At 50.1% G+C, this 60,948-nt stretch overlaps 1 protein-coding gene across 3 annotated transcripts; it reads right to left on the bottom strand.

The window, feature by feature from the left end:
* Positions 1-2,875: 2,875 nt before the first annotated feature.
* Znf518b (zinc finger protein 518B) lies at positions 2,876-15,956 on the bottom strand. 3 transcript variants are annotated; one of them, XM_048364315.1, is made up of 3 exons: positions 15,907-15,956; positions 13,223-13,521; positions 2,876-7,268 (listed from the first exon to the last, which is right to left on the bottom strand). In XM_048364315.1, exon 3 carries the CDS (start codon positions 7,071-7,073, stop codon positions 3,834-3,836), a length of 3,240 nt encoding a protein of 1,079 aa, XP_048220272.1. In that variant the 5' UTR covers positions 7,074-7,268; positions 13,223-13,521; positions 15,907-15,956; the 3' UTR covers positions 2,876-3,833. The 3 variants fall into 3 exon arrangements, with proteins under 3 accessions (XP_048220272.1, XP_048220273.1, XP_048220271.1); XM_048364316.1 differs by lacking the exon at positions 15,907-15,956 and adding an exon at positions 14,288-14,311; XM_048364314.1 differs by lacking the exon at positions 15,907-15,956 and having other exon boundaries at positions 13,223-14,096.
* Between the last annotated feature and the right edge of the window lie 44,992 nt (positions 15,957-60,948).

Here is a 60,948-nt window from a genome sequence, read left to right as displayed (position 1 = left end):
ACAAAATACCGAGGGGCTGGGGATATGGCCTAGTGGCAAGAGTGCCTGCCTCATATACATGAGGCCCTGGGTTCGATTCCCCAGCACCACATATACAGAAAATGGCCAGAAGTGGCGCTGTGGCTCAAGTGGTAGAGTGCTAGCCTTGAGCAAAAAGAAGCCAGGGACAGTGCTCAGGCCCTGAGTCCAAGCCCCAGGACTGGCAAAAACAAAACAAAACAAAAAAAAACAAATACCGAATTGCACTAGGCAACCCTGTTACGGGCAAGTGTCAAGTGTCTGTCTCTTCTTGGCTTTTATTATGTAACCTCATTTCAACTCTGGCGGTCAACTAAACAGCCAAACAGCTGAACTTACTAAGCAAGGAAAGAGCGGTCTTTTCCTTAGGCTCTGTCAAGGTTCATCTTGTCCCATTCTCCTCATTCACTTTTTGGCTCCCTGGCACGAGAGGGAATGGCCACTCCCGGATTTCCTCCCCAGTGACGAGGCTCTAGGGGTCAGGCAATTAGAATACGATGACAACAGGACAGCTACACTGGGTCCAGTGGCCTCTGGCTGCTGCAAAGCCTCCCTCCTGCGTGAGGCCACTGGGTGCAGACAGACCCGGCCAGTGCTGTCTAAACAAGCCTGTCTTGCAAATTCAAGTCGAAGCCAACAAGAGAAGCAAGGGCCTTGTGTCACCATCGGCCAAGGGCGATCAAACCCCACGTACATACAGCTGTGCGGAGCGATGCCCCGCAGTCTTCAAAAACCAACCTGCAAACCAAGGCAGCCTGTGGAAGGAGCAGCCGCCCCTGGAAATGAGAGGCCGGAAAGAATCGTACAGTTGTTTTATTTAACAAAATCAACGCTGACCTCTATGTACAACCGTGTTTCAAAACCAGAGCAGCAGACACACAAACTGCTTATGAGCACAGGAATTCTAACAATGCTTGACACACGAGACAAGGGTTTTTGTTTTCTGCTCTTCTAGACATTCATGAGTTTCGAAGTCACCGTGAAGGCTGAGCGGGCTGACATCTTCATTTTCTGGGATGGCTTAGAGAAATCCTAGAGGAGGGATGAGACTCTGCAGGGTTAGTACACTGACCAGGTGAGCGAGTCCAACCAACAGCACCTGGCCCATGACGGGCTCACAAATCATTTTGAACTGAGGCTAACAAACCTGAACAAAATGTCATCTATTGGGTATACTTAGTGGCTTTAAAATTTGGTTAGCCTACCGGTCTATTTCGTAAATGTAACCAGGTCATCTTCTGGTCCCCCAAAGAAAAATCTACTTCGAAAAGAAATTAACTTTATTAGTACTAGTAACAAATGTAGTGACTGGAGAGCCTTCAAAACCAAGATCAAAAATGCGCAACCAGGCAACACAGGCGTGCCCCTAGTCCCCGTGTAGGTTTACTGCACGGCACTCGGCTACAGGTCAGCAAGCAATGTGCTACAGCTAGCTATCTGGGACAGGCAAATCGCTTTTGCTTCTCCCCGTCTGTGAATCCCAGGAGCCCTTTTTTTTTAGCTCCTTAGGGAGCTGTGTTTCGTTCTGAATATCCCCGAACTTGGCTCCGTATTCTACTTAACAGAAAATTCAGCTCCGCGCAGGCGTTCAAGTTTGTGTTTTAGTTAGATAATACTCGATGAGGCAGCGAGGCTGCGCTGACACGGGTCCTCTCGCCCGGTTCCACGGCCGGCCCCGGCCTGGCCACGCAGGAGAAAGCCGCTCACTAAGCAATGAGGTATAGAGACCCAAGTCCACTCACAGCCCCTCCTTCTCCTCCACGCCACCGCTTAGGTTCCTTTCGTGCGGGAGGGGGAAACGGCTGCGAGAGGGCTAGACTTCGGGACGCTGTTCGTCAGCGTGGCGGAACGGCACACACAGAATTCATTTGCCACCAAGCACCAAAGGAAAATGCACAATGGTTAAATGCCGCAATTTATCATCACAGGGGCTTCTTCTCCTGTCACTCATATAGATACAGATCTATGTCTCTATATACATACATATACATATATATACTGACACAGATAAGACATTGATCTAGATGAATATATAGATCAATACCAGTCTCTATATAGATCTATATGTATATATGTGACCCCATCTACTGTGCTTTTGTTTTCAAAAGATGAGATAAAACCACTGTAAAAATACTTCCAAAATAAATGATTTCTAGGATAGAAAAATGCTTTACATTTTCTCAGTTCACACATCATTACAAGACAAGAAATCAGAAACAAATTAGCTCTTTTAATTTTCATGGTAAAAAATATATGCTTACACCTAAGATTAAAAAATGCAAGTTTTTAAGTTCAATAATAACTCTTAAGCAATGTAATCCATGTACTGACTTATAACAAAAAAAAACTGATTACCTGTAATGAGATCTAATAGACTTCAAATGAGTGCAATCACATCTACATTTGGGAGGAGAACTTAAGACTTTCTTTTACGAAAATCCCAAACAAATCAGGTCTCTGATGGTCCAGCATGTCAGAAATCACTTGCCGATGTCATTTTCAGATGTCACAGCCCCTGTGCCTGGCACGTCAGTGCCCAAGGAGTACAATACAGGCTGGATCTGCATCTGCCAGGCCACCCGTCCTTCCCAGACGCCAAGCCTGCCCGTGCACTGAGTGGGCTTAGGAGGCTACGGTAGCCCCGGGTGCCTTGTGAGTGCCGGGCCACCTGTGGGAGAGATGGGAGAGGAAGTCCTTCCACAAACGCCGACAGGAGGAAAGTGTGACTGGCTAAGATAGAAACTAGAAGCAGATTGTTACCTGCACCGAAGACCAGGGATTGTGTTCCTGCAACAGAGATGGCGTGTGTGTGTGTGTGTTTTTTGGGGGGGGGGGGGGGGTTAAATTGGATGGGGAAGGGGCCACCAGTTTTGTGGGCCACCAGTTTCTAGTAATTTCATGGGGGACACAGTGTCAGGAGGGGACAGGGAAGGCATATTTGGAACAGGGGAGTGACCCCGGTGACCAGCTAGAGCAGACAGCACCTACTCAGTTCCCAAATTCCCAACTGGGCACCACAACACAGCAGATCTCGTGCCACCGTGCTTTGCAAGCCCACCCGAGCGGACTCCCAAGGTTCATCTGTGGTGTAAACCTCCCCGCCACCTGCAAGCAGCCGCTTCATTTGCCAGAGCGTTAGGGGTAAAGGAGAAGCCCAACATTTTCTTTTCTCTTAAGGGCACCTTCCCCACTTAACTGACACAGATCAAGGTATTTTAATTTAAAGATGGTTTCTTTCTTCTAGCATGTGTCGCAAGGCAACAAACCCTTGCAATCACTCTTCAAAGAGTCAATAAAAGCAAAACTCAGTGCTACACTGAACACTTAAAAATAACAAGAGAATGAGGTTAAAGGGGATGGATGGCCTTTTATGTGTGTGTGTTTAGAACCAAATTCCAGGTAACAAGCAGAAAGCCCAATTTCCACCAGGTACCAAATAAAAAGCAAAAGCCAAGTAAATGTGAACCCCAACTGTTGCTGGAAATCATCAGTAGCATTAGTAGAAGGAGCAGGTGTCAAGCATTCTAAACTCAGCCCTCTGAACAGAAGTACATCTACTCAGAAAAACAGACACTGAACACAGACAGGTCTCAGCTCCACCGGCAACCTGATGAGAACTTCACATCCCGTCAGAATTCTGTACATCTCCGTGTACCATCTCGGGCTGTAAATGCCAGGCCAGTCAGATAAAGGGCTCTCAACGCTCTGGCAGCCGATATCAGCAACAACAATCACTGCTCTACAGCCTGCATCTGGAGACCCCTAAACAGGAGAAACGAAAACGAAGACAATATGCTTCCAAGACCAGTGTCCGTTCATTTGCCCTTAGAAGACAAGACTTCCCAGTCTCTCGTGGCCTCTATCAGATGCCGCTGGCCGTGACTCATCCACTCTTCCTGGTCTTCATAGAGCCGCCCACAAAACCAGCACTTGAAGATACACTGAGAGGAGTCATCGGGCAAGGAGTCCACCACCTGGTAGTTGTTCCTGTGGACTTTCTTCAGTTTCATTTTCAGCATCATCTGCCTTCTGATCTGGCTGGCCTCCTCCATGTTCTGGTAGGTCAGCCGCACGTGGTGGCGGCGGATGCCCAGCTGGCACCTCGTCCTCTCCGACAGGACGACCTTGAGGACGTTGCCTTTGTACTTGTTGATCACCTTCATGACATTGGTCACTTCCGGGGAGTCCACGTCAGGATGATTTAACACGATGACTGGCTGGTTCCGCCGGGGACACTTGATCAGCTGGTCGGGCTTGGCAGCCACCAGTCGGAGCTGGCGTGAAACCTGGAAGATGGAGGGCTCCTTGAGGCAGCGGCCGGGCTCGGCCTGGAGCTTGCTTCTCTTCTTGGATGCGTTGACTTGCTTGGCTTTGCTCCTGCTTACGGTCAGGCTTCTGGAAAGCAGTCTGCGCTGCTTCCTCCAGTCACCGCCTCCCTGCAGCCCCTGGGCAGGGGTGATCTTCTTAGGGGTGGGGCTACAGACAGCATCCTCTTTTCTTGATTTAGCCCGAAAACAGGTCTCCGAACTCGGGGATGTGTTTCTCAGCTCACTTCCATTGGCGACAGGCTGCAGGCCCGAGTCCGGCTGTACCCCGGGGCGGAGTGGCCCGGGCCGCGGTAACGGCCCAGCGGCGCACGGTATGCTGACGGGGGTGTCGCAGGTGGCCTCTATGATCTGGGCGTCCTCCGATGAGTTGAGCACCCTCAACACGGCTCCCTTGGGGATCAGCACCGGCGTGGCGACATGAGCCTTCCTGGTCACTCTGCCGCTGCTCTTCCCGTGGCTGCCTGTGCTCAGTGGTGGGTAGACTGGCTGCAGCGGCCCAGTGCCGGGAGTCTCGTGCTGAGGTTTTTGGAGAGGACCCGTGGCAGGGTCCGAGCCCACGAGGGACACGCTGACGTCCTGAAGCCCTTCTGGGGGGACGGCTTTGGAAGTTCCCCTGGGCGCCGGTCCGGTAGAACGGCGCTGCGCGCTGCTGGCAGACAGGGAGGAAGGCTTGCCGCAAGACTCGATCAGCTGAGCGATCTTTTTGCGCAACAGTTCAATTGACTTTATTTTGGACGTTGCGCTATTCCACTTAACACTGTCTGGAACGTTTTCAGATCCCGAGCTCAGAGAAAATACTGACGAAATGACCGGGCCGTCGAAAGTGTTATTAGTCCTTTCGGAGTTCCTGGCTTCGGCGGGCTTGTGGCCGGGCTGCGGAGAGCCGGCCTTGCCTTCCGCGGTGAGGTTTATGTGTAAATACTCACTCGCGCGCGGCGAGGACGTGGGAGGCTGGCGGGACGCCTCCCCGCGCCCCTCCCCGCGCCCCTCCGCCTGCTCGTCCCCCGGCTTCCTGCTGGAGGGAAGCGTCTGCACGGGAACACTCATCTGGCTTCTCGGTCCCAGGCCCTTTTCTCCAGACCCCGAAGCGGCTGCGGGGGACGCGGCGAGGGGAAGCGCCCGTGCTGAGTCGCCGTGCAAAGTCCTGCCGCCGTTAGCAAAGGCGAGGGCAGCCACGTAGGGAACGGGAACAGGGTTGGACGGGGCTCCCGGGCCACACACGGCGCTGATTTTTCCTACAGAGGCTGGAGAAGGTCCTTTGAGGGCGGCGGGAGGAAGAGCAGGTCTGTACGGGTGCAAGGCTGGTTTGTTCTGCAGATCCCTAGTTGAACTGGAACTAAGTAAAGGCTCTCTATAGCTGTCTAGGCTGGCGTTGGGCATGAGTAAATCGTAAGACCTCAGCCACTTCACCCCCCGAAGGTGTTTCTGGACCGAAGACTGAAGACCCTCCATGCTCACCAGCTCTCCGGGGCTCCCTTCAAGTCTCGGGGACTTGGTGTTTTCCGCAGGCAGTATCTGTCCTTGCTCACCTGAGCCTTTGTCTTTGGTCCCAGGCTCGGGGTCCCCTCCCTCCCCGCGGGGGGCGTCCAGCCGCGTGTTCTCCTCCAGCGGGAAGAGCTTCAGCACGAGCTGCTGCGTGCCGTTGACGACCTTGACGTCTATCAACTGGGCCAGGCAGTTGGTGGGGACCACCAGCTCGGACGGGGCTACGACCGTCAAGGGCACCCCGGGCTGCACCAGCTCCTTGGAGGGAGACAGCACCTCCACCTCCACGTTCTTGTTCCCCAGCAGACTCAGCTCGCTGGGCTCCGGGAAGGTCATCTTGTTGGGGATGCACACGACATCCTTTTGGTATCCCTTCGAATCCGGTAGCAGCACAATGTTGCGGGTTTTGTCTTTACCTGCGTGGAGAGAGAACTTTGAGAGCTGGCTCGACAGCTTATGCTGAAACGCCGTCCTGGCGCCGGGAGCCTTGAAGAGCTCGGGGCTTTGTTTGGCGACGCCGGTTCTTTTGGGCTCCAGCTTGGCCACAGCCTTGAGCGGCCGCTTGGCGCCAGCCCGCTCGTGCACCCGGCGCCGGTGCTTGACGATGTAGTCGTTCCGGATGGCTCCGTAGTCGCAGTACTCACAGCGGTAGGGGAAGATCCCCGTGTGCTTCACCAGATGCCTCTGGAACTCGCCTTTCGTGTAGGAGATGTAGCTGCAGTGCGAGCAAATGAACTTGATCTCTTCGTGCTGAAGGGTGTGCTTTTTGTACTGCAGAGGGTCCTTGGTGGAAAACCGACACTTGTCACAATAGAACTTTCCTGGCTTAAAGTTCCTCACCTTAAATTTGTTACTGACCGGACTGGAGATGGTTTCCGTCTCATTTCCAACGTGGGCGGCCCCGGGATCGACGCCGACGAAATGGAATTGGGGCGGCGCCGCGTGCAGGCTGCACTTGAAGCAGACGTACCTGTCTTCCTTTTGGCCGGGGCCGGCGCCCTTCTTCAGCTCTTGAAGCGGGACTTTCTCGACGCTCTTGCACTGTTCGCACGTGGCGAGCGTCATCACGGCCGCCTCTGCCTCGGAGCCTTGGTACGGAAGGCTCTGGGCTTCCTGTCGATCGGGCCGGGTGGCTCGGTTAGAGTTCGGTTGTTTGGGGGACATGGTCAAGGAGCTGGGCCCACCATTCATCGGGGTGGTGTACAGCTGCTCCCCGATGTCCTTCATCTTCTTTATCTGCATTTGCAGGAGGAGCTGCCTGGAGTTCACGAGGATGTCACGGGACGAGATCCTCCGGAGGCATCCCTTGGCGTATCTTGCGACCGGTGGAGGAGCAGCAGATGCTTCCTCTGTAAGCCACCATTTTTTTGTATCTTGCTGCCAGGGGTGCACGATCTACAAGACGGCTGATGTCAGCTCTCTGCTATTCTAGGAACGCTGCGGGAAAAAGAGAACCATTGAGATGATTAGGATGGAGAACTCGGTGAACCCTATTATTAAACTCAGCCTGTATTCCATGGTATGAGAATTCTGTGCACAATTCCAGCACAGACCTTAAATGCATGTGACAGTAACACATAATACAGCCAAACAAGCAAGCTTAAATGCAAAACGGAGCCCCCTACACATCACACCATTGACCAACCCTGAACAGAGGGATACCCAAAGGAAGGACGTCAGTGGCAGGCCCTCAGAATAGCCTCTGATCAGCAAAAGTTCAGGCTGTGTGTCCAGGGGCACATCCTAGCAACGTCACAGGCATGCTTTCCTACCAAACCTTACAGAGGGCCCGGGCAGTTCAGATTCTGACACATGCCAGGGTTAACCACACTTCATCCACATCATGACTTGGGGTTCAGCTTTGACGTCAACTCTCACCACTCAGTCTGCTTTCACAGGTGATAACTAAACCCAAGGATACAGTATTAGGAGGCCCAAGAGAAATATTCCTTCATGATTATACCGAGCATCTACCAATTTCTGCCAGTTGCTGAAGGATAGTGCTCAAAAGGAACTAGCTCCAGGCCCTTAGGCTGCACACGCCATGGCAGAAAGGAGATTATGTATTTAGTTGTTAAAATCGTAAAGCAGGGTGAAGTGGGTAAGAAATGCAGTACATCAGGACACCTGAGACAGAGGGCTAGGCAGGACACCAACTCACTGGCAGAACACGGCCTTGTTTATCTTCTAGTGACAGCCCCCAGTCTCCATAAAGGAACAGGAGTCTTAAAGGACAAGATGGCAGTGGCTAGGCCATAAATGGTTTGGACTGAGGAATGTCAGGCCAAGAGCCACACAAAGCTAGAGGAAAGGCCAGCTCAGGGGAGCAGAAAGGACCCCCTGAAGAGTCAGGAGAAACAACTGCTGTGTGTTCACATCTGGCAGTTCAAGTCTGGTCAGGATTCAGCATAGAAGATATGGATGCTGCAAAATGGCAACAGATGAGCAAAGGAAGCCAAGGACTTTTTGCTTTACTTCCCAGATGTCTGACTTCCTCTCAAGCTCGCACTTCCAGCCCGCCACGGGCTTGTATCTAAGGGTGGGGCTGGTCCATGTTTGGATCGCTGCTCTCTAGTACCTAGAGGGAGAAAGGTACCGGTCTGTCTACATCTACCATGTTTATACTCCTGGCACAGACCCTGCAAGGAGCCACGAGGAAAGGCAGAGGTAACTTTTATTCCTAAATCTGTAAATTAGTTTTAGAAAAGGAAGACAGAAGTGATATCTAGAACTCTTGCCATTCCTCAAGCGAGGTCAAAGCCAAGCCACCCATCTTCATATGTGTGTCTGTCTGCAATGTGGGTCTGGGTCAGATGGTTTCCAAGTCCTGCCTGACAGTGGGGATGCTTCAAGTCACAGTCTTTGTCACCTAAGGCCACTATGCCTGTGTTCATATTGCCATTCCTACCCAGCCTGAAGCCACAGCAGCAACCAGGACCCGAGAAAACGGTAGGCCCAAAGAACACCGAGGTATCAGTCTAGCGATTCTGGATCTCAGAATCACTGCTAAAACAGACATGCCTGGGCTGTACAGGAAGAGACCCTGCGATCTGTAAAAGCATCAGGTTATCCTTGCTAGAATTGGAAATCCCAAAGGCCCCCAGAGACACCCTAGTCCTTCCGTCACTGCACCCATTAGTCCCACAACAGGTGCTCAAATCTTGTTAGGCAGTCTTTTATCATAGTGTTCAATTGTCAATTATTTACCTATGAAAGAAACTGAAATGAATTCCCCTAATTCACTTCATCCTACCTGGATGCTGGAGTTATAGACAACATCATACCCACCGGTCAAGCCAGGGATTAATCCGCGCATAGCTTCTCCAATCTGATTAAGGTTCTCAATTCTAGCCCAAAGATTTGCATATAAATCAATATGTACATTGTCCTTTCATTTAGATGAAAAGGGGGAAAGAGACACATAGAGGTGAGGAAGAGAGAAGAAATCTAGTCCCAACACAACAGTTAGCAGCTATTTCAACATAACTGTAGGTACATTCATTCTAACTCTTAAGATTCAACATGACAATATTCACAACCAATCTGCATTATATCCGCATATTTCCAGCACCTTCCCAGCCTCCAAGATGCGTCAGAAATCTAGAAAAAAAAATGGCTTTGCAATTTCTCTCCAGGTCCTTTTAAAGCTCACAAGTGTCATTCCTTCTAAAACTTTAGATTGATGGCATGATCGGCAAGAAGCAGACAACACCCTGGAGGAGACTCCTCTGGTCACCAAGGCCAGCCAGGATGTCTGAGGATCGTGGCCTTCTTGGAGAAGACTCTGCATAACCACCTAAGCAGTTACACATGCTCCTAACCTAGCACAGGGGCACAACTCAATTGTGACGATCCCCTGCTAGTGGAAACAACTTCCAGTAAAAAAAAAAAAAAGCACGTACTGTACCTAGCCAGGAGCACTTCACTGTATCACCCTTAAATAGGCTCAGAATCCTTCTGATAAGCCTGTCCCGTGGGATTTTTTACCTTTCGAGCTCACTTGCCTTCAATGATTGATTGGCTTTGGGGGGTAATAGAGTTTGAACTCAGGGCCTTCCTAGGCAGGCACTCGAGCACTTGAGCGGTATCTCAACACTTTTAGCTTTAGTTATTTTTTAAGTAGGGTCTCACATGTATGCCCAAGCAGGCTTTCTTCCTGGCTCGAATGACTGGTTCTTACACACACACACACACACACACACACACTCTCTCTCTCTCTCTCTCTCTCTCTCTCTCTCTCTCTCTCTCTCTCTCGCTAACGTTTTGCCCTGGCTGGCTTCAAATCTGGATCTTCCTGATCTGTCTCCCAAGTAGCAAGTGTTACAGGCATGAGCAGCTGGTGCCCTGCACTGGTCTCATTCCTTAAACACGGTAGGGACAGACGGGGAAAAAAGGGAGTTTGGAAGAAGCCGGTTCTGTGGTACCTAAGGCTAGGAAAAAACATGAGAAGCTGCTTGAGCCATAGCATTATGATAGCATCAACAAAACAGGAGACTTATTTTCTGACTGCCACACCCAACAGAAAATTTTTCTTGCCTATTTACAGAACTCAAGGCAAATACATTGTAAAGTAGTAATCTTTAAAAAAAATTAAAAAGGAAGCCTCTGGCTTCTAAATAGTGGAAATCACAAATGTCCAACAGAAGTAAATGGCATAGTTACATTTAAAGCCAGTCCCAACAGAACCTCACCTGGGGGGGGGGGGTGGTTTGACCTGGCAAACTGCTTCCTCCTCGTAGATCTCAGTGACAGTGTTTACTGAGAGGGTCAGTGCGCAAACAAAATTCGATAATACTAGTCAACATGTTCAGATAAGCTACAGGCACATCCCAAGTTGTTAAATATATGATTTACCATTTTTAACGACAAAATGATGCCCGCCACTTAAATAGTCAGAGGTGCTAAAAGTGCCTCCCCCGTGCTAGATGTCAACACGGAGAGGAAGCGAAGTGGCTGGCCCAAATGCCCGGCTTTTGTGCATGACCGACCCGGCACAGGCAGACATTAACTGGCTGACTGAAGGGAGCTTCTGGGGCTGGGACCACTGAGTTCTTCGTAGGCATACATTGAACTGGAAATCCTTCCACGGTGGTTCCTCACACACCCGTGGCTGGAGCACGGATGTGATTGCAGGCCCTGCGGCTCACACCGTTAATCCCAGCTATTTGGGAGGACTGCGGTTCAAAACCAGCTCAGTCAGGAGAGTCTCTGAGACTCTTATTTCCAACTAACCAGCAAAAACAATGGAAATGGAGCTGTGGCTCAAGTGGCTGGGCACCAACCTTGAGCAAAAAGCTAAGGGACAGACTGCAGGCCCCCAAGTTCAAGCCCCAGTCCTGGCACCAAAAAAAAGGGGGGGCACTCCCAGATTTGCAGTCCCTCATTTGTCAGGTCTTGTAGCAAGGCCCTAAACAAGCTATCATAAAGCTATTAACAAGCATAATGGGTGATTATGAGAAGATAAAGCCTAGAAAGGTGTCAACCCTTGTCACAGCTACTCAAAAACTGCATCCATCTATTACAGTTGTCTACTAAGCCATAAAGAGCTCTGTCTCAACCAGCTTTCCTAGTGACCCAAATTTGAATGCAATTCAACCACAGGGAACCACTCCGCAGCACGTAAAGTTAAACCTTCGGATGGTACACGAGAGCCCCAGTAGGGTATTTAAGAAGGCGGCCTCAGCTGAGATCTGAGGATAGTGGTTCAAAGCCACTCAGGGCAGGAAATTCAATGAGACTCTTACCGCCAATAAACTACTCAAAGATGTGGGAAAGGGCTCTGTGGATCACGTGGTAGGTAGTTCAAGCCCCAGGACTGGCAGGGGGGGAAAAAAGTGACCTCAGCAAAAGGTTCTGTGGTTTCACAAATCCAAATTGAACAGGGTGGGGGTCCGTGGATTTAAACAGGTAGTCAGTCACTTGAGTGTAAGGTAGTTTGCTCAGGAATTTCAGTCTGAACTGAGAATCGATGGACAGCTTGATAACTATAAATCCTTCTCAAGGTGGCCAAGACGCCTACTTTCCCTCAGAAGCCAGTGTGGGGCCACAGCAAGTGGCCCCACAGAAGAGGGCTGTGGGAGGCTGCGTTTTCCCACCAGGAAAATGAGAATGATGCTGACTGGGCTGACCTGACAGTGGGGGGGGGGGGATGATACACGGGCAAAGGGAAACTCGCAACAGTTGAGCAAAGAGTTGATGTTTTGTCCAGCATAGTTTTTGTTTCTTTGATAAGGCTCCTCCACTGGTAGGAGAGACCAGAAAAAAAAAAAAGGGAAAAGCAGCAGGAGGTGTGGGGAGGCTGAGAGCACTGGCCTTCCTCCCCCCTGGGGGTTCTTTGACACTGCTAAGCATATCAATGGACTGGACTTCCCAAAACAAAAGAAGGGATTTTATAGGCTTTGGGCTGCCTCTCCCAACTATTTTGAAAGCCTTCAAAAGAAAGACTAAGACTGGTGCCACAAGCCCTAGGAGTTAAAAACTTCAAAGTTTTGTACCTGGAGAAATAATGCGTTAAGAAGCAAATATGCTTATTCGAATAGTGTGCCCAGCAATGCTACAAAATTGTTTTTTTTTTTTCTCTAATACCAGTGATTCCAGATTCCTAAAGACGCTAAAAACGAAGGGCAGGGGAATATTGTTTTCAAAATCCGAATTCTGTGGAAGAAATAGGGGTGGGGGTCTGGGCCAGGCTCAGGAGGCTAGTGCTGGCCCACGAGCAAAAGCAGAAGGTAGGACGACGTGGAAGGAACCTTCCAGTGGAGTGGCAGGAGAATCACTCCCGAGGACAATGACTCCTTATCCAGGGCAGGGGTGGGGAGGTGAGTCCAAGCGGATTAGGCTGGGACCTCAGAGAAGGGGGAGGTAACCGCCTCCAGGTGTGCCAGTTACCTGGGCAACTGGACGGAGATTTAAACAGGCGGGGCATCTGCCTGGAGCCTTCCCCCTGGTGGACCTGACACTATGTTCATTCTCAACGCAAAAAACCTTCCCCCGAATTCTCTGGTCCTTGGCTGTTGCTGCACTAAGGGGATCCTTGCTGGTCAGGATGTGGCTAAAATGTTCACAAGAAGGCCCCCAAGAGCAGAACACTGGAATTACCTGGGGCTTTCTCTGATTTCCTCCTCCCCGACCCCCACCCAAGACCGAAAGACTGTGACTGGGGGCTGGGAAGTAAGACACCCCCAAAAGAGAAGTATCCAGGGTGCTCCTGGAAGCTGCTGTCTGTCCATGCTGGAGCCCCTTTGTCCCAGCTGGCTGCCAGTGTTACCAGCACTCTGCCAGCCTTCAGTTACCTGCTTCTTTCAAGGCAATAAGCCTGGAGAAATTTGGCTTTCTGAGGTCACAGGGACTTGGAGAGCAGCAGCAGGTGCAGGAGGGCAGTCCAGTCTAACCTGTGTTGTGTTTGTTGTGTGACAATCCATCAAAATCTCCACTCCCTCTCCAGCACCGTTCTTCTGGCTCAGACAGAGCCTTTGGGCTGTAGATGTGAATCAGGCCTGGCAGGTCTCCGGGCCGCCTCTCCTCTTTCAGGCCTTCTCTTCTTTGGTGCTCAGCGCCTGCCCATGTCAGGACGTAGGCCCTGGTGTAGATGGCTAGTGCTAGAACCCCAGCACACAGAGGTCAGCAACAGAAGTCAGACACTTGGGTTTAAGTTCTGGATCCGCACAGGTGTGCTTTCTTGGATATACTTCTGAAAAAGAAAGAGAATGAACCCAGGCTATGTTTCTCAGGCGCTGTCCTCCTGGAAACTTAAATAAAAAAAACAATAACAAACAAAAACTATGTGGTTCCCATCTACATGGGACACGTGTAGGCTACATGGTTTAAAATTCTTCCCTAGTGATTCCTGCATCTCCCCACACCCCCTTAGGATGCATTAGGTGAGCTCTACCTGTTTTCCCAACAACAGTAGTGGTCTGAGTCGGCTTGTGTGAGCAACTGAATGTAAAGGACAACAGGCAGTTTGGAAATACTCAAGCCTGGGGCAATCGTGAATGGTGCAGTCCCTGCTTATCATGACCATCCGGATAGACCTTGGCCATGAAAGGCACTCAGTGTTCTTGGCAGAATGAGTGAAGAAACGGTGGCCTTTAGAGTGACACTAATAAGGCTTGTCTTTGTTCTTCCTCTTGGCACAAACATTGCTCAGATCCTCTTAAAAGGAGAGATGGGTTTTGTTTTTTTTTTTTAAGATGGTATTGCTGGCTTTTAAAAAGTATACATAACCAAAATATATCAGGAAGAATCCCGATAATAAGCAGAGCAATGTTCTTTGGGAATTTCACTGAGATGTTATCAGCATAACAAAACTGGGTCATTTCTGTGCTGGGCACGAGATAATAATACACAGGCATATACATATATATATGCATCCATATGTGTATGTATGTGTGTGTGTATATACCGTGGCTTGGGCACCGTCCCATAGTTTTGTTGCTCAAGGCTGGCACTCTTACCTCTTGAACCACAGTTCTACTTCCAGCTTTTTGGTGGTTGATTGGAGATAAAGAGTCTCACCGGACTTTCCAGCCCAAGCTGACTTCGAACCACAGCTCCTCAGTAGCTAAGATTACAGGTGTAACTCATGGGTACCCTGCAAAACAAAACAAAACAAACCACAATTTTTTTTTTTTAAAGCTCATCCTAATGATTCGAAACGTCGTACAACGGAAAAGCTTGAATACTGCGTTTTACTAGAAGCCTTTCTACCCACAGTACTCTCTGGGTTTCCAGTCCTTGCTGTGTCGTGGGCAGTCCAGGGCTGGGTTGAACTTTGTCACCTGTCACCTGCCTGCACTCCCAGTGTGGTCTCGGCCTTGGCTAAGGGCGACCAGCCAGCTGTGAGGAGACCACGGGTATTTCTTGCGAGCTTGACAGACTTCAGTTCTGGACTCGAGGGGTGGTGATGGGAGCATCCGCTTGGCAGGGCCCAGACAAAGCCTTTGACAGCTCACTTCCTTCTAAAATGCCATTTGGCTAACGCGTTCCAAGGTCCTAGTTTTTTAAGGAAACCTGTTCCCCGTCCCCCCCCCACCCCCAACCGACCCGTCGGGCGGTGATGGTTTCCCCACCCCCCCCCTCTCCCTTTTTGGTGAAGAAATGTGTATTTCGTGTCTCTCGCCCCCACAGGCTGCCCTCCAGAACCACCCACCAAGCGATCAAAAGGGCCGGGCAGGACTGGGGCGGCTTGGGGGGGGGGGGGACCTCGGATGGTGACACGACGCCGCCCAGAACAGTCCGAGAGTCTGCCCCGGGGCTCCCCGGCGGGCTGGGCCCCGACCCCCGCCCGGCCCTCCCGGCAAGGACAATGCCAGCCCGGCTGGATCGCAAGTTTATTGTTGGCCGGCTTTCCCCCCGAGGGGGGGGGTGGGTGGGAGGAGGAGGACGCAGCCCGGGGCCGAGGCCCGATCGGCGGCGCTGCTCGGGGGGGGGGGGGCGTGGGGGGGGGGGGAGCCCTGGAGGCCCGGGAGCCCCGGGGCGTGGGGGGGGGGGGGGGAGGAGGCGCCCGCGCCGGCCGCCCGGGCCCGCAGGAGGCTTTAAAAATGGCCTCCTGACGACACTTCCTGCTCGCCGGCGGCGGCGGCGGCGGCGGGGACCGCGGGGCCCGGCATCATTTGAAACGCGGGGGGCGGGACCGGCCGAGCCGGCGGCCCCGCGCGCGCACCCCACCCCGCGCCCCCCCCCCACCCCGCGCGCCCCGCGCCCCGCGCCGGCCGCACAAAGGCTGCGCGCGCGCGGGGCCGCACCCCGGCCCGGCCCCCCGACCCCGCCCCGCGCCCCGCGGCCTGTCACCCGGGCCCGCCGGGGAACCCCCCCCCCCTTCACCTCGCGCCCGCGGACCCCGCCCCGGCACCCCCCCCCCGCCGCCGGGCTCGCGCTCCGGGGCCCCCCCCCGCACCCACGCGGCCCCGCGCGCCCCCCCCCCCGCAGCGCGCCCCACGCCTCCCTCCCCCCCCCTCCCCGCCGCCCCCGGCCGCGCCCAGCCTCGCGGGGCCGCCCCCGGCCCAGCCGGCCGGCCTAACTGGGGGTGGAGGCGGGGACCTGGCCTTCCCTCCCCCCCGGAACCCGCACTCACCGCGCCGGGCCCCGCGAGCCCGCGATCCGCCGGTGCCGCCGAGGGGCGTCCGCCGCGCCCGCCGCCCGCGCCGAGGCCGCGGTAGGTCCCTACTGGGGGGCGGAGCCGGGCCGCCGCGCGCCTGCGCACTGCGGCCGCGCGGCCGCAGCGGCCCCGCCGGCGCCCGCGGCCCCCGCGGCTGCGCCTGCTCCGGGCCGGGCGCGCTCGAGGGCCCCGCGTGCGAGGCTCGGCGGGGCGCCGGGAGCCCGGCCCGGCGGGGCCGCGCCCGCCCTCGGCGCGCACGTGCGAAGGCGCGGAGGGCTCCTCGCGCCCTCCGCCCTGCACCGGCTCCCGCGCTCCGCCCGCCCGCCCGGAGCGCGCCACCCGTCCCGCCGCGGGTGAGTGGAAGCCGCCGCCCGGGGGCTCGGATCCTCGCAGGGCCGCAGGGAAGGAAAGAAGGACATGGCCTCCAAACCCTGGGTTCGAATCTCCCGCCCGGCGCCCTTGGGGTTGGGGGGGACCCCGCGCCAGGGCCTCGGCCTTCTGGAAGGAGGCGAGTCCAGGGTGGGCCAGCGCTGTGGAAAGAGGGGAACCCCGCGCCCCAGGCAACGAACACGCGGGTGCCCCGGGAATGGGCGTCAGGGGCAGGGCAGGGCGCCAGCCCCAGGCCTGGGACCACTGGGGACCCTCCTCTCGTTTGTTTTTCCAGAAAGAGCCGGACCTGGGCAGCGATGGGCAGCGCGGAGGGCAGGCCCTGGACCTGGAGATGAGCAAACCTCTCGCCTTGCGTGTGAGATCGCCGTCGAGGTCACGCGGGAGCCAGGCACGAGTTCAAAGCCCCCCTCGACAGTGGGGCCTGGGCAGGGAGGCCCCGTGTCTGAAGGATCTCAAGGCCGGAAGGACAGGTCCATGAGCCTCACGGCTCCGACCTCATTAGTCGTGTAGCCTAGTGTTTGTTGGTGGAAAACCACCCGAGGGTTGTCTGGAAGTTTCTCTGCAATCTGGGCTGTTAGAAGTCCCAGCTGGTGGGGATGGGGTGGGGTGGGGGGGATAGAAGCTGCAGCCTGTTCCTTAACCTGTCTAAACCTCAGTTTCTCCTGTAAAATCCAGTCTGCAAATAGGGCTTTCCTCAAGTCAGATGCTGGGGGCTCAGACCCATAACCTTAAATACGTAGAGGCTTGAGATCCAAAAGGTCGTAGTTTGAAGCCAAACCAGGCAGGAGAGTGTGAGCGAAATAACCGCTGTCAACATTTAAGAAAGCAGGTGTAGACACATCACAGTCTCTGGCACAGTAGAAGGGGCTAAAAACGGTCTCTTCTGTCCCTCAGAAGCCCAAACGGCAACAGTTAGATTTAGTCATTTGCGGAGTCTGGAAAGCTGATGTTTGAATCTGGAAAGGGGCCATGCAGGGAGCCAAACGGTCCTTGAAGGAACCATGAAGGTCAGGGTGTGTATGTGGTTTTGATGGAAGGGTAGTTTGTCCAGCAGTGTGACCCACCCCATGCTTCCCGCTGCTGTTCATGTCGCGCATCGCCCATCATTCTTTACCCAACTCTTCCCTTTAGTGCACCACGGAGGGAATTACCGTCTCCAGAGGCGCTGCCCGAGCCTCCTCTCCTGGGACCTGTGGACGGGATCTTGCTGGCAAATGAGTGCTCAGCATCAGATGCCATGAGACTAACACACGACAGGTGTCTTTGGAAGAAGAAGAGAGATGCGAGGAGACCCCCGTGAAGACAGATACAGAAGGAGGAGCTGGCATCAAAGACCGAGGCCAAAACACAAAAGCAACAACCAAGAAGACATGACTGGTGTGATCAGAAATTGGGAAAAGTAGCTAGCTAGCCACGGGTGCCTCACCCCTGTAATCCTAGGTCCTTAGGAGGCTAAGATCTAGGGATCAAGGTTTGAAGTCAGCTATATATATATATCCCAGAGACTCCCATCTGCAAAATAACCAGCAAAAATGCAGGCTGGAAGTATGGCTCATTTGGTAGAGTGCCATCTGAGCAAGCCAGCCAAATATGCACTAGCTCCTGAGTCCAATCCCTAGTAATAAAAAGAGGTGGAAGGGGTGAAAAAGAAAGAGAAGGAAATTGAGGAAGACAGGCGGATACTTCCTCCCCCACCCCTCCGGGAGTTTTGGAGAGAGCATGGTGCCGCCGATACCGCGGGCTTCAGACCTCAAGTAGTATGAAACAAGTTTTCAATGGGAAAACTAACAACCTCCCAGTCACAACCGCCTAGGATGAGAGAAGATGAGCGTGAAGCCAGCGTGGGATGGGCCACTGGGAGCCGCCCTGCACCCCTTCCCTGGTGCATTCAGCACCCCTCTGTCCAGTGCATTCAGCAAAGGCACAGGCAGCAAGTGCTAAGGGAAGAGTGAGAACAAGCCTTTTCGTTGGGGGTTGTCAATCACAATCCTGTGAAGGAGGAGCACATTAGTGCAGGATGCCAGGAAGGCCTCGGGGTCGCGTGGTGGAGAGGACAGTGAAGGCAAAGCAGGAGAAAGGATTGTGGGAGACGAGAAGCTCTTAGGACATGAAGAGAGCTGTAAGACATGAGCAGAGAGAGGCGCATGTACAAAGGCCTTGAGTAGGTCGGGAGCTGGGCACAAGAAGGAAGGCAGTTGTCTTCTCTATTCAACTAAACACTGATCTGCTGGGCACCGGTGGCTCACGCCTGGCATCCTGGCTGCTCAGGAGGTTGAGACATGAGAATCACCATTGCTGTTCCAAGTCAGCCTGGGCAGGAAAGCCTGCCAGAAAGCCTCTTATCCCTGATTACCAAAAAGCTGGAAGTGGAAATGTGGCTCAATTGGTAGAGTGCTGGCCTTGTGGACAAACGATCAGGTACCATACACCCTGAGCTCGAGTCCCAGGAAAAAAATAAAACAACATAATCGGAAAACAAGCTGTGTGACCTAACAGTTCTTTACCACGTTCTGCCGGGCAGGACTGTGAGGCCCAGAGTAAGGCCTTTTACAAGGGATTGGCCTCTCTGTGCACAGTCTTCCACACAACGCTGGTTCCCTCCCCTGCCTGGCGGCTTCTAGCCCTCCTGACTATTATGCTTGACCAAATCCTCCCTGTATTTCACGCACCCAGGCTAGGACCTTCCAGGACCATTCGGAGACACGGACTGTAAATCTCAGACACTTTCTGTATAAACCAGAGAGGTGCCAGTGGCTCCCACCTGTGATCTTAGTTGAAGTTTGAAAGCAGTCTGGGGTGCCAAAGCCCAAGTCTCATCTTCAGTTACCAGCAAGAAACTAAGCTGGAGAGTTGGCTCAAATGGCAGAGGCCCAGCCTTGAACAAGTGAGCGGAGTGATTGTGAGGGCCCTGAGTTCAAGCCCAGGTTTAAAAAAAAAAAAATCATCCTGGGTCTTGGTGTAAAGATGAATGAAAGTGCCCCCACCCCCACCCCATTTAAAACATTTCTGAAATTCTTAGTAACTTCTTGGGGGCCCACGTTTGCTCACCCATGCAAGAAAACTCTTTTTCAGCTGGGTGCCGGTGGCTCACACCTGGAAATCTTCGCTACGTAGACTGAGATCTGAGGATCAGGGTTCAAAGCAGAAAAGGCAGAAAAGTCTGTGAGACTTGTGTCCAATAAACGACTCCGAAAAAAGCCAGAAGTGGCCCAAGTGGTACCGCCTTGAGCACAAGGGGGTTCAGGGACAGCACCTAGGCCCTGAGTTCAAATCCCAGGATTAGCTCCCCCCCCCCCAAACAAAAAGGTCTTTTTGGGATCCCTACAGATGACACCGCTGACACTCAGGAATTCCTAAAGCCCTGGCAGGCAGCGAGCGGACGCCAGGATCCGCAGACTAAGCATCTTTGCCAGCTGCCAGTCTCTTGACAGGCCTTCCTCTTCTGCACCCCGCTTGGGGAGGGGGGTGGGGGAGGTGGTCACCAGGGCAACCTCTCCTGGAGCTTCCTCCAGGGGACGGGCTGCTGGACCCTGCCGGGCATCCTCCCACGGGGCGGCGCCGCCCGGCCCAGCTGCATTTGCATCCCTGGCGGGGTGGGCTGGGGGGCGGGTGTGTGGGGTCTGCCGGAGCGCCGGGGTGCGGGCGGCCTGGGGCCGGGACCCCAGCAAGGCGCATGCGCGGTAAGTAGAGCCTGGGAGGCGCCCGGTAGCCCGCGCGCTGCAGTGCCACCTGAGGCCTGTGGTGTCGCTGTGGGGCGACGCCCCGAGCAGCTTCCCAGGGCGTGTAGATCTCTACCAGGCTCCGAGGGCTTGCGGATGCGCCGCTGCTGTCTGCTGCGCTGCGGCCCGGTCTTAGTTGCTGCAGCCTCCGGGGCTGGGGCTGGGGCTGGGGCTGCCGGGCTGGGGCTGCAGGGGACTCTGCAGAGCACGGGTCCGGATTGTAGCTCAACTCATCCAGGTTCATTAACTGAAGATAAATATGTAGGATTACTGCTGGCTCATGCTTGTAATCCCTGCTGCTCAGCAGGCTAAGAGAGATCACGGTTCAAAGCCAGCCCAGTCCATGAGACTCTTATCGCCACTTAATCCCCAGAAGAGCTGGAAGGGAAGCTGTGGCTTCCCAAACCTCAGGGGCAGTGCCCAGGCCCTGAGTTCATGCCCCAGGACTGGCACAAAAGAATAATAAAAAAAGACAAACCATCTCACAGCCACCTGATCAGCTGCTGAATGGTATAAGGAAATGTGGCTGGAGTGAGTGGCTTGTGGCTAGGGCTGGCTGTGGACCCAAAGGGTGTTGGTCACAAGCCGGTCTCCACGGTCGGGTGGGCCTTGTCCCCGGCTGCCCATGGCTTCTCCTCCCCTGGGCAGCATCCGCTGGCAAGGGAAGGCGTCGGTTTGCTGGCTTTCCTGTTGGGGAGGAAGAGGCACCGCTCTGGCCTGTAGCGCCAGGCTGGCCTCTTGGGTAGTGCTGACTGCTCTACTGCTGTGGGAAGCATTTCCTTGCTCATGTTTCCTCCGCCCCCAGTGTCTTTTTTCTCCTTCTCTTGCCCCCAAATCACCTTCTCAGAGGGTTTCCTGTGCTTCATCACACGTGGTAATCCTGCTCCCCCCCCACCCTCAGTGCTTGATGTTCTTCATACAAAATTCCGCTCTCCCCAGTCTTTCCACCATGAAACAAGTCACCATCTTCCTGATGCCTCTTCAAGTCTCCGCACCTAAGGCAGAGAAGGCCTGGCAATCCATGGGCACCTTCACACAGTTAGGATTTATTAATAATAAAAACCAGCACACACAAACCACAACCCCCCATGGATTGAGTCATTCGTGCTTCAAGGCAGGTCCAAATATGAGCACTGAACTATTTATTCGCTCACACTTCCGTCTCTGGCTGCTCCCCTGTGGGGGAGTCGTGGTGCTGACGGTGTATCCCCCGACAGGTGGCCTTGTGTGCAGGATGAACTTCTGTAGAGGACCCCAGGGGCTGCTCACCTGAAAGCCGCACACGATCGATCAGGGATCACTTTAGCTGAGACAGACAGGGTGACGCTGCAGGACGAAGTTCCCCTCCTCCCCCCCACCCCAGTCTTGGTGTCGCCCAAAGATGAAGGTTCATTTTCACTTACGTTATGAATGTTTGCTTTCACACTGTGAGGACTTAGGAGACCTCTCTTGGATTTGGGAAATCACCATAGGTATTTTGCAAGCCTTTGTATCAGCTGAGATGGATGTTATCCTGACCTTCAAATTGGTTGAGCATGCCCCCCCCCCCCCAAGTGATCAGCTCATCTGCCATGGGGTGGGTGGGGGGTGTCTGTCTCTGATTAACTCTGGTGTCCATTAATCGAGCTGTTTTAGGCCACTTTCTGGGGTACAGGTAGTCATGTCTGTGGTGCCATCTTGGATGTGGCAGTCTTGTTGTCATAGGAGAATGGCCTCCCATCTCATCCAGACAATACAAAGTTTAGAGGGTCCAACTCTTACTTTGCAGGTATGATCCTTGGCAGCGGGGGGGGGGGGGGGGGGCGGAGCTTTCCAGAAGCTTCCTGGAAGAGTTCTCTTTGATCACTGCAGATAATGGCATGGTTGTGTTTTAGTCAGGACCAGAGCTGATCCCACACTGGGCACCAGTGCAGTAGCATGGGCCACATTTAAGAAGGATCTAAGACTCAGAGTAACCCTCCCATGCCATCTCGAAATCTGTAATGCCTTTGAAACAGGAGCTCCTGTTCCTTTTGCAGTGGACTCTGTAAATCCTGTAGCTGACTCTCATGGGGACCCACCATCTGACTGAAGATGGAGCCACCCAGTGAAGAACTCGAAGCATGGCTACTTGACCACTGTGGAAGAAGTTTCTCCAGCTCTTGTGAGGATGGCGCATGCTCAGTTCAACATACACTGACTAAAAGTTCCATTTTCCAGGTGATTGCAGGGACTTGCAGGAGCCCACACGGCACAATCACGTGGCTTTCCAGCCCTGCAGGTAAGGACATGGCGAAGCCAGGGGAAAGACAGCTCAGAGAGCTGGGTGCTGGTGACTCACACCTCTTTTTTTTGTTTTTTGCCAGTCGTGGGGCTTGAACTCAGGGCCTGAGCACTGCCCCTGGCTTCTTTTTGCTCAAGGCTAACACTCTGCCACTTGAGCCACAGCGCCACCTCTGGCCTTTTCTATATATGTGGTGCCAGGGCTTCATGGGCTTCATGTATATGAGGCAAGCACTCTTGCCCCTAGACCATATCCCCAGCCCCTCACACCTCACTCTGATATCCAGTTAAGCACCAAACAAAACAGAAGTGGTCAAGCCCTAGGCTTGAGGGAAAAAAAAGCTCAGGGACAGCACCCAGGCCCTGAGTTTAAGCCCCAGGATGGAGGCATGCCATACACATCGAGACAACTCAGAGAGGTTGGAAGCTTCCAGAAGCATAGCCCACAGCCCTTTCTCAGGTGCACAAAGGCACAAAATAGGGTTCATTTTCAGGTTGTAAAACACCCACATCTGTGTGAGAAGCCCTGATATGGGGCCATCAGAACTCCCATTGTCTGTGAGCGAGATACCTTTCTTAGTTGTTCACATCTGTTCATGAGGAGATTGGGGGGGGCACAGTTAGAAGATCTGTGTCACAAATAATAAAAATCTATCCTTCAAATATCGTGCAAAGATCAGCAAGGTGACAGTGTATCTTAGTTACTAATTCCATAAAATGCCAAAGCCATTGACACACATAATAATTTGCCATTATGCGTGATTTTAATTAATATGTCAGTGCTAGGGCTTGAACTCAGGGCCTGGGTGCTGTCCTTCTAGCTTTGTGGTGCTTAATTAGAGATAGGATTCTCACAGGCTTTCCTGTCCCATGTGGTATTGAACCACTGAGTAGCTAGGATTACAGGTGTGAGCCACCAGCACCCGCCTTTTACTTTTAAAGGCGAATATTTGTTTTTCTACATGAAGACTTCAGTGTTAGCTACTTTTAATTTTGACTATTTTTTGTTACAAGGACTTGTATAGTATTTTTTTTTTATTCCAGTTTCAAGTGAAAGGTGTCAGCCTTCTGGGCTTTTCAAAGGGATATTAAGCTGGAGGATTTGAGGAGTATACATACGGCAACGAACCCAGTTTTCATTGTTACAGGATGTTTATGGGAACCAGGTGCAGGTAGCTCCCATCTGTCTTCCTAGCTATGCAGGAGGCTGAGATCTGAGGCTTGAAGTTCAAAGTTAGCCTCAGAAGGAAAGTCCTGGCGACTCTTATCTCCGGTTAATTCCCTACAGGCTAGGAGTGGAGCTGTGGCTCAAGTGTAGAACACTAGCCTTGAGCAAAAAAAGCTCAGGGACAGTGGCCCAGGTCCTAAGTGAGCTCAAAGCCCCAGGACTGAAAAACAAAAACAAAATAAAAGTTTATGGAAGTTACTGTCTGGCCGCCTCTCACCCCCAAATTGTCTTCTGGACTTTTCTGTGGCTCTTTGGTAAAGCACAGTTTATTAGTCGTATCTCGTGGGTGGCTCTGGTCATTGTGAGCTCGGACCTCTTTCCTGTGTCCAGGAGCCTCAGGATTTCCTTTTCTATAACATAGTTACTTTTATCCTTTGACTATTTTTCAACTGGGCCGTTTATTATTGTTGTTTCAGTTTATGGGAGCTATGTATTGACTGTAACTGTGAGCCTTTATGCTTCGGGTGTTTCTCACAGACCATTCTTTGTTTTCTGGCTTTGCTGATTGTCTCTTACATTCAGTTTTAAATATTTACATAGTCAAAAGTTTCTCCATTTCCCTTGGTTCTTTGAACTTCCTGTCTTGCTTAAGAAATCTCCTCCAACGCACACACACGCCATTGCCACAAATGCCAGATGCATACAGTTTTATTTCCCCTTGGGTTTTCTTGTCCATTGCTGTTGATGCAGTTTTAGATTTCAATATGTAATTGTCTCAGGAAATTATTTTTGCAGAGGTGTGAGGAAAAGCTCTTCTTTCCCACCACCTCTGACACTCAAATTGCTTTGTAAAATAAACCACTCTTGTTGACTTACGGTACCGCCTGGTTACATCTTTGGTTTCCTATTTGTAGATTTATTTATTTGCATCCTTTTCTCAGGCATATTAGGTTGTCTAATTCCTTTTCCTAACTTTTGCAAACATGTACACTTTGGGTATAATGAATCTATCAATCTTTCCCTGTATGATTTATGTTTTCATCCCCAAATCAGAATACTTATTAGATATTAGAAGAAAATACATGACTCCATTTCAACTTTGCTTTTGGCTTTTAGCTATTTGATTCATGCAGAACATATTTTCGGATATGAGTTGAAATAGAGATATAATTGCATTTCCCACCTCTGGATGGTGAGTGAGTTTGCCCCAAACCACTTAATAAAGCACCTGTCCTTTCTCCATGGATGTTGTCTCTATTGTCTTTGCTTGTCTCTTCAACAGGCAGTTGCTTGATTGCCCAGGGGGTGAAATGGTACCTTCCAGACAGCAGTACCCTGAACAGACCGCGAAATGTTTGTGTTTGAGCAGCAGCTCTGTTCTGGCGTGTCCTTTAAGTCCCTGACTGAACATCTTTAATTTTTTAATTTTTTTTATTTTTTGCCAGTCCTGGGCCTTGAACTCAGGGCCTGAGCACTGTCCCTGGCTTCTTTTTGCTCAAGGCTAGCACTCTGCCACTTGAGCCACAGCGCCACTTCTGGCCAGTTTTCTATATATGTGGTGCTGGGGAATTGAACCCAGGGCTTCATGTATATGAGGCAAGCACTCTTACCACTAGGCCATATTCCCAGCCTCCTGAACATCTTTAAGAAGCCCCACTTCTATTCCTTCCAACCGGTGCCTTGGAGCCACAAGAGAAGGAATTACTGAATCTATTCTATATTGTATAGTTTTATAACATCTGGGCCTTCCTGGTTTTTTTTGTTTTTGTTTTTGTTTTTTTAAATACAACTTTAGCCAGGCTCTGATGGCTCAAGCCTGTAATCCTAGCTATTCAAGAGGCTGAGATCTGAGGGTTGTGGCTTGTAGCCATCTGGGGCATGAAAGGCCAGGTTCTTATCATCGAGTAACCAGCCAAAAGCCTAAAGTAGGACTTTGGTTGAGTGGTATAGCACACCCCTTGAGCAACAGAACTCAGGGACAGCACCCAGGCCTTAAGTTCAAGCCCCGGTGTGTGTGTGTGTGTGTGTGTGTGTGTGTGTGTGTGTGTGTGCACTAAGGGGAGCTCATTGTTCTTCAGAGACCCTGTTAGTTGGGGAGGTCACGTGGACTCCCGTGCTGCAAACATCTAAGCAGCAATTCTTGTCACCTTTGCTTTGAGTCATCTCTCAAAGATACAGAAAATAATCTTCTGAAATAAATTGGCAACGGGAGGGTAATGACCATGTTTATAGTCTTTTGTTGTTTACGAGCTTTGTGTGGTATTTGTGTATTTCTAGTGCGGGGGCTGGGGCTTGTCCTCAGGGGTTTCCTGCTCTCCCATGGCTATTTTGCTCAAGACTTGACCCACAGTTCCACAGTTCCATTTCTGGACTTTTACAGGTGAGTTGAGAAGCAAGAGCCTCAGGGATATTTCTGCATGGGCTAACTGAACCATGACCGTCAGATCTCAGCCTCCGGAGTAGCTGGGATTTCAGGTGTGAGCCACAGGTGCCTGGCTGTTTGTGAAAGTCACAAAGACTTCTTGGACTTTAGCTTTCTAAAACCTCCATTCAGTTTCCAGTTTCCATTACAGAATGCTTTTCTTTTGTACAAAATGATACAAGGTATCTCTTGAAGATATAGAGAACAGTCATTTGAAATAGATGCAAAGGGATAGAAGTCTTGAATTTTCTGAAGTGAGAATCAAGCAAAGCCTGGGCTACCAAGGTGCCATGGGTCCGGCAAGGGGGAGGGGCTGTGTAAGGAAACATTCTTCCCTGTGAACCCCGGTTTTATCTTTTCCATCAATTAGCATGACAGGAAAGTATTTGTAGTGTTCAATGATGTCTTCCACAGAGTCAAACTTCTGAAACACAGAAAGGAAAGTTAATGATGTTTAACAGATGTGGTGTCAGTAGGTTGGAGTGTAGTTAGATTCTTCTCTCTTCCTGAGGAAGAAGTGAACACCTCCTAACTTTTGTATTGTAAAGGCATGCCAGGGAATGATTTTTTTTAAAAAAAGTAATGTGTCAAACAAGCTCTTGAATGATAAAATGGAAACGACAATAAGGGAGAATAAAAGCAGGGTGCTGCTGATTCATGCTGTAACCCTAGCTACTGGAGGGTGAGGATCACAGTTTGAAGCCAGTTAATCTTCAATTAATCACTAAAAAGCTAGAAGTAGAGGTGTTGGCTCACATGGTAGAGAGCTACCCTTGAGGAAAAAAAGCTCAGCGACGGTGACCAGGCCTCAAGTTCAAGCTCCAAGAGTAATACACACACACAGACACACACACACACATACACACACACACACGCTCGTCAGGATCAAAAGTGATGGAAACTGGAGTTTATAGAGGAAGTTTCTGTTCTTCACATTCGGTTGTAAACCAAGGGAAGAATTTTCTTCCTTGTTCTCCATCCTTGGTAAAACGTTTTTTTTTTTTTTTTTTTTTTTTTTTTTTTTTTTTAACTCAGAGCTCTTCACAACACTGGCCAACACACTTTGCTAAAAGGAAATCTTTCCTGCTGCCAATCTTCATGGGGAAAACACTTGCTTCCTATTCTTACTTCTGTTTCCCTCAGGGTTGTTCTGAATCAATGAACTCAATATTAATTGTTTTAATAATCCACTACCTGGATGGTATTTTATATGAAGTTATCATTTTAACAAGGAATGGAAAGGAGGGCAGGAGCAATTAATCATGCTGTCATATCTTATTGCCGGCTACTAGTGTTGTGTGCACCAGCGAAATACTCCCTTGAGAGACATTTACAAAAGATTACAGTTAAGCTTTTATTTTTATCTTACGTTCTTTTTTCTTCAGAGGGACAGCATGTCTTCCTAATATTAGGTCTTCAATTTTTTTAAAAAGATTTTGTGTTTATTCTACATATAAATTACAGTCAATGTTTTGGGTTTTTTTTTCTTGCTGGGAAAGCAAATGAATCTGATCAGGTACATGTAGGCATGGAGTAGGAGGAGTTGGAGAGAAAGAGAAAAAAAAAAGTCACTTCCCTTGGGAAGTGAGAAACACGTGCACTCCTTGTACCTCTCTGTCAGTCTTAAAGGTTTACATTATTAAGCGCGGTCTACACGTCGTGACTTTGAGAAAGGGATCATAAACCTTTGTAAAGCACAGAAACGTCTGCTAACCGGCACTGCTCCCTTCTCTGAGCTCTCACAGAAAGAAGGACAAACACGACGTGAGCACGTGGGTTTGGGGCTGGCATTTGGAAGGTCTGTGCGTCCCAGCCAGCCAGAGCCTGGGTTCTGCCAACCTCAACTCTCGCTCAGCCGCACAGATGGTGATCGACGGGTAGCTGTATTCTACGCATTCTAGGGTGTCGTAGAAGGAGCTGGAGGGCTCACACTGCACCCTTCTCTGGTGGGCATCTTTTCTGCCATGGTCACGGCACTAGGGAGCCAAGGATCCAGTGGGACCCCCGAATAGCGGTGGAGGAAGCGATCAGTCCGTACCCACCTCATCCCCTCTGAGGCCCGTCCCCAGAGCAAACTGCTGATTCTCCTCCAGGAAGCGGATTTTCACATTGTAGACTTTGTTTCCATGAAACACCACCAACACGTAGGGCTCTGCCCTGGATTTTGTGGAACAATCCCGAACCAAGAAAGTGCCATCCTGAAGCAAAAGGGAGCATGGTTGGTCATCTTCTGTAGGCGATCAGCATCGCACCCTTGAAGAGGTGTAAGTAGGAATGGTGTGTGTGTGTGTGTGCATGCACACACATGTGATTCCCATTTATTTATCTAACTTAACCTGGTCAACTTTCGTAGCATCTCTGTGTGGTTTCCTACTGCTGATGTAACACATTACCATCCAACTAGTGGCTTAAAAACATGAAGTTATTCTCTCGCTCTAGAGGTTGAAAATCTCACAGGGTCCTTTATGGGCTAGAACCAAGAATGGAACATTTGTTTGCCAGTCTCTAGGGGTCACTAGAATTCCTATCTCGTGGCTTCTCCACGAGTCTACCCTCTGTTTCCATGGTCAGATCTGTCTCTCACTCCCACCTCCATGCCTCCCTCAATAAGCATCATTTTCATCACAATGAGCCACACAGAGAGACCAGGACACTCCACCCCAAGATTTCCACTTAGAGTTTCTAAGTCCCTTTCTCTGTATGAAGCCTCATATTCATGGGTTCTGAGATTCTTATGTAGACGTGTGTGTGTGTGTGTGTGTGTGTGTGTGTGTGTGTGTGTGTGGTGTGTTGGGAGCTTGTGGGTTTTCTACCAGAGCAACGTATAGACAGTTGCATTTATTTTTACCTCCCTCAATTGTGAAAACTAAGTTCTATTAACATTTATTGTAGACTTTCTATTTATTCACAGATGAGCTCATTCATTTTTGTCTTTTCTCGCCCAGCAATGACCATTGGACTGGCTAGTGCAAGACAGGTTTTCTGTTGTTTTCTTTTCAGTCCTGGGGCTTGAACTCAGGGCCTGGGCACTGTCCTTGAGCTTTTTTTTTTTTTTGCCAGTCCTGGGCCTTGGACTCAGGGCCTGAGCACTGTCCCTGGCTTCTTCCCGCTCAAGGCTAGCACTCTGCCACTTGAGCCACAGCGCCGCTTCTGGCCGTTTTCTGTATATGTGGTGCTGGGGAATCGAACCTAGGGCCTCGTGTATCTGAGGCAGGCACTCTTGCCACTAGGCCATATCCCCAGCCCCCCTTGAGCTTTTTTTTTTGCTCAAGGCTAGTGCTCTACCACTTGGGCTGCAGCGCTACTTCCGGCTTTTTCTGCGTATGTGGTAACGAGGAATCGAACCCAGAGCTTTGTGCGTGCTAGGCAAGCGCCCTACCACTAGGCCACACGCAGATGACCACAGAAGCAAGGCTGACGGGTCCCGGGGAAGGCGTTACCTTGCTCGCCTTCATCAAGGCTTCTTCCACGGCCTGGCGGCTGCGTCCTCCGATGTACCATTCTTTGTGCAGGAGCTCCTGTGGCACAGGTTGGATGTGGAAGATTCCAGGACCCAAGGCAAGATAAACAAGAGCACATCGATCAGACATTTGCAATCACTCCCTCTCGGCCTTGACTGGGGCAGTGAACGGAACAATGGTTGCTGGATGCTCAAGCTAGGTTAATATAGACGAGAAAGCACTGCGGTGAGCGTCCCTGGGCAATGCTCCATCGCACTGTCTCCACTGGCTTGGATTCATGACCAAAAACATGTGGAGAATCTAGAACAATGCAAGGTAAAGAATCTGGCAAAAACAACAAGACGGCAACAACAACAAAGATAATGGATTCTGAAACATTTGGGGGAATATCAGAACCCAGTCATGTGTAGTGGGAATGGGAGACATTTCCTACTCCAATCACAGCGAGCACCTTTGCCCAGCGGAGCTGACTGGATGCCACTGAGGCCCAGAAGGGGATGTGGCCGAGAAGCAGCTGTTTTTACCTTCGCGTCCAAGCCGGTGGGGACAGCTTCTTGGCGGCTGGTGTTTTTAGGGGGCAGCGCGTTTTTACCAGGGCCGCAGCCGGCTGGAGATGGGTTTCTCTGCGGCACTCCGGCTCTCGCGCTGCCTCGAGGACCTGAGAGGAGGAAAGTCACACTTCAGCACGGTCGTCTTTCCATCCCCGTCTCCCCGAGCAGGCGCCTACACCTGGGCGTAGGCCTGCGCCCGGGCCTCCCCCCTCCGGCGGGGCTGGCGGGGATGTGGGTCCCCTTCTGGGTCTGCACATCTCTGCTCTCAGCAGGATACCTAGAGCAATCTGTGAAAAAACATAATTCTGACTTCCTTCCTCACCCTGGCTAAAATTCCCGGCTGTATTTCCTTCCTTCCCACCTAGGAGGAAACAGCAAAGCGCGGTCCTCCCGTCTGCGGGGCTCTGGCGGCCTGACTCATCTCACGTCTGTCCTTCCTCTCCTTCTAGCCACCCTGCCATTCTCTTTTGAGCAGGATGAACTCTGTTCCACAGTTCGTATACATCAAACCCTTCCCCACCTACTGAATAGCTTTTAGAAAAACCTGAAGAGGAGTCACCGATAGGGGAAAGAGTCATAGAAGTGGCGATTTTGATAAAAATATAATAATGCATGCACTATAAAAAATTAAAAATATAATACTTTGCATCTACTTTGAAAGAATCACTAGCAAACAGACTATAGTTATTCAGCCTTTGGCAGATACGTTACTTAAAAGGGCGAAAGCAAGCCTGGCATTTTTGGGGACACAAGGGGGGGCGGGTCAATGTTTCTTACCCATCATGAATTCAGACTTTCTAAGTCAGAACTGGAATCCGGTACAGCTGGCACCTGGCATTCTGCTATCATAGCAACCTGCTTGTCTCTCTTTTTTCTTCTTCTTCTTGATGTGATTGCAAATGGAGTCTTAAAATACCACCTAAGACCATGCTGGTAGAGTTGAGGTCTGGAATATCCTCCAGAGGCTCATGTACTGAAGGCTGGCTCCTGAGCTTGTGGCACTTGGGGGTGGGGGGAGGCTGTGGAAATTCCAGGAGGCGGAGCCTCGTGGGAGGAAGTCAGGTGAGTGGGAGGGGCTTGTGACTCCCAGCTCCTTCCTTTGGCTCTTTTGTTTCCTGGCTCCTGTGGGGAGCTGGACCTCCTTAGGGTGGTCGGCTGCCTCACCCCTCCCCCCCCACAAAAGGGCAGGGTGAAGCAGCCCTGGGGCTGACAGCTGAGAAAGAGTAAACCAAAGCACTCCCTCCATGGAAGCTGTTTACATCAGGTATTTCACACTGAGGAGAATTTGACCGACAGACATATTTGCTCTGGTTTGGGTTTGAACTGACACTTCCGAATGGCCATGTATCGAAGGCCAGGTCCCCAGCTGGTCCCCAGCTGCTGGCACTACTGAGGGGGTAATTGTATTGTAAGGATGTCAGCTTCATCAAGGGGCCGCCCCGATGATGAGTTCACGGTGGAGTGAGCTATTAGCAACGGGCCTGATCTGGAGGGAGTGTTCACTGAGCCTGGGCCTTTGAAAGGAAAAATCTTGCCTCTAGAATCTTCCTCTTATTCCTGCTAGCCACTGGGTGGACAGTGTTGGCCCATCACTGGCTTTCCGCCACCTTGGACCACAAACCTCTGAAACCCTGAGGCCAAATAAATCTCTACTCTTTTCAGTTGTCCTCAGGTATGCGTCTCGGTGATGAAATGGTCAGTAAGGCATTTGTTAACACTGAAAGAATGGTTGATATACATTCCCCAAATATCCTTCCATCGGTTACCGTTATCTTAAAGTATGCCTGCAGTTTCAGATTCTCTTCTCAAACAATACCACAAAAAAAGTTAAATACTTCAAGGGTTTGAATTCTGTACTGCTATAAGGTAAATTATCAGAGAAGCCACATTTTGAAGGATCAAATCTTGAAGGCTTTTTTTTAGAATGCTAAGATGGTTACAAAGGCCTTGCCGCCTGCACATACAGCTAACACTGTTAGGAAACAGGCCGGAGAGGAAATTAAGAACAAAACCAATACTAACAAACCAGTTCAGCTCCAATGGAGAGCTGAAGTGGGACACCACGGTGGCCAGAGACAAGCCAGGAGACAGGACACAGGACGTGAACATGGAGACCCGTGGCATGGTGCCATGGTCCCTGTGCTTGCCTGACCCTAAATAGGGCCAGGGCAGGGGGCAGGGCCACAGGAAGCTCCCAGTCCTTGGCACTGGACTGACAGGTCCAGCAACCTATCAGCCAAGTGTCCACTCCTGTCTCCAGGGATCCGGGCATGTTCATCAACTGAGGGGGAGGAAGGGGCAACTCTACCTTCCCCCAGGATGAAGATAAGATACCAGACCCTAAGTGGACACGCTCAGCCACCAGCAGAACCTCTTCATCTAGGGGAAATAGGCCTCGACCTTCAATACTGGGTAATACTTAGAGGCTACTCAGAGGCTGGCAATTCAAGCTATTTAGGAAGTTAAGGCAGAATCAGAGCATTCTCTCTATGCAAAGCTTTCCCAAGGCCTGGACATCTGCATTTCTCTGAAGCAGGGGCCTCCTGGCTCTCCCCATTGAGCCAGGCAGGCATCTGCAATTCCAAGGATGGTTCTTCTCACCCCTAGGCCTCAGAGCTGGGTAGACAGCCCCCAATCTCCTGACTAGGAGCTGGGATGTCTGTGAGAAATTACTTAGATTCAGCAACCCTACTACAGTACCAATTCAAAATTTTGCTCTATTATTGACTAAGCTTTTATTAGGAGCGACGTCTTTTGCTTTATTCATACACTTCAGGTAATAAATTGGCGATTGGAATGATCTTAGTGTGATAAAAGTATTTTGAATTTTAAGGGATTAATCTTCTGCAGTACTTACTTTGACACACATAAATTTTCATCATGAACTTCTTATATATACTTAAAAAAAAAACCAACCCAGAGAGAGGTAACACTAAGGGAGAATAGGAAAGGTACCAGGAGCACTTTTGAATCTTGGTAATCTTAGAGGGAGGTTGACTTGCGGTTGTCAGGAGGCAGAAGCAATTCAGAGGACATCTAAACGTTGTGGTAACTGGTATGTAAATACAAGCCGGTGTTCCGGTTAGCATTCTTTCAAAGTAGGATTTCAACTTTGTTCTATTTTGAAGGCTGAACGAAATCATGAATGCTTATACATCCGTCCCTGCAGTGGTCACTTCTGTTCTACATATCATGTTGACTAGGATTTTATTTATATCTCAAGGTCTTAGGACTAGTTAGCCCCAGCTGACAATGACTTACATGTCGGCCTAAAAATCCAATAAGAATGTAGGCAGTGAAGAGATAGAAAATAATATGAAAATATAAAAATAGATCTGTGTTATTAATAACCACAGTAAATATCAAAGGTACAAACTTAGCACTTAAAATCATAGGTAGGTTGGTGGTGTGCTTATTGCAGGCTTAAAATACAATAGAACATAGAGATCATAAGCCAAAGAATAGAGGACTCGAGACCAGGTAAACCATAACCAAGAGAAAGCTTCCAGGGTTCTGGATAGAAAACCTGACTTTAGCATGAGGGAAGGAAGGGGTGACATGGTCCATAAAGAAATGTACTCATTACCTTGCTTATGTAACTGTAATCCCTCTGTACATATTACCTTTATAGTGAAAATAAAATTTCACAAAAGCTTTTTTTTTTTAGAAAATGATAGGAAGTAGAGGGATGGAGGTGTGGTTCTTACGGTAGGGCGTCAGCGGATGAGCAAAAGCCTCAGATGCTAAGTTAGAGTCCCAGCCTTGGACAAAACATAATGATAAGAAACACAAAATAGTTTGTTATTTGGCTGGCCACAACAATGGTTTCAACATGGCTTGAAATGTAAGAACCCCCGTGTCAGAGGAAAGTCACCATGTTCACTAGCTCCCATCACTCAGCCTGAGCTCCAGACGTGATGGTCTTCAGTGATTATGAATCTTTCATGATATTTTGGCAACTGACTTATTATCCTTCCATACTGAATGCTTTGCTTAAATATTTTAAAAGTCCCAGTTAAAGAAAAAGAGCCTTTGGAAACAGTTATGCCTTTGGAGTCTGTTCAGAGAGTTAAACAAATAGACACAGACAGGCAGACAGACAGACAGACACACACACAAAGCCAAAACAACTTTGTCCCCAAACTTTCTCCTGAAGGCCACATTGGGTCGTTGTGGACCGAGTAAACCAATGCAATTCTAAGTATGAACATAGCCTACCTCAAGTCATCAATTGCTTTTTTGTCCTAAGATAACAAATATAGCAAAGTTGGGGAAGCGCTGTGTATAGGAAGCATTGCATTCCGGATTTGTGACCCTATAAAACAGGACTCCCACTTGGGAAAGGGCAGGTTGTAGAGGAAGAGCTTGGAGCAGAGTGAACAGGACAGGATTCGGGTAGAGGTCGGCGACACCGGGGCCAGGGCAGCCTAATTAGAACAGGTATGGGTTGTAAAATCAAACTGGCATCGATAATTCACGAATATTTCAAGGTTCCCCCACCATGGGTTTATCACCGACGCTGACTTGTGCTGGTCATCCCACAAATGCCACCTGGGACTGTGGCTACTGCCATGAGAGCAACACGAGTCTAGACCTTTCTGTTGTCAGTTATGATAAAATATTTTATTCCGCCAGTAGTTATTAGAAGGTTTTACTTCATCCTTACATACATTTAAATCTATTTAGTTATTTATTTATTTTGCCAGTCCTGGGGCTTGAACTCGGGGCCTGACCACTGTCCCTGCCTTCTTTTTGCTCAAGGCTAGCACTCTACCACTTGAGCCACAGTGCCACTTCCGGCTTTTTCTATCTATGTGGTGCTGAGAAATCGAACCCAGGGCTTCATGTATACGAGGCGAGCGCTCTACCACTGGGCCACCTTCCCAGCCTGACACCAACCATTTCTGCACCCTCTCCCCAACATGTCAGATTCACCTTGCGTTTTGTTTTGAGATCTATCTCTATGGGCTCCTCCCAGCTTGGATTCATGATGGCTGAGTTACCCAGAATAAGGAATCATTCCCCAAATTCGTTCCTTGTGTGTGAGATGAAGACCACAATGTCTCCCTCTAGAGTGGAAGGCCTCACTGTTCTATTTGCATGCCCATCCAGGGGTGATTGCACTGTCTTCTGCACACCGATGTTGCTGAGGCCCAGGGGGCCGGGGATGATGCTTTACTCAGCGGAACGCACGTCCAGTCAGAAAAGCCGCTGGAGGCCGCGGAAGCCCGGCTCTGTTTCACATGAGAACCAGGCTTGTCGGACGCCTGTTGTTTAAAAGAAGAAATGGAGGCCACGACGTGTTTCGTGGTCACTCTGGGCTTCTTGAAGGAACTCCGCTTCCTCCGAGATAAGCTGAGAGCACGGGTAATCTGCTCACAGCCACGGGCTGCTTGGTGGGTCCCAGCTGCCCAGGCCTTTCCCTCCCTGAACACCTCCAGCCCAGCCTCCGCCTGCTCCCTACTGGGGGACGGTGCATGGTTTCATCTTTCACACCGAGACTGGGTTTCTATCTAGGTTGCAATTCTGCTTTTCTGTCGGTGCAGCGTATTTTCAACCCCTATGCTCCCAGAAGGAAATCCCAGAAGGATTCATGAGATAGTCATGTTCATAAGAGGGGGAAAATGGAAACTAGCCCTCCCCCGAGTGGTCTATGTTTATTACATATTAAAAATAAAAATTATTAATATGGAAATTGTCATCTTAACCCAACAAGATACTACCATTCCATGACAACAGGATAATCCCATCTCTGTAGCTGAGCTCAGTGACTCGTGGTCAAAAAGGTTCTCAGAGTAGAAATATTACAATGTATGGCTTACCTGTATGCTTCTTAATTTCTTAAAGTATTCTTACCTCCATCTTGCATGTTGTGGCTGTATGGCACGAACGAAGAGCTACAGGAAATGCCAGAATTGATAGAAGGTTAACATTTCTATAGTGGATGAAATTCCTCTCAAGAACATAGTACATGACTGTCTTGAAGTTGCATTTATAAAGTCCCCCATAGTTTACTGCATAGACTAAAGGAATTGTCAGTTTTCTAAGGCAACAAGTTATTGGGTCTTCTCCTCAAATTGGACAAATATTAGATGTTCAATAAATAACCTGTTTCACATCAGTTATTTCCATGTCATTTTAGTAAGCGTCTGTGTGTGTGTGTGTGTGTGTGTGTGTGTGTGTGTATTTATTTTTTTAAAGCCAGGAGTTTAAACTTGCCTTGGAGTGCCACTCACAGACAGCAATGAGCGCATTTTTGCTCAGATCCCATAGAAACTATTTGCTGATTGAGAGTCAGTCAGAGCCAGGAAGAAGGGTATAAAAATTTCATTCTTCTTGAAATATGACCTGGGTAAGAACACTCTGTGACAAATTATAAGGAATTCCATAAAAAAGGATTATAAAGATCTAATCAAAATAGCAATATCTATTTCCAAGACTATTCATCAAAGGCTTTGCTTTGCACCCAAATCTCATTTTCAGGTTCGTTTTGTATTGTGGTCAGCATTGTCAATGTAAGCTCCAGGTGCTAATAGAATTAAACCTAATTACACGGAGCCCAGCTCTAGTCCAAGGCTTGCGCTATTGACTAAGGCTTTCTGGGTTAATTAAATGAAACTTGACCTTTTTTCTAGCATCAGTGAAATCAATTGAGCATGTGTCTGGTTTTTGTGATTGCAACAAAAACCTGGAGCCTTCTAGGTTGCTTTGTAGGTGAAAATGCCACCGGTCACGTGACCATCTGTGCTGTCATCGCTGCTTACGAGTCCCCCATTCACAGACTCAACCCCGCAAGGCAGGATCCTTTTACTGGGAATCAGTGTACAGTTTTGTTAAATAGCTGAGGGGGGGTGGATTAAATAGTGCAATTCCTGTGCTCAAATGTCTCAGGAATGTTAGGAAATGCTGGAGGAGGAAGAATAGCTTCGGGGGATGTTCTAATCTGAAGTGCACAGTTTGTAAGGATAGAAGCAACAAAGTCCAACAATCAAATCTATGGTAGAAAATGATGACCTTTCCATTTAAGAAACACGTGCTGAGCACTTACTGGATGTAAGATGGAAAGTCAAACGAATGTGGCACCGCCTTTGCCCAGGAAAGACATACTTTCTGCCCTGATCCTCACGTGCCTGGCGAACATCATAGGAAGAGTGTTTACAGGATCAGCTCCCGTGGTAGTGGAAGCAATCGGACACACACAGCGTTGCTCTGGTTCTCCACGAAGAGCACGTGGGCTGACTCGTGAAGGGCGGGAGGGGGTGTGTGTGCTCCAGGAACAGCATGTGAAGAAGCTCAGAGGCAAGAACACACAGCCTGTTCTGCTGAGCCCAGGAAATAGCTCTGCACAGACAGGAGGCTGGGTGGAGACCCCTGATATCACTCAAATGCTACTTGCACTAGGCTAGGCGAGAACTGATGACAGCGGATCTGTTCTGTGGGAGGGACGGGGATAGATACCATTTGGAGATAGACATTAGGCAGGTGGAAATGGATCAGGCGGGGCGAGGGGCAGTGGGAAAAAGGGAATGAGACGGGGTGAGAAGTCTGCAGGCATGGGAATGAGAGTGGAAATGGGGAATTCCACTTTCAACATAACCCCTTAGTGATTCCTGTGCCCTCTCCCCGGGAGCATGCCCAGTGGGTGGCAATTGGAAATAGAGGGTAAGAGACAAGAGAGATGAGCTAGAAGTAGAGATTTGGAAATTATCCACACCGGGTTCACATTCAGCACTGAGGTGAATGAAACCATCCGGGCTGAGAGTGACAGCAAAGAGGATCTCAGTGGAATTCTGAGCAACACCAATGTTTAATATTGCTTTGGAGGTAAGTCTCCAGGAAGGAGATTTAGAAGAAGCAGCCAGTTAAAGAGGAACTAAGAAAAGGAGACTTTATTGAATAAACAGGCAAATACAAAGAAGCCTGAACTACATTAAACCACTACTGCTGCTGAAATGCAATATGAGGGATTTTTTTTTTTCCTTTTCGAAAATTACATTAAGAAAGGGTATTTTAGCGGGTGGCAATTTGGGACTTCAATAAAGAGCCACAAAGCAATAGTTGGAACAGAGGGAGAATGAAGTTACCGAAGGCACAAAATAGGACAAAGAAGAAAATGAGTGAGGAGAAAGGAATCAAGAACACTATGATTCCCCCATTGTACAAGGCCTGCAAGTTGGATGGGAACTGACATTTTCCATCTGTTGCTACTTGTCTTATTCTGGTCCACACTTGTCACATAGGACAGTGAGTGGCATACCCCAGTTGTTGCTCAAGCGTTGGTCTCCGGAAGCCTGACTCCAGTAGATTGCCTTCTAACTATTCTATTCTATTCCACCACTAGCACAATACATATCCAGTTAAAAATATATTGTTGAGTAAACAAAAGCCACTACTGCAGTTATGGAAATATACCTGGGAAGGCTGTAATGAATGGAATTAGACTTGACTTCAGTGGTAAAAGACAGCCTCCTTGGGACTCTGTGCGGGGTGTGTGTGTGTGTGTGTGTGTGTGTGTGTGTGTGTGTGTGTGATTAGTAGGGGTTGAACTCAGGGCCTCATATTCTTGCTTAGCTTTTTAGCTCAAGACTGGTTGGTGCTTTACCATTTACGTCACACCTTCATTTCCAGTTTTTTTCTTGTTTTACATCATTGTTGGCTACTTGGATATAAGAGTTTCTTGGATTTGTCTGCCCAGGCTGGCTTCAAACAAGGATCCTCAGATCTGAGCCTCTTGCGTAGCTAGGACTACAGATGTGAGCTACAAATATCTGGTTTTCTTGGGTTCCCCCTCTTTTTATATTGGTAACTGGGCAGTAGGTAAGGACTCAGTTCTGGATTCAAAGTTTTCCACAAGTAATGGGGTGGAGACTATAAGTATGGGGTGGGAAGAAGGTTCAGGCAGAGGGACGTGTTATGCAGAGACTGTGGTAAGGACGGTGTGGGGTCTGGAGAGCATCGGATGAAGCTGCCGAACCCAGTGTGTGAGCAGCCGGGCCATTATTTACCGAGACCGTCTCAGTGTCAGTGATTCAGAATGCTCAGGAGCCACTAGCAGCTTTGCTGTTGTCAGCAGATGAGAATAGCTGGGAACAAATAACTTTCCCTCCAAGGTGGATTAGCAACCATCTCAGTGAATCTCTTCCAATTGATACTCAGTTCTTAAAAGCCTCCATCCTTATCTACCACCCAGTGACTTAGACAGTGCAGGAAGAACAGAATCAGTTTGCATCACAGGTTTCCCTTGGGCCTGACCCCTGGGCTCCAGTGTCCCAGGGTAAAGATTTCCTCGGCTTCCCAGAAGTCACTGTCCATGACGGCACGTGGCCTGCCTCCTGGGTGGAGACTCAGTGGAGAATCTTGGCTCCTTACCTGGCAGTGGCAGCTAGCATCCTCTGCGTGTTCTGTGATGGGTAAGATGGCTCTGGCCTTGACGGACGAGGAGAAACTGAAAGGTAGGACACAATTTGGGCAGGTTGCGTATTGAAAATGACTCTGGACCACTAGAAACCCACTGCCCTGGCTGCCGTTTCACTCAAGTAATCAATCTCTGCTTAGAGACCGTTTCCCCCAGTGTTCCCAGCTCCTGGGACATCCTCTGCGAAGAGGAAGCTAGGCAAACTCGCACCAAATGCGGACAGTGTGGGACATACATGAGTGAATTACTCAGAAACACACACCATCACAGTGGGGGGTATTTCAAGAGTGTTTTAGACTGGGTTAGGAGGGGTTGACTTTATTCCCATCTATCCACCCATTTATCCGTATCGTCCCAGTGAACACGTCCAACGGGACAGGGATGGTCAAAATCTGGAGACAGACAAAGAGAAGACAGATGCATTTCTTACATCCCAGTGGAAGGAGGTAGCAAATAAGCATGGAAACAGATCAAGAGGAGCATTTCAGAGAGCACAGATAGTATGGGGGGAATAAAACAAAGAAGGTTCTGCTTTAGGAGACGGGGTTGAATGCATTTGTGGCTAAATAAGGACTTCTGAGAGGCGACCTCTGAGCTGAGATCTTGATGAGACCCCTCCACCAAAGCCCTGAGCTAGGTTACGCAGCGGCTGGGGCTAGGGCTGCCCAAAGATAGCACACGTGACCTGCATTCTCACACCATTCCTGTGAGAGGGCAGGGGAGTTTCCAGGGCGCTGATGTGGAACAATCGCTCCCAGCTGGTTGGAGCCAGGGAGACGTTTTCTCAGCATTTTCCCCTGGATCACCCAGTCTGGAATAGCGCTTCCGAGCACAGAGACTGGAGTTGTGAGCTGATCACCTATACCACTGCTGTCATTGCCTTTCAGTTCCCTCCCATCATCAAGAGATGGTAACCGATCATGCGGAATTACTCAGGGCTTATCATCATGCGATGACACGAATCGCCGCAAAGCCTCGGCACAGGTGTGATCACAAGTAATAAAGAGGAGGAAGCATTTTTCAAGACCCTGACATTCATGTCTTAATTCTGGTTGTTATACTGAGGTGTATCTGAGGCTGATCATGGACGAGGACCTCATTGTCACATCCAGCCATTTGGTAATGATAGTCTCCTCTTCCTTCTCCCTCCCCTCCCCTTCCCCCCTGTCCCCTCTTCTCTCTCTTTCCCTTCCCTCCTCCTTTCTCTCCTAGAATTTCTGAGATGTTACTATTGCACCGTGTAATTTTGGTTCAAGTTGCATTTCTTCTGTGAGTCTCAACCCTTCTTTAGATATGGGAAGAAGATTATATATATATATATATTATGTGTATATGTGTGTATAAAATGTTTTATATATATGAGGATATACAGATAGATAGATAGATGATAGATAGATAGATAGATAGATAGATAGAATGAGAATATGTCAAAGCAGGACAGGGAGACTCCTTTTGGCAAGTAGCTTGTGGATGAAGAAAGACCACTTGTCCTGCCCTGATTTAAATGGCCCTGTTTAGGCCTGAGGGTGCTTAGTAAGCACCCATGTATGCGCACGCATACAAAACCACCTCTTTACCTAGAGACTAGCACAACAAATCTAGAAGCAGAGCTTATTCTAACAGCATTAGGGTAATAAAGTAATGTAAACCATTTACCTTTGTCTGCTCCAAGGACCTATATAAAACGAAAGCAAAATAATAGTGAATGGCTTTGGTTGGCTAGTAGGGAATTTAATATAGTACTATCTGGTTTGGGAGCCTTTGGTTGTTAGGATTTGGGAAAATGCTTTGTTAGTATAAATATCATTCCTATCAGTGTCTAAATGAAGTCTGTTTGTGTATGTAGGATATATTGTTCTGACTCAGAGAACAACTAAACCATAGTCATCAACAGTCTTAGAAATGAGATGCTCCTTATTCTACTAATTGACTTGATGAGACTCTTGTTCTAAGAATCACCCCAAAACCTGGAGCAAGTTCTATACACAAAGATGTTCAGTATGCCATTCCTAAATTATCAACTCACTAGAAGCAAACTACATTCCCAGATAAGCAAAAATTGTTAATTTTGGTCCTATACTCATTTACTGGGATATTATAAGGCATTATAAATGGTGACACACCTGTAATCCTAGCTACTCAGGTGGCTGAGATCTGAGGATCCTGGTTCAAAGCTAGCCTGGGCAGAAAGGTCACCATGAGACTCTTATCTCCATCTAGCCACTCAAAAAACAGAGGTGGTGCTGTGGCTTAAGTGGTAAGAATGCTAGATTTGAGCACAAAGAAGCTCAGGGACAGCACTGCAGGTCCTGAGCTCACGCCCCACAACCGACAAAATAAACAAACACATAGAGAGGGAGTGGAATAAGATTACACTATATGTATGTCTCAAGCCTACATTTAGAAAGACCATAACATTGAGTCTATAGCTGAGTGCTAGTGATTCTAACTGCTCGAGAGACCAAGACCAGAGGATCAAGACTCAAAGTCAGCCCAGGTAGAAAAGTCCAGGAAACTCAATCTCCAATTAACCAACAAAAAGTCAGGCTACAGACACCGCTCAAGTGGTACAGCACCAACCACGATCATGCAATTAAACAGGTGGCAGTCCCAGTACCAATACCAGTACTGGCAAACATATATACAAGACCTTGCCTTATGATAAATTTATATGCCACCAAATACATGTGCACACTTTTTTTATTGGACGAGGTCATATATTTCCACAGGTGTCTGAAGTCTAAGAATTATTAAACATCATTGGTGTGCAGATGAGATCCGAAGAGGTGATATCATTTACAGAGGTTCCTAGGACATCTTGCAGCTAAGGTGACTTTGAACCTAGGTCTCTTGACTCATGTTTGCTTCATAGATAAGAAACCTCTAGCAACAATTTGCTGATAGAAGCATCCTGTGTTTTTTCTGAAGCTAGCCAACAGACAGCTCCTTCATTTGAAAGAGCTTGGAGTCCCCCAGGACTCTGGAATGAGACTATACATTTTATTATGGATAGCAAAGCAAAGTAAGTCTACGGATTAAGTAAAAGAGGCAATGAATGCATTCTAATGAGTGATTTTCTAGTCTTTCCACTGAGTCTTCCTGGGGACTTTGAACCTGAGTTCAAAGTGCTCAATCAGAGGCACCTGAGGTCCCAGAACTCAAAGGAGAGGAGAAGGCCCATAAATACTGCCCGGAAGCCTGCAGCTAGGGGAGTCCTTGTTTTATTTCATCAAGACGCAGCTGACTTTTTGCTCGAGGGCTCTGAACTTGAAAAATCATGTGTAATTAGAATAGTAGAGTGAAATCTCTCTAGGTTTTCTACTTCAGCATTTTTTTTAAGTTAGAAAATAAACATATCCAAGTGAAATGGTTAAGATAATGGCTTATTAATTACTCTCTGGTCTCTTCCTTTCATCCTCCTCATCTTTCTCTCTCCTTCCTTCCTTCCTTCCTTCCTTCCTTCCTTCCTTCCTTTCTTCCTTCCTTCCTTCCTTCTTTCTCCTTCCACCCTCCCTATCTTCCTTTAAAAATATTTTAGCTCAGGCTGTCTCTACTTTTGCCTTTTCTTTTTGCCATGGTCCTGGGACTTGAACTCAGAGCCTGGGCATTGTCCCTGAGTTTCTTTTGCTCAAGGCTAGCACTTTAGTACTTGAGCCACACAGTTCTACTGTCTTTTTTTTTTTTTTGCGGTAGTTTATTGGAGATAAGAGTCTCACAGACTTTCCTACCTGGGCTGGCTTTGAACAGGTCCTCAGATTTCAGCCTCTGGAGTAGTGAGGTGTGAGCTACAGGCTCCCACTATCTCTGTATTGTTTTTAAGCAGAGAGTCACGGCTGTGGGGAGAGGACTGGACTATGGGATTTCAGAACTGGCCCTGTCTTCTGCCAGTGGGAAGTCTAGAGGCTTTCTAGCTATCCAGGGCCTCTCTTTTCTCCTAGGGCTTTGTAAGGACAAAATGAGTGTTATGAGTCTCCACTTTGGAAACTGGGAGTGTGGACTGACGTGGGGCGGGTAACACATTGTTTGTGCTGGAATAGACTAGGAGACATAATCAAATAAGCACTCACTCTACACACAGGTGTGGTACTTGCCCTGCCCAAAGGGCTTTTGCAATGGACAAATAGCCTTGGATCACAACCCAGACTAGAATGGTATATCATCTTGGCAAAGATAAACAGGAGTGTGTGTGTGTGTGTGTGTGTGTGTGTGTGTGTGTGTGTGTGTGTGTGTTAAACTAGATGTTGGCTGGGCCCTCGTGGCTCATGTCTGTAATTCTAGCTACTCTGGAGGCTGAGATATGGTGACTGTGGTTTGAAGCCACTTAGGTAGGAAAACCTATGAGACTCTTATCTCCAATTCACAACAACAACAACAACCCCCCCTCAAATAAAAAACCCTGAAGTAGACCTGTGGCTCAAGTGGTAGAGCACTAGCCTTGAGCAAAAAAGCTCAGGGACAGTGCTCAGGCCCTGAGTTCACGCCCCAGGACCAGTGCATACAGACATAAACAACAACAACAAACCCCAACTAGACCTTGTTGTTAAGATGGTACCAACTTCTAGCAGAAGCCAACCAAAGTCACGAGGAACGCAGCTAGTCCTTCATGCTCTACTCTCTCGCGATGGCCTCCTCTGCCTGAGTGTTAGGGATTGGAGGGCAGACTGCCCTCTCATACTGACCACAGAAGGAATTGTGGACTTGCAGCTAGCTTGAGTGGCACCAGCCTCCGTCTCCTGAAGGCACAGGAGCCCGACAGCAGAGAAGGGTGGAGTCCAGGCTCCAGGGGCCTTAGACTTGCACGCCCGATAATGGGAGCAGAGTCTCGTGCTCAGCCTGCTTCTCCCTGGTGGCGCTCAGCAGCTCCAACAACTTCCAGGCACAAGCCTAGAGAATCTCCCATGGAGCCTAGGCTGTAGCTATTGGGAGTGAGACCGTGGGGGCCAGGACGTCCAGTAGAGACATATGGCAGCCTCTTGGCATAATGGTTTTCTGGATTAGAGGCCATGTCTCACCCGACTGACAAGCTAGAAATGACTTGTATTTGAGCATTCCATAAAGCCAACAAATGGAGGGAAGAAAGAAAAGGAAGGAAGGAAGGAAAGAAGGAAACCAACGCTATGATCTAGATCTAAGAATGTAGTTTAAAATACAAAGACAAGAAAGGAGTCCCTTAGAAGTCCGGTGGGAGATGACACTAGACATATTGTTAGAAGTCGCAGCGTCCACCTTCTTAAGGAGCTTCTCTGAGAACTCAAGGACATCAAAAGACTTAGAAAGTTCTATAGTCCCTCCATCTAACTGCTTTCATGCCATTTCTGGAACCTTTGATCACTTGGCTACTTAGGCATTTCTTTTGACCTGCTCTGCCTTCGCACAAGACTTTGCAAAGAAATGGAACCTTGTGTATTTTGTGGCAGAGGAAGCAGAGATCTGGGTGGGTAGAGCTGTTTGCTTAAGTTCACAGGGACAGGGGGGTCCTGTGACTTAGCCCCCAGGTCTGCTTTGCAACCTTGTATTTCTTGAGAACCAAGAACAAAGGTGCACTGTAGTTTCCAGCATTTTCCTTTTGTAAAGCTGGTGTTGGGAAGCCGAGGGGGGGGGGGGTGGTTGCGGGGGGAGGGGGAGGGGGAGAGGGCAGTATCTACAGGGGTGTGGCTTCCTCCTGACAGAGCCAGTCAGCTTGGAATGGGCAGGCCTGTCAGAGTGGCAGGCTGGTTTAAAATCTGAGTCTTCTTTTACTTTGCTTTCTCTTTAGATGCATGTTGGATAGGACTACTATCTAAAGTAAATAGATCTTGCTCATTGTGGATACTTAATGTTTAAGGATCCCATCCCTTAAAAATCCAGGACAAAATAGTTACTTACTTTACTGAAGTCTTTCAAGCTTATCTGCCTGCAAGAAAAAGAAATGTGGTAGTAAATAAAACACAATTATTAATGACCAAGATCAAACCATTCTGAGCCCTTTATAAACCTTTGATTACGTTTTCTTTGCCAAATTAACAGCCTATAGTCCCGTGTGATATTTACTGCTGTGTTATAAAATGAAAGCGGTTATCCCCCCCTCCGCCCCCATAATTTTTGAAGGAAAGGAAGCGGTTGTAAGTCAACATAAAAAGTGGTGATAGGAAAGACCTGAACACACTGGCTTCTCATTTTAGGAGAATTTAAATAATGTCCTTCTTCCTCTGACTCGACTTCCAAAGTTAGGCTTTCATTAGCACAGTCGGACTTATTATTCATTTGACCTTAAATCTCCCAGGTGTTTTGCTTGGAGAAAACGCACGGTTTAAAATGCAAAGCTATCGGGTACAGTGGGATCTCACGAGGCCACGTGGTAGGAAAAGGGCACGGCTAACAGAAAGAGAGACGAAAGGGACCCAGAAGCCGCACAACTGAACGGCGTTGCAGTGACGGGTCAGTTAACTTCTCTAGGGCTCCTTTTCCTCGCTTGCGGGACGGTCATAAGAATATTTGTCTAGGGGGAATGATTGTGGGAAGCGGGAGAGCTGGAAATGAGAACGACCCGCATTCAGTGGACGCGATCCTCAGGATGCATCTGGAATCCGGCGAGAAAAACGAGGAAGGGAGTCGGTGCAGCGCAATGGGCGGGTCACTGAAAAGCCTGGAGCATGCTGGGAAGTTCAGTCTGGGATGCCCGGATCAGGGGAGCCTGTGATTGACTGCCTGGACACCAGGGAAGATGTCTCCAGGTGCTCAGGCGATGCTCTATCCGGGTCTCAGCCCTGCAGGCCGCGGGCAACCATCTTGAGAGCCCACTGCGTGCAATGTCCATCACCCACCTCCGAGAGCAGCGCCTGCGCATCCTTCCCTTTGAGCTGGGCTCGTAGAGGAGAAAGAGATACGAGTAGAAGAAACCGGGTAGAGCCAACAATACTCGTGCTATTGGTGGTCTTGCCCTTGAACAGAGACTAATGGCAGTGTTTTGAACGTCTGTCCAGGGTAGTGGTGGGTGAGTTACGTAGTTCCAGTTTGAAACATGGAATTGATTTTAGGCGTATTATTTTACCTTTCAGGAGTCCAGACTTGCTTTGTAAAAGGGTCGGTCTGGGTAAGAGAACTTGACTGTTTTTTTTCCTATAGGTGTGCAATTACTTAGAGTCACAAAAGTTGTTAAAGGTAGCTTTGCTTATTAGGATTGAGACCTCCTCTGTCAGAATTATATATTTTCAGCTTACGGTGGCACTTCAGACAGCGAAGTGCGTTTAGTGAGTGACCCACACTTGTTCGCTACTGGCCCCGTCACCTGAGTGAGTTCGTATTTTTAGACGAACATCCCCCGTGATTGCCTTTGCATTCAGACCAAGCGACCTGATGTGGTAGAACAGTATACTTTATAGTTTGAAATTTGAAGCTTCAGGGAAAACTTTGTTTTTGAAATGTGTTACTTCGATAAATCAATTTTTTTTGGCTGTATTAGGGTTTGAACTCAGGCCTTCACAACTTATTAGGCAGATGCCTGCCATTTAATCCTTGCCTCCAACCCATTATTGCTTTTCTTTTTCTTCCTTTCTTTCTTTCTCTTTCTCTCTCTGTCTCTCTGTCTCTGTCCCTGTCTCTGTCTCTGTCTCTGTCTCTCTCTCTCTCTCTCTCTTTCTGTCTTTCTTTCTTTCTTTCTGACAGGATCTATAGATTTTTCCCGGTCAGATCTAGAAACTTGATCCTCCTACTTCTGACAGTGGAAGGTGGCTCTCCATAAATTGAATTTTACACTGGAATGTGGGCGATTCAGAAAAGTCCCTTCTGTTCAGGGCGGAGGAGGGCCTTCTTGTGCGTGGATGGTCTGTCTTCCCTGCTGGCCCCCTTTGCCTTGTGGAGCACAGGGTTTTGTAAGGCTGTTTATGTTCTGTCTGTGGAGGGTGGGGGGAGGCCAATATGATAAAATGAGCCCTCTTTTAATCCTCCTTCAGGTTATGTCAAGAGAGAGTCTCAGCGTAGTAGTTAGAATTCCCTAGACACCTGCTTAATACTTTATCTTTTTTGCCAGTCCTGGGGCTTGGACTCAGGGCCTGAGCACTGTCCCTGGCTTCTTTTTGCTCAAGGCTAGCACTCTGCCACTTGAGCCACAGCGCCACTTCCAGCCTTTTCTATATATGTGGTGCTGAGGAATCGAACCCAGGGCTTCATGTATACGAGGCGAGCACCCTACCACTAGGCCACATTCCCAGCCCTACTTTTTCTTTTAACTGAGAGAATTTCCCCCACGTTTCAAGTTTGGGTTTGAAACTGCCAGTGCCACAGTTATTTGCGGCGATGTCTTTCTTTTAAGTGGATTTATCTAACTGAGAGAACCGAGGGTAAGCACAGTGCCTGGATATTCTAAAACATCATTACTATCCTGGTACGTACATCCATAGCTGAGAACATCCAACCAGCATGCTTCAAAAGCCAAAGTGCTGAGCTGTCCGTGAATGATTGAAACGACACCTTCTAAACGGACGTGCCCTGGGCCGGCAATTGTTTTGTGACGCCAAGACTTAGCTTCCAAAGGGAACGGCACAGCGGTGACAAATGAGGGCCGGAAGACAATAGCTGGAGCCGGGCCCGCCATCCAGCGTGAGCAACGCCATTGTCACCATTGTTAGCTGGGCAGCTGTCTGCTGCTTGCAATGGGCGTCCTTGAAGCCTCCCATCCATCACGGTGTCTGTCGTGGGCCTCAGGGGGTGGATCGGCCACAGGGCCTTCTGGAACAGCCCTTAGATGGGGAGGAGCACGCTTCCCGGCTCTCACGTCCTGTTGTCGTAGCGATACCTTCCCCTGGCCATTTACACGTGGGGAGCAAAAGGGAGCCTGGCTAGAAAAGCAGGGCAGAGAAAGAGGCTCCCCTCACAGAGCTGCCGCCCCCCGCCCCCCCATCGTGGCGGCCCGCAGGCCCGTGTGCAGGCCCCTCGATGTCCCTCACCCCGCCCTCTGGCAGCGCATCCCGGCCCATGGCTGAGAAGACTTGCAGGAGAGCCGTGGGCTGACTGCACCCCAGAGGTGTGCCTGGACAGGGGTGCCCGGCCAGGGGAGGCCCCGTGGGGAGCACACGCAGGCTGTGTGGAACCCCTGATTTGGTCGGGGAGCTGGTAAGGCGCACAGGCTGTCCGGTCTCGAGAGTCACGCAAAGCTCTCTCCTAGACACACCTGTTCATCCCTGTTCAGGGGACCCCAGAGGGTCCCCTCCTCTCGAGCAAGAACTCCGCTTGCTTTTTCCTTCTACACACATTCGCCACTGCACTTCTTCCTCTGCGTCCGTGGACTCACTCTTTGGGAACATAGGGACAAAGGACCTCAGCCAGCTGCTGTGCGTTCTCAGCATCAGTGTGACCTGGGTCGTCAGTGATGTTGTCTGACTGTCCATCGGAACCCTGCTAAAAATGAAGTTGGGGCGGGGCACCGGTGGCTCATGCCTGTCATCCTAGCTACTCAGGAGGCTGAGATCTGAGGATCGCAGTTCAAAGCCAGCCTGGGCAGGGAAAATTGGAAGAGGCGCTGTGGGTCAAGTGGTAGAGTACAAGCTTTGAGCCAAAGAAGTGCAGGGACAGTGCTCAGGCCCCGATTCAAGCCCCGGGACTGGCACCAAATAAATAATAATAATAAAGTTGAAAGCGTAACTCTCTGCTTATAGCGAAACTCCACTTCCCGGTGATGGTATTTCCAATATCTCTTAGTGGGCGTTGCCAGTGCTTATTTCCTCAGCGACTTGGGGTTATTTATCTTCTCTGAACTTCCATGACCTTCTGCGCGCAGCGGATGAGAAGTGATATTAACTGAGTCCCTATGTACCGTCCGTGAGGGCTGGGCACGTGGTCCTTCTGGGCCTAAGAAAACCATGCTTTACTAAAACGAATCAATAACTAAGATGTCATTACTCTTTGGAGGAGTTTGTGCTGAAGAGATCCAGCCCATTTCTTATCACGTCTAAAATGACCGAATCCATGTCCATTATAACGATGACAACCCAGTGACATACACATCGGCATCCAAGGGATGCACGGCAGAAGCGGGGGACGCCGGTGCGCCCTGCGGAAGGGGGACTTGGGCACTTGCGGGGAGGGAGGGAGGGAGGGCAGAGACGCCCCAAATCTGCCAGTTCAGACAACGTGGAGTCTAAATCTCAGCCAGGGCCAGGAGGGAGGAGGGTCGTCCCAGCTCGGAGGCTCGAGGGGGCCTCTTAGAGGACAGGTTCCGTGTTGGCTGCGATGGCGAGAAGCCAGGGGACAGTCCCCAGGCCCGTGGAGGGAGCGGCAGCGCGTCGGCCCTTGGATGCTGGCGATGGCCCTGGCAGAGCCAGCGGTGGACGGGCTCCCCGCGGAAGCTCAAACGGGGCGCCGGAGCCCGACTGCGGGAGGAGGCTTCCGGGCCTGGCCGCCCACAGCCGAGGCGCTGCTCCTCCTGTGCGGCGGTGACAGGGGTTTGCCCAGCCCTGGGCCGTCTTCCTCCATCGGGTAAGCAGGAAATTCAGCTCCTCTTGGGGGGATGAATGCTCTCATTCGAGGGAGCCACCCTGCACGGTGAGCGCCCGCTGCCCATACACGAGTGGGCACAGACCGACGCCCGAAGGCTGGCGTGTACGGAGTCTCCAGTGACAGTCTAGACTGCAGTGCGGACTGGACTGGTCCTGAGGCCCGCTCAACCCCCTCTGGGCTTTCCGAGGCCACGTCCTGATTGCCCGTAGCACTTAGCATCTCATGTCGTCACCCACCCAGGCCTTCCGTGAGCAATTCTTTCAATAACTCCTTTTATGACAAAGAAGTTAAATTTTCCGTAAAGACGAAAACCTCAGATCCCCAAGACTATGTGCCCTCCAGTGGTCATCATAGGCCCGCCCTCCAGTGGTCATGGGCCCGCCCTCCAGTGGTCATCATAGGCCCACCCTCCAGTGGTCATGGGCCCGCCCTCCAGTGGTCATCATAGGCCCGCCCTCCAGTGGTCATGGGCCCGCCCTCCAGTGGTCATCATAGGCCCGCCCTCCAGTGGTCATGGGCCCGCCCTCCAGTGGTCATCATAGGCCCGCTCTCCAGTGGTCATGGGCCCACCCTCCAGTGGTCTTAGGCCCACGCTCCAGTGGTCATCATAGGCCCGCCCTCCAGTGGTCATGGGCCCACCCTCCAGTGGTCATCAAAGGCCCGCTCTCCAGGGGTCTTAGGCCCGCTCTCCAGGGGTCTTAGGCCCGCCCTCCAGGGGTCTTAGGCCCGCCCTCCATTGGTCATGGGTTCGCCTCATGGGGGTCTTCACAGAGGAGACTTCCTCCAGCCTCCCCCCCCCCCCCCCCCCCCCCCGCTGCTCGCAGTCCCGTCACCAGTGGCAATGTTAAGTCTCTTACCTGGGGCCTCTGGGGGCCTCTGGGAATGGGTTTCGAGGTGTGTGGCTGCCCAGGGACGAGGCTGGGGTGTCAGGGGGTGCCGGGGGTAAGGGCTGGTACTTCCTCGGGAGGGTGAAGCGAGGCCTGTGGAAAGAGTAGAAGAGGGTTCTGAACAGGGCTGCTGCACCTCCGCTTCTCAATCGCCAATTTGCCAGCCCCAGAACCTTCCTTCCAGCCCCTCTGAACACCCCTCCTTGTCCTGCCTTCTCTAGCCCCCGGGCTCTTTCCTCTAGGGTGTGGTACAGCTTTCTACTGGTGTCCATGTATCACTTTTCAATATCTCGCCGACTGTAGCTTTAGGACGCCTGGGAGGACGGATCTCAGGGTGGAGGAGCTGAGTTCTGAACAACCCCTCACCAAACAAGAGACTGACTGGAAGCCAATGAATTCCCCACGCATCCCTCTGCCCCCCGCCCCCCCCCCCCCCCATGCACTGCCATGCACCCATTTCACCCAGCCTTTTGCTTGGGAAGAGCAAGGGCTGATGGGCCACCAAGCGCGGTCAGTGCTGAGAAAGAGGGCCAAGCGGGTGTGGGCCAAGCCAGGACAGTAGCAGCTCTCGTCTCCATATGTGTATTTGCACGCATATACGTCTCGTCCACCAATGCACGCATCTACGTGAATGTCTGTCTATTCATGCGTTCTGAGTGCCTTGACTCAATTTTAAGTCGGTTTTCACATTCATATTCCCGTGTATATGGACATATATCCATCCACAGCCATATCTATCTGTCTGTCTATCTCCACCACCTCTATCGCTCTCATCTCTCCCTGTATTCTCCCTGTATTGATACTCCCTGATTGAGAGAAGCAGAGAAACAATGGGGGAAAACAGCACATGCAGGAAGAAATGTCAGGGGAGCCATAGGAACTAGATAACAGTGAATGGGAGATGACTAAGCAGACGGGGGAAGTCTTGCTCAATCTTGCTCATTGGCCAACTTGTGTTAGTCTTTCCAGTACCGAATGTCTTCTGTTCAAGCACTGGTACATCTTACTCAAGCACAAAATAGAAGAAAATAGGATGTGGATCATCTTACCGAGGAGGTGGTAAAGGGATCTGAAAAAAGGAGAGAAAATCAGAAATTAAGTCTATTTTTCTTTGGGCTGGAGGGCCAAGAATTCATTTTGGTTCACAAATAGAAAGAAAAAATTCTGACTAGTGCATTTCGATGCCTCCGCTTACCTTGTTTCCCTTTGTGGGTCTGTCCCCTAAAAAGAAGAGAGGTCACTGGTGAATACAGAGCATGCCACTGAACACTATTTTTTACAGTAGCTTCTGTGAAAACCACTCGGATTTTTATTTGTTGACGCAGAACCCAGCATAGTCCTACACAGTTGATTTTGGAGTTTTATGAAACCTCACCTTCGTGATGGTAATGAAGAACCTGAGCTACGGAGAAGTAAGCGCTCCAACTATAGATGCCTAGCTAGTAAGTGGAAGAACAAGGAATTCATCGCATGTGGAGTGACTCTTCTAGCCCCTAGCCCCTGTTGAGGGTTGATATTCCTGTATTTAACCATCATGATTAATGCTGTTGTTTAATGATTCATGGGGGAATGAAGATGCATTGATTAAGTCAGGAGGAATCAAGATGTGGTGAACAGACCTATTTAATTATCTTTCATATAAGCTGATATTTAATCTCTTGATTTTTATGCACTGACCCATAATCAGTCCGACTTCCCACTTAGCCCCTCACGAGGTTATTTCCAAGCAGTCCAAACAATAACATCAAAGAATTATTTTAGAAGCCAGGAACCAACACCTTTGTGTGATAGATGAACTCGAGCAAGGGGCACATGAAGCAGCACGAGTCCCGAGAGCCGGCTACCCCCAGACAAGCCCAGGTGGGAGGCACCGCACATGGCTCCTCCCTCGTAGGTAGTTTGATACCCATGATTCAATTCAACCCAGAGATAATGACGGAGCCGCTCCTCTGAGCTAGGTGCGGACCACATCGCCATCCCGGAGCTCAGCCCTGGTCTGTCCTCAGGCTGCGCTCTAGATCCCGGGTTCAGTGGTAGAGATGAGAACCATTGTTCCTGACGCCAACGGTGCATCCGTGAGTGGCTGGGCATGGCCGCAAACGGCAGGAAAGTCCTGGGAATCTCGGGGAGGGTTGGGCCACGCGGGAGCCCTGGGTTAGGATGGAGGGTCGGGAAAGCCCCACAGGAGGGGGTGCTTTGCTCATCTGTAAAAATGGCCAAGGTGAGTTACTCGATGGATCTGTGAGATACGACCCAGAAAGGGTGGGTCTCTTGTGACAGGAGACCTGAATCCTGGCCCAGCGGGCCATGCTGACCTCCATAGCTGAGCGAGACAGCCAGGCCCTGAGTTCAAATCCCGGTATTAGCACACACAGAAAAAAACTCCGGGTAGAGGTAACGGATGTCCTGGTGTTATGAAAATCCAAATCATAAATGACTACATTGTGGTTGAACACCAATGATTGTGTCACAGATATATCTTTGGTCATTTCAATGATATTACAACAAGCTTAGATTATAGGATGTTGCTTAAGGCACCAAACTAGAAGCCATACAGTTATTTCCCCCTCATTTTATTGTTTGTTTCATCAACTTAAGAGAGCACCCCGGGAACATTCCCGATACCTGAGTTGGTAACTTCCCTTGTGAAATTAGCTCTGGCTTCCCAAGAGCTCTTTAAGAAAAGAAAAAGAAAAAAAAATCTCACTTCCATTTCCCGGAGTTCATTTTGATCAATATTATTTTATATAATCAGAGGCATAGAGATTGCACCTTTGTGTTCTTCCTCTAAGAGTTTTCTCCTCAATAGCTTTCTGTGTGTGTGTGTGTGGCCACCATTATATCTATTTTCCTGCTCACTATTGGGGGAACCCCCCCCCACCCCGCCCCCATTCTCTAAGGGAGACTGAGTTCTGGCAATTCCATAGGCACACCCTATTTGTTTATTTTTAGATCTGTCTCTTTGCCTTGCTTCAGTGGCTGTGAGTCTAGAAAAGCCATCTCTCTCTCTCTCTCTCTCTCTCTCTCTCTCTCTCTCTCTCTCTCTCTCTCTCTCTGTCTCTTGCTCATTGACTTAGTACTGAGCTCCATCCAGGCCCTCTCCACAGGGATCCCGGTTTTCTTTTCTGCCATCACGCGCGTGTCTGCATTTGAATTCTTTCATCGGTGGGAACACAAGCCTGTACGCCGATGATTGTCCTCCATCCTAGGCTGGGAAAGGGGTGAATGGTGCGTCCTCAGCCGGAAAGGCGGGAGTGGCTTCCGACTCTGCCGCAAACTCTGTGTTGTGGAAACCAGTCAGTGTGTTTTAAGATGTGGGTCTCGAGGTACTCCTGCAGTGACTATCGCATTATTATTGATTACCATTATTTAATGGAAAATGAGATGCGATGTAAGTCTGCCCTCTTAATCAAGTACACAGTCTTAAGTGCCCTGTGAAGTTCCCTGTGTCTGTGTCTCCCGCCGGCTTCCCGTGGAGGAGACCGGCAGGTGCGCCCTCTGGTGGCCGCAGTTTCCACTGTCACCCTCGGCAGAGGAGTTTTGGCCTTTGTTGACAGCGGAGGAGCGGGGGAAGGCGGGGTAGCAGAACCACCCACGTGGCGCGTTGGAGGACCGGTTGTTACACACAGCCACTGTGAAAGGTCATAGAAATCGACTGTTACAATCGCTGCCTGCCTGAGCCATCGCTGTGTAACTCGTGCACTGTTGTTTACTCCGCGCAGGTTCTTCAGCCCCGTTGTGTCCTTGGTGGGCATTACATCTCACGAACACCATCGCATGACGAGCTGGCGTTCCTCCCCAAGTTCATGTTCATGAGCACACTGCATGCTGGGAATATGACACTGTGCTGTCCCTGGGTTCTTCTGCGCAAGGCTAGCACTCCACCGCTTCAAGCCACAGCTCCGCTCCCCTGGGTTGGCTTCCGTAGCTGCGAGGCGCGGGGGCAATGGAATCGAGTTCCGTGGATGGTTAGGGTTAAGTAAAATAATATTTAGTTTTCATTTTGCTTCCATCCAATTTGTGCTAATGTAGGCAATCCCCTCTATCTATGAAATACAATCATGCAAGTCCACAATTTCAGGAGCAGACCATCCGTGTAATGTCCTGTAATTAGAGAAACAGACTTTGGACAAAATTGGATCAGACTTGGCCTCCATCACAAAATTTATTATGACGGCGAGTTTTATGATATGCAAAAGTGAGCCATTAGGGTTTCGTGTCCTGAGGATGAATTATGGAAGAGTCCGCAGAAGCAACTTAGAATGCAAGTGGCTCGTAATGTATATGTGGCAGGGCTTGCTCCGGGAGCAGCGGGCCTATTGAAGCCTTTAAGATTAATTGCAGCAGTAAATGACTGAAACAATTGTTTGGGGGGCCAGTGAGGAGGGGTCAAAACCAAGGATGTGTTACAGCAGTTCCTTAAATAAGGTCAGAGGTGCAAGGTGGGGCACAATGACTCCTATAGGTCTCAGGCTGGGGTTTCTGGGGGACAGAGAAGAAGTCACCTCCCTAAGGCAAGCCGAGGAGATATAGAAGGTCTTTATCACATATTTATATCTATACATACACATCTATATATTATAGATACCTGTTGGTAGATCTATCTGTATTTGTCTATCTATATGGGCTCTTTGAATGCGTGTATGTATGAGTCTATCGAGACTGATGTTGAAACGGTTTATGGCGATTTTGCCTAGGTAGTTCTTGAATATTGGATATTAGTTAGGAATTTGAACATTCGCCGGGGAATTCTTACTTGGGAGAGATGGATGTTCTAGGGCTTTCATGACTGAAAGCCTTGTTTTTAATTCTCCTCCTGCTTGTGACTGTTCTGCTCCTCTGCAGGGAAATGCATTCGTGGCCGCAGTTCTCCGATGCCCTTCCAGTTCTCCGAGTCTTGCTTTGCAGCCCATTCAACGGGGGACTTTTTAATAAAGTCTGTAGCTTTAACTCAGATCCAAGCCTGGTTATCAATACCTGGGCTGCTTCTGAGCCATGGGTTGTGGCTGGAACAAATGTAAATCCCAAGATGACACGAGAGGAATCTTAAATTCATTTCTGATCAACTCTAGGACCCAAGACTTGCCGTTTGTGTGACAGATGTGATTTGCAGGCCACCGGCGGCCATCATTGCGACTCGTGTGCTTCCGAGGTCTGCCACGAGGGGGCGGTAGCGCCCATCGGCTCAGGGCTTGACCATGGGAGACAGAGAACCAGAGCAACTTATGACATTAATTTGCACCCAGCAAATTCATTATGTCCGGGACACTTCTCTGCAGAGGAATAAACACCCAGTCTGGTTCTTGGTGGTTGACTCTGAGCAAGCCGCCTCCTTTGCTCAATGCCTACCTGGAAGGAGCATGTTCAAGCAGGTGAACGGCAGACTCACCTCCGAATCTCATTTCTTCAGCATCTGCAGTGGTGGAAAAGCAAACCGGGGGAAAGGCCTTTTGAGGGCATGGCGTGGATTCTATTTCGCTTCTTTTCAGCCAAGCTCGTATTTCTGGATATACACGCTCATTCGCCTATGCATAATTCTTTCTTTTTTCTTTTCTTGGGTGGTTTATTGTCTTTCTGTATAAATTCATGGCTGAATATAGTGTGCTTGTCATTACAAAGGAAATTGGTTTAGAGTTCGTGCTTGGTTCACATCCAGGGCAAAGAGAAATGCATTTTAGAGAGCTTTGTTCTCGGCTCTGGTTTTTCTAGGGAGCTAAGCCATGTCATATTTGAAAATTACAGCTCCTCTCTGAAAATGAGATTTCTTCTGAATCTCTGGTTAATGTGAGCAGTTCATCACCACCAACTTCTACTGTAACTATGTCGCCTCCAAATAAACTCTCTTTTCTAGGAAAAGAAACATAAGACAAAGCAAAGCAAAGCAAAACAAACAAACAACAAAACTGGTCAGGCTCCGAGGAAAAAGAAGTCCTTAAAATCTAACAGATTCCAGATGATGTCAGCATAAGATCGCAAGACAAATGACACGAAATGTACATTAATGTCAGTCTATAACTTCTCAGCTTGATGGAAAATCTAACCATAAAGTTCTCCCATGACTGAACCAAATGACACTTCTTTTCCCTATGACATTTTGTGAGGATGACTAAATCTCCTAAGAATGTGTTCGCATCAAAAATATAGAATTTTGGAATAAACACATAAATCATCCAAGCGTTTTCCAGAGAGATGCCTGATCTTCGATATGGAGGTGTCCATTTGAATCCCCTGGTTTTCAGCTTCTTTCTCGCCATTGTGTCTTACATCAAGTTCACCCAGGTCCCACACCCCCCACTTCTAGAATGTAGGAGATGACGATTAAGGACGATGACTCTCCTACCCCGTCTCCCCAGTCCCAGCAAGCCTCCACGAAGCCTGTGAGCTCACCAGAGCTTTCTCTGTCCTTTCTGACTCTCCCCCTTGGGGCTTGCTTTAAGAAGCAGTTACAGGTGGTCGCCATACCAGTCAACATCTTCCATCCTGGGAGCTATGTCCTTGTCATGCTCCCTGGCGAATTGGTTTGCTGGTTACAGGAAGTTAATATCACACGAAGTGCTTGTTTCACTTCTTGCTTTGACTGCCAGGAAGCTCGGGTTGAAGAGCAAACTGACATTCACGGAAACTGGCCGTGTGTCAAGAGAAGCAAAAGTGTTACACATTTTCCCCAAGAATGAACATATCCCAGGGAGGGTAGCAGCACTGGAAGGGAGTTGCTGTGTGCCTCAGAAAGTGTGCCATTTAAAGTAAATACATAACAATTGTGAACTTCAAAAAGTGTACACGTATTGTGCTTCTTGTTCAAAGCCATTCTTCCCCCATCTTGTCTGTTTCTCCTCCAGACTCGCGTGACATTTCCCACTTCCTTGATCACATCTGGACACGAGTATCCGGACTCTTCACGACCACCTTAGGCCAGCGTCTGGCCTTCCTTTTGCTAGCGGGTGGGAGAGGTTTACTCATGGAGCTTCACTCTGGGAAATCCTAACTGTAACGGAGCCAGCTCAGGTTGCATGGGTGAGCAGATGCCCCCGTGGAATTGCACGAGAGGTCGTGTTTTGGGTGGGCCGCTCCTCAGGAACGGGGAAGCCTGGCTGTCTTGGGCTGAGCTGGGCCTCGGGGGCGGGATGGAGGGAATTGGCCAGAAAACCACCGGACTGCGGTGGGGCGGGGGGGCGGGGGGGGGGGAGGAGGAGGGCACTTCCCGCCCGCGGCGTGGCGCCCAGCTTAGCCGCCCAAGTGAGCAGTCGTCCTGCCTTTCCTACTTACCACTGTGTGTGTGTGTGTGTGTGTGTGTACGTGCGTGTGTGCTGGTCCCAGGGCTTGAACTCAGGCTCTGTGTCCCGACTCACCAAGGGCCATGGCGCTGAGCAGGGACCGCCACATCTGCAGCGGATGCAGACAAAGCTCGCTTCCCCGAGGGCTGCAGGGGGGAGGCTCTTTCCTGAAGGGGTGCGCCGTGCACATGGCCCCTTGGAAGGTAACCCACGGCCACAGACCAAGACGCACGGCCGTCTGGGGAGTGAGGACACGGCCGTCACGCGTGCAGGTCAGCGTTTGGGGATGTGACTGTACCTGTCAGGGGTGGGCTTGCGCCGTCCCGGGAGGGGGGTCTGCACACCTGTAGGAGACAAGATGGCGCATTAGCTCTTCCATCGGGACTGTGCCGCCACCTAGCGCCCCCCTGGTCACACACCCATGGCATCCCAGCTCCTAGTGGTGGCCACTGCTTGCTGGCACGTGGCAAACACTCGCATATGGGCGTGAGTGTGGGTCTAGTGCCACTGGTGGAGCATGGGGTGTCTCGGGCTTACTGGGTATAAAGACACTGGGGCCTAAAATCGAATCCTCTCTCTCATGGCTGTTAAATGTTGGACGAGGCCTCAGTGTGTTAGGAACTCCCGGCTTGTTTCCTGTCACTTGCGTTTGGCTGGTTTGGGGCTTGAGCTCAAGGTTCCTGCTTCCTGTGTCACGCTTGGTGCTCTGGCACAGGAGCCTCCACTTGGGGGTCTCGTCTGGTTAGCTGGCCGCGGGTCCCTTGCGTGTGTATGCTCTGAGCTGGCTTTGAACCACCGTGCTCGGAGCTCAGCCTCCTGAAGAGCCCGGATGACACCGGCTTCCGTGTGTTCATCTTGCTAACAGACAAGTCCGTCTCCACCGCTGTGTCACCCCAGGGGGCGTGCGAGCCTTGTCACATGCCGGCTGTGCGAACCTCTGAGCTGCTGGGCCTCAGTTTCCCCATCTGTGAGGCGGAGGTGAGACTATTCTGCTCCCCCCTGTGAGGACGGGTCTAAGGTGAGGCGCTGAGCGCCGGGCACCAGCGAAACCCCAGGTGTGGCTGCTGCTATTCTTGTTGTTGTTAGAGACATGGGGCTGTTCATGGCTGTGCAGTAAGACAGGAGGGTGGGGTGGGGGGGCTAGGGACCTCCTGTCCACTAGGTGGCAGTAGCCCTCTTCCAGGGCAGCAATGGAAACCTTACCAGGGGGCCAGGTCTCTATTGAGAGCCACTGCTGGCCAGGGGGTGAGTTACAGGTGAGAGAGGGCTTTGTGCGTTTGCTGCACGGGGGGGGGGGTGGTGGTGGTGGGTGGGTGGGTGGGTGAGCGGCCCGGGGAACCCCGAGTCCGGTCCCAGTGACCCCATGCCAATGACTGTTACGGCCAGGGTGGGCTGCCACATCCTCCATGAGACTGTGGGTCTCGGACCTCTACCTCCTCCATTGGACTGAGGGGGTGGGCACCTGCTGCGTAGCCCAGGGATGGTATACAGTAAGTGCTTAATGAACTCAGCGGAAGTTCCGGGCGGACGTTGCAAGCCGCCCAAGGAGCTAAGCGCGGGTCTTTGTAAGGCTGACTGGAGCTCCATTTCACAGATAGTTTCATCTCAGCTGAGATGCGCGGAGCTAATAGAGCCCGCCCTTGGAAATGAGACTGTAATGGCGAAGATCATCTGCTTGCCACGAGCACTCGGCTCTTCAAACGCTGGTCATGAAACGTGGAACACGCGCTCTATCTGAATTGAGGCGAAGACCTTATTGAATATAGAAGGGGATGCACGTGCCTCTCTGTCCCGGTCACAATTTTCCCTCATCTTTCTCCTTCCCCTCCTTCTTGTTCCCCCCTTTCTTAAGAATTCCACTTGGCTGAATGAGATGAGATTGCAGTTTTTGCTTGCAAAGTGATCTGCCGGGAAGAAGAAATTCGTTTTCACAGAAGCTACGGAGAGAGCTGGAAGGTACATAGAGTACCCAGAAGGGAGATTCAGATCCTATTGTAGTTGTTCTAAAAATATCAGATGATTACTTTTCCTAAAATCCTCCTATGCATGAAGGCCCCCCTATGCCTACAAGGGGACTGGTTCTCAACAAGTTTTAGGTAAAAGCAGAGCTTTCAGATGAGTGTTTTCAGCCTGGGGCTGAAAATTTATTATTATTGTTGTTGTTGTTGTACTGGGGCTTGGAACTCAGTGCCAGGGTACTAAACTATCCTTTAGGCTTTTTGTGTTTTTTTTTTTTTTTTTTTTTGCTGAAGGCTAGCACTCTACCACTTGATCCACACCTCCACTCCTGGCATTTTGGTGGCTAACTGGAGATTAAGAGTCTCAGGGACTCTTCCTGTCCTGGCTGGCTTTGAACCATGACCCTCCAGATTTCAGCTAGGATTCTAAGTGTGAGCCCCTGCCCCTCCCCCCCCCCCCCCCCAGCCCAGGCTGCCTGCTCTCCAGCAGCTTCTGGGAACACTCCCTCCCTGTCACTCAGGCCCCGCCCCTGCGGGGCTGCACCAATGGGAGGCCTTGGTGATGTCAGCAAGGAGGCCAGCCAAGCAGAAGAGCTGGAAGCCCACCTGGAACTGGGCCCTTCTTCTCCTCAAGGAGCCCTGCAGTCCTCACGGTGGAGTTGGGGTGACCGAGGGCTTGTTCACGTGCGTTCATTTGAGTCCTATGTGCTTTCATAAAGGCAGGTGCTTGGGTCGGGGCTACAGTAGCCCCTGGCCTCACGGAGATGCTGCCGGCTGTCGGTTGTATGCCGTGCGCCGTGCTCTCCGTAGATTATTCCAACCACCGTGAGGCTTCGGAGGCGAGAATGGAAACTCGGAGAGGGAAAGCTAATACCTACGGCGCTGAGCCGATGGGGGTGAGGACATGCATCCTGTAAGGCTATTCTGAAGATACAATGCCATTGATGCGTGCGTTTAGTCCAATCTCTGCCGAGGGTTATTTCCCCTGCCCTTCTTATCCCACTCTAATTGGGTGATTGCCCACCTTTTCCAGAATCT

Source organism: Perognathus longimembris, chromosome 16, assembly GCF_023159225.1.
Source record: "Perognathus longimembris pacificus isolate PPM17 chromosome 16, ASM2315922v1, whole genome shotgun sequence".
Lineage (NCBI taxonomy): Eukaryota > Metazoa > Chordata > Mammalia > Rodentia > Heteromyidae > Perognathus > Perognathus longimembris.
This window is presented reverse-complemented; position numbering and strand designations above follow the sequence as displayed.

Coding starts and splice junctions, on each gene's coding strand:
- Znf518b (XM_048364315.1), bottom strand. CDS start 7,073: ATGCAGATAAAGAAGATGAAGGACATCGGGGAGCAGCTGTACACCACC.